The sequence below is a fragment of the Delphinapterus leucas genome, chromosome 2, assembly GCF_059928025.1.
Source record: "Delphinapterus leucas isolate spDelLeu-1000000601 "Yukka" chromosome 2, BTC_Dleu_Yukka2, whole genome shotgun sequence".
Taxonomy (NCBI): domain Eukaryota; kingdom Metazoa; phylum Chordata; class Mammalia; order Artiodactyla; family Monodontidae; genus Delphinapterus; species Delphinapterus leucas.
In genome coordinates this window covers 181,627,983-181,700,071 of record NC_143130.1, presented here as the reverse complement: position 1 = coordinate 181,700,071, position 72,089 = coordinate 181,627,983, and the positions used below count along the sequence as shown (strand labels likewise).

General features: G+C 44.4%; 2 long non-coding RNA genes across 2 annotated transcripts; both read left to right on the top strand.

Moving 5' to 3' along the window:
* Positions 1-32,069: 32,069 nt before the first annotated feature.
* On the top strand, positions 32,070-33,301 carry LOC149750380 (uncharacterized). Its single transcript, XR_016392295.1, has 2 exons — positions 32,070-32,184; positions 32,269-33,301. It is a non-coding gene; the product is annotated as an uncharacterized LOC149750380 (long non-coding RNA).
* Positions 33,302-45,775: 12,474 nt separating this feature from the next.
* LOC149750379 (uncharacterized) lies at positions 45,776-46,997 on the top strand. The gene is made up of 2 exons (XR_016391832.1): positions 45,776-45,880; positions 45,965-46,997. It is a non-coding gene; the product is annotated as an uncharacterized LOC149750379 (long non-coding RNA).
* The last annotated feature ends 25,092 nt before the right edge of the window (positions 46,998-72,089 follow it).

Genomic DNA, 72,089 nt, shown 5'->3' with positions numbered 1-72,089 from the left:
AATCAAGGACCTTTAGTTCCTCCTCAAGGGCTATAGATAATATTCTTGTCCATGTCCCATGAGCCGTCTTGTAGATACTGAAACTCCCACCAGGAGGAAGAAGTTAACTGCATGATGACCAGACTGTAGCCATGACATAAGCTGCCACAATTCCAAGAACTGGCCTCAAGAAATGGGAACAAACCGACCCTGGACCTGAAGATTAACTCTACTTAAATCAATCAAGATGAGGCTGACCAGACCACCTCATGACCAACTGCAAGACGACTGTCACAGCTGACTCTGCCGTTTCTGCCCGTAGCCCCGCCTTCTGCCTATAAAAGCTCTTTCCCACAGATGCTCAGTGCGGGGTGACCTTTGGAGAGAAGTCTGCCCCCCACCCCCGGGTGCAGGCAGCCAAAATAAAGCAAACTTTCCTTTCACCAACTTTGCCTCTTTATTGGCCTTTCAGCACCAAGCAGCCAGACCCTGCTTTCCTTTACAGAGGGACACTCTTATCACCAGGGATGGGGAATTCAGGCCTGGAATCTTCTATGAACAAACCTTGCTCCTTCTTTAATGACTACGCAAGCCCAAACCCTGCTTAGGTTCTTCGCTATTTGAGCACCAAAAGCACACATTTCCTCCTTCTACCAATTCCTCACAAATATTGCATTTTGTCTAAAAATATAAAAGCTGCCTGCTTTGGTCACTTCTGTGTCCATTTCTATGGCAGGTCCATGCACATGGTTAAACTTTTTTCTTTTCTCCTGTTAATCTGTCTTTGTCAATTTTGTTATCAGCCCAGCCTCAGGAACTCAAGAGGGGCAGAGGAGGAGATTTCCCTCCTGACATGTCCCAGGTGTCTTCTCTTCAGCCTCACGTTGTACAACCTCTTAGGAACCTCAGTCCTCACAGCCACTGTCACTCTGTTGACATCACCTTGCCAGGTGTGTTCTTCTGGAATCTCTACTTTGCGTTTCCATCTCACCATTCGATATTTCTTCAAATCGGTATGAGATTTCAGTGTCCATTGACTGGATATACACAGTTTATTCGTCATTCCCTACGAAAGGACATGTTGCTTTTTCCAAATTTCGGCAGATATCAATAAAGCTAACTGAGCATCGTGGGCAGGGTTTTCTCTGGACTAAAGTCTTACTGTCTTTCACAAACATACAAAGGAGCACTATTGCTGAAACATAGATAAGAGTATGTTTAGTTTTGCAGGAAGCCCCCAAAATGTCTCCCAAGGTGCACCCCGTTCTGCATCCCCACCAGCTGTGAATGGACCCCCTGCAGCTTCACATCCTGCAGGTGTTTAAGGTTCTCAGAGTCCTGATCTGATCCACTCTCGTAAGTTTTCAGGGATATGTCCTTGTTCGGAACGGCACTTCCCTGTGACATATGTTCTCCCACAGCCTTATTTGCGAACTCTTTGTCTTTTTGGTCAGGTGTCTGTTAAGGATTTTAGCCCATTTTTTAAGACTTTTGTTTCTTTCTTATTGTTGAGTTTAAGGCTTCTTGCTACATATTAGATAACAATCACATATACTAGATATGTCTTTTGCAAATATTTTCTGCCAATCTGTAGCTTGCATTTGGGTAAATTTTAAATGTATTTTTTTTTTTGCTTCTCAATTATTTGTTGTTATGTTTCTATTACAATGAAAAGTGAAGTTAAACTTTCACTTCCTAAGCCATGGGAACTTCATGTGGGAACATGTCACAGTACACTCAAAGGCCTCTTTCAGATACTACAAGGATGGAATGGGTAAACAGAGGGGGGACTTCGTCAGAGATGCTCTTCTGGAAAAGTAGAAATGTACCAACGTACCCTCCTTCCTGTGTTGCTGGTGAGAACTGTGCTGCGTGTCCACAGAGACACAGATCCTTGATGAGAGAATGAGATTTCATCAGTTTAAATGACTGTTTCCTAACAATAAATTTTACCCGTGATGCATCTGAGTTTATGAATGATTATAACTTGAATGATTCAATGGATTTAGCAATGGTTGAAAACAAAATCAATACCTTGAATTATTATTATTAATTTTAATTTATGTTGCCCCAGAGAAGAATTTGACAATCACAATTTCAGTAACACATTTCCATTACTTAGACTTATACTTCTTAAATTTTAGATACCTTGTTGTTTCATAATAAATATTTCATTACATCCCTCACATTTGAAACTGGATTCCAAGTGGACCTAGAAGATGAAATGTGAGGATAGCGAATGTCTGTACATTCAGTAACATCTAAGACAACTAATTTAATATCACACGAGGGCATTGCTCATTTCCAAGTATACTTCCTGCTTCTTCTTTTCTCAATGATTCCAACAAACATACTAAATGACCTAAACCATCTGTCCTCAACGTTCCTGAAATCCACAACTCATTCTGAGCTTATACTCTCAAGATTTTATAAGGGAAAACACAGAAACCATCAGAAGGACCTGCCCACGTGGTCCCCATGAAGCCACCACCATCAGCCCTTCTCCCTCTTATCACGAAGGTCAGGCGCTCTTGCTGTGACCATCACTAGTAACCTGCAAAGAAAGATGACTGAAATCTCCCCACTTCTTTTTCCCATCACCCACTGGGCGTCTCTAATAGATATTCCCTCCAGCATTATCATATGACCTGGTTTCCAGACTGAATGGACCCCAATTATCTCCACAAAGGAAAAATAACTTTTTTCAGTTCTGGTGAACTAACACATTTTTCCTAGGGTTAAATAGACCCTAACAACACATCCCCACCCACTGAAACATAAAGACACCTGTTATATATCCTTCTATGTTAACATGAATTTGGATGGATCTCCTCTAACCTTCCAGCTCATGAAGGACAGGTCAGATGCTGGGGCATCTGTTCAAATGCAGGCCCTTCTTCCACCTGGTGAATAATGGGCCCACCTGGTTCTAGGTTTTAGATGCCATCCCTTCCATTATCCTATCCCATGGCGTATCAGCTCAATTTTCAGTTCCTGACAACAGGGTGCAGACTTGTCCTGTGATTCTTGGCCATATTACTTTGTTCGGCTCTCCTATTATCGACATTCAAGCAGGCAGATTCTTTAGTATTGAATTTACTCTGCAAATATTATTGGACAAGCTAGAAGAAGTATCGTACTGTGTTCATGAAATAGTATGCAGTAATATCTTCTCACAGACGGCAGGCTCGACATCAGTCAGTGTACAGGTGAAATCACTGGGCTGAGGGAGAGCTGACCTGCCCCTGACCCATAGGTGTGACCTCTCAGGGCAGGAGTGGAGCCAGCGCTACTTGTACAGGGTGTCAGTCAGAGATGCGGACTCACATTGGTCTTTCTGTTTCCCAGGAGAAGTAACATCACTGATGACACTGAGGTCAACATTCAACACCCCTGGCAAACCCACTATAAAGTTCAGACATACCATTACCATCGTGATCCCCAGTTTACATCCTTGCAGACTGAAATACAGATGTTGAGGCCACATCCTCAGTGCCCACAGCGAGATAGGATGGAGCTGTGCGCTGCTCTCCGGCACCATTTACTTAAATGACCGCAGGCACAGTCCCAGGACTCACTGACCCAGGGACTCGGGAGAGCTGCTCTCCGGTGGTCTTTTCAAGGGAAACTGCTTCCTGAGGTGGGGGCTTTCCTCTGACCATGACACCCTCATACTGCAAGCCATTCACTGTGAAGGTTTACTTCCAAGAATCATGCATGTTCTCTCACCCAGTGCAGTGGGAACTGTGTTCCCTGAGCTCCAATGTCACTGGCTGTGACAGGGAGAGTAAAAATGAACACTTCTAGAAGGAGTGAGTCTGTGCACTGTGACCAGGTCACCTACCCAATACGTTGGAGTCCTGAGGAGCTTCCAGGAGCTGTCTGTTCTTAGACCTTGATAGCCCTGGGGATTCCTCAAGATCCACCCGCAAGGAAGGATCCCTGAAGCTCGCGGTGTTCCTGCAGACACTCACTTGTGCTCAGGAAACAGGCAGGTCAGGCTACTGGCCATGTCAGCAGTGCTGGGATCCATGAGAGTCTCAGCAAGAATGACTACTTTGTCCACAAAATAAATAGTGTGTTTAGTTGTTAAGAGTAAATCCAACTCCAGGGCAACTCTTGATAATATTTAAACAATTTCAGGTGAAGAAATGTTCACCCAAATTAAGGGAAACTCGAGCTCTGTTGTGAATTATGATAAACATTAAATTTTACCTCACTCTGTCTGAATTCAATGTGATTTATACATGTATGGTTTGTCTCAAATACTTGCGTATCCAAGAAATAAACATGAGGTAATGCAGAAAAGAAAAAACAAGAGTCTGTGTCTGACATCTTGGAGGACCCTGACTGTGTGATGGGTATTTATGTGAAATATATACATCCATGGGATTAAAGTCTATTCCCCAAATCTGCCGTTAATACTTGAGCACAGCTGATTTCCTGACTAGCCCTTCAGCATCATTTCATTCCTGGACACAGAGTACCCCAGGCATAGGGAGGGGACCCCAGGTGAGGGCTGAGTTCTCTGAGGGCACAGTCAGCAGCGTCCTCAGGTGGAGTCCCAGAGACTGGGACCTCCCTTCACTACTTTCTGCTTTTTATAGACTCGTCCGTCCCATATGCAAACATCCCCTTATGTCACAAGGTAAAAAACAAATTACCAGTTCACTTAAATTCGGGTTTCTCCTCATGCTTGAATAGATTTTCTGGGCTTCATGAATCTCATGTGCAAGAAGATGAATCCACTGTGGCTCTTCCTCTTTCTGGTGTCAGCTCCCAGAGGTGAGTGTCTCAGGGATTCAGTCGTGAACACCTGGGGAAGCTGCATCTGAGCCCATGAGTCACCATGGTTCTCTCTGTCCACAGGTGCCCTGTCCCAGGTGCAGCTGCAGGAGTCGGGACCCAGCCTGGTGAAGCCCTCACAGACCCTCTCCCTCACCTGCACTGTCTCTGGATTCTCTTTAACCAGCTATGCTGTATCCTGGGTCCGACAGCCTCCAGGAAAGGGGCTGGAGTGGGTTGGGGGGATAAATAGTGGTGGAAGCGCATATTATAACCCAACTCTTAAGTCCCGGCTCAGCATCACCATGGACACCTCCAAGAGCCAAGTCTACTTATCGCTGAGCAGCCTGACAACTGAGGACACGGCCTTGTATTACTGTGCGAGAGACACAGTGAGGGGAAGTCAGTGTGAGCCCAGACACAAACCTCCCTGCACGGAGGCCCGTTACCACCAGGGGTCGCACAGGACCCACCAAGTACAGGGCTGAGGCCTGTGGCTGGTGCATATATGGGCTGGGAGGGAATTCTTGTTAGAACCTGTGCTTTCCTCTTCCTGCCCAGGACCTCTACCAGAGACCCTGTTCTGTATCCTAACGTTTCATTGCTGTGGATTATGAAGTGTCTAGGAAATTTTGTGTGCATGTACATATTTGCTTAAATTTTATTTTTAATATAGTTGCGTATATATATATATTCATATGCACACACACATATAATACTCAAGAATTAAGGTTGTTTATCATTTCTTTATTTACCTTTTTCTTAAAGGAGCTCAGAACAACCCTGAGGCTCACCATAATGTTCAATTTGAGCCTGAAGTTCGTGAAACTTGTAAATATCCTGAGAGTGCACATGAGATTTTTAAACAGTATTAATTGTTTTGTTTTTGTAGATGTGGAAGGAAGAGACACACCCTCCTGTTTTCAGGCAACCTGCACAGGCATTCTGAATTCTGCAGCAGGCAGCGTTATAGATTCTAACGCCAGAGCGCTCCAATACTGCACATGCAATTATCCTCGCTATTCACAGATTCCATATCTGCAAATTCACCTACTTCTACCTTTTATGAGCACCCCAAAATAAATACTGTCATTTTGTGGTCATTCACGGACATTGACAATGTGGCCAGTTGTTTGAATCACCCAACACACTCATACACACACAAACACACACACACACACACACACACACACACACACACACACACACACACACATTCCCAGCTGAGGTCAGTCAAGGTTATGCTCTCTTTTCTTGTTTCAACTCCCGTCCTGTAATTGAGCACTTTCTGAGGTCAAATTACTGCCATGCTTTTCACATTTCCGTGATTCTTGGCGATTGTTTAAAGTAGTCCCAGGCATAGGGCTGAGGAACAGTCTAGTGTCCCTACGCACAAATGGCTGTGAGTGGACTTAGGGAAAATGTACATGAGACATCAACTTCATTCAGGCATGCGTTATATGGCCACGGGTGGTGAAATGATACTCATGTCTCCAATATAAAGTTCATCCAAAACCTGAAGACAAAACGCGCTGCTGCATATGGGATGCAGTCTTGGAAACTTCGCTTAATTCCAAATACAGCCTGGCAGGTGGGGGTTTATGGCCAAGAAGACGGGGGGGTGAAGTGGACTGGAAATTATTAAGAGAAGAAATACAAGCTAAGGGGATTCTGGTTACATAGACTCAAAAGGATTCTTGCTTAAGGGAGACCAGTGTGATCAGATACCGTGTGGGTGATAGGAGGTTTGATGGCTTTGATCAAATACTGCGGGTGATCAGAGCTCAAGGGTAACGGATTCTCATTATTCTCACTTAGCAGGGCTCTTGACAAAACCTGGCCATGCACATATAAACACAGAAGCCCACAGGTCAAGACTGGTTGAGAAGAGAATTACAAGCATCCTGTTGGCTAAGGGGTGGTCAGGGGACTTTGTCACACTTAACAAGAGGAATAATGAACAGACAAGTAAACCAGGGATGCACACAGAAACACAGAGAAAAGACCATCTGAGGACTCAGTGAGAAGACGTCCATCTGCAAGCAAAGGAGAAAGGCCTCAGAAGGACCCAAACCTGCTGACACCGTGACCTTAGACTTCTTGCCTCCAGGCCTGAGAGGAATCCACAGCTGTTGTTTAATCCACCCAGTCTGTTTTTCTGTAATGGCCACACTAGCCAACGAGTACACCTATAATATAGACGCAGATAGACATATATGGAAATGTAAGTATCGTATTGGAAAAGAAACATCACCCATTCTTCAGAGGTGACATGAAGCTGTGTCCACCCTGGATCTCAGCCAGCACCCTCCTCCACAACCTTAGAGAAGGGCAAACCGTGACCATCTTTATATGGAATTATGCTTCCCACCTGCACATCACGCCCAGGCTCAAGGGGAAATCACAGCACCTGTGCTACTCAGAGTCAGGGTTCTCATCTTCACTGACATAACTCTCTGAAAGTCAAAGCACTGATCAAAATGAACATGAAAATCTTCTGGTCATTCCTCCTCTTGCGGGCATCCCTCAGCTGTGAGCATCTCCTGGGTCTGAGGAACGTGAAGTTATGGGGTGACATCTGTGAACTGGGTGTCTCCTTGTTTCTCCTTCGCCAGGTGTCGTGTCCCAGGTGCTGGTGCAGGAATCGGGCCAAGGACTATTGAAAACCCTCTCCCTTACCCGCTCAGTCTCTGGATTCTCCATCACAAACAGTGCTGGCTGCTGGGACTGGATCCCTCAGCCCCCAGGGAAAGGGCTGAGGTGACTGGGGTGCTTTGGTTCTGGGAATAGCACAGCATACAAGATGTCTCTCCAGAAATGACTCTCCACCTCCAGAGACACCTCACAAATTCAGTTTTCCCTGCAGTTCAGCTCCGTGATGACCTAGGACACAGCCCTGTGTTACTGTCTCGTTAGTTCAGTGAGAAGTCAGGGTGAGTCCAGACACGACCCTCCCTGCAGGGGCCGCTCCAACCACCAGTGGGCGATCAGTGTCATTAGGAAACAAGAAGACCCATTTCAGGGCAGCAGCAGAGGTTGGGATGGAGGGATTTTCTCTCAGAAGCTGTGGTTTCTCCACTGGATCATTGCCACCCCGGAAGCCTCATCCACAATGATTCCAGGGAACTTTCTTGTCTCTAATCTTGAGACTGTTTCATGGAGTCAGGCTTGTCTGTCTTTCCTCATCTATCTTTGGAAGAGCTGCACAGAATTATTTCTCCATGACACCTTTATTTGAAGGTTAGGTCACTACTTTCTGTTATTAGTTGTCAAGTTTTTAATCATTTAATGACATAAATAATTTTACTGTTGAACTTTAAATCTGCTTTCCAGCATCAGATGGATTTCCAATTCCTCTCATCCTGAAAATCTCTCCAGTCCTGTCTGATGCAATGCCTTTCACTTCAATAGAATGAGTCATGTTGATATTCGGAAATTGATGTCCATACAGCACTGCAGTCATTCTCTCCTCAGAGGACCTTTGGAAATGTCGGGACACAGGCTGGGCTGTAACATATGGGCTGTGTTTCCTGTACCTTTTTATCTAGTGTGGAGATTGAAAATAGATAATTAGATAAAACAGAGAGATAGATAAAAGGGAACAGAAACAAGTATATCCTAATCGTATGGAAAATAACCATAAAAACTGACTACACAACCCATTTTTAGGGAGTGGTGAAGGCTCGAAGGTGTAAAGATGATACAAGAACCCGTATGAAGTTGTTTGTATTAACACAAATATTTTTAAATCTTTTGAAAATTCTTTTCTAGCTCACTCCTCAATCACTTCATGAGTGTCTGGTTTTCTCTCTAAGAAATAGACAAATATATTCCAATTGGCTGCCACTGGCATTCCTTCCAGCAAGCGGATGAGGGGCCTTTTGCTCTACATCATCCCCAGTATTTAACTTTTTTATTATTTTGTGCTTTCACTGTTGTAATAAGTGAGTAGCAGTATTTCATCGTCGTTTTATTTTATGTTTCCTTAATGAAGACTCCTTTTAAAAACTTAATCTCTTCTATGTGTAGGCATCTTCAGATCACTGGCACAGTGTACATTATCTTCATTATTTGTTGCTGTTGTTGAGCTGTTAATTTGCTGTATATTCATGATACAAGTCCATATGAATATGATACCAGAAAGCACATTCTCCAAGTCTGTGCCTAATTCCCTTATCAGTGAAGTTATTTTTACTATTGCTATTGTTGTTTTCAGAACAGAATTTTTAATGGATACAGAAAAATTACAAATTTATATTATGAATGATGTTTGGTGTATTATATCTAAAAATTCATCATGTAACTCAAGGGCACCCATAATTTCTGCCATGTCCATACTCCAGGCCACTTTCAGGGATGGAGGGTTAAGTTCACCTTCTTGAAGGGAGGATGACCATGATGAGGTACCTGAATTTATTCCTTAAGGGAGATTTATCCTACCTTCCCCATTAGATATATTTATTCAATCTCTTTATATAGGTAGGAGTCAAGATATTTGTTTCATACCTTGTGTTAAGGTCATATACTAAGACATTTTCTTTGCTTCTGCAATTGTTACAGCTTGTCAGCCATGAGGAACTCTTTCAGATTGTCTACTGTATCCCATTTATGGGCCCCCACCCATTTGTGTGAACACTTCCTCACTTTCTGGTGCTACAAGAGTCTGCAGGATAATCATGTGTATTCTCTTCTCTGGCCCTAGAATTAGCCATGCCTCAGCTGAGTTGCAGATCATTTTCTGGAAAATAGTAATAGGAATCAGAAGATTGGGTATTAGGATACTAATGCTGGTGTCCTGCCTACTGGGAGCGTTGGCTCTAGACCCTATAAGCTAAAAGACCTTGGAAATGTATCTGTGTGCACTACCCCACATATACTCACACACGTCTGCAACTAGCTCTGTATCTCACCTTCTGACCTGTGTTAAGGTAAATGTGAGACAATTCCTACATCTCCAATCCTAGAGAAACATCTCATGATTAAATCCAGACTTTCCACCTTGCTTGTCTGTTACTTTCCATCCAACAGTAAGAAACCTGTCTCCACCGATGACATCCAGCTACTAATTGTTCAATTCCACATGCACAGTAGTAACTGAATGCTTAGCCTGACTCCTGATGGAAATACCGTTATCCGCCAGGCTCTAGTGCTTACCTGCAGTGGCTTAGAACTTAGCCTTCAGACTCCACTCAATTCCAAAGTCACTTAGGTCAAAACCTACTTTCCCACCTTCTCCAGCCCTGTTAATTCATAGATTCACTATGATATGAGGTATCATCTATACAGTGTGCATCGTTCCATCCTTCAGTCTCTGAACTTCTAAATGAAATTTATATTTATATTAAAAAGGTTCTCCTATTACTGTATATATTTTGACAAATTCATAGTGCTGTGTTTCCACCACTGCAATTTCATTGAGAGGAATTTCACTGTCCTTAAATATTGTCCATGTTTCACTTACCAAAAACCTTCTCCCAAATTCCTGTAAATGCTCATCTGACTGGTTCATATATAGACTTGCCTTTTCCCAAAGGTGAAATAGATGAAACTGAACGTTTTCAGACCGATTTTTTAATTAGCAATATGCGTTTAGGATTCCCTCTGTCCTTTCATGGTATAATAGTTTAATATTTAGATTGCTGAATACAATTTCACAGCATGGATACATCACTCATTATTTATCTGCTAATTTATGGAAGAACGTATTTGTGGCTTCCATTTTTTCTCTATTGTAAATGAAGAGACCACAATAATTCATGGGCAGTCAATGATGGAGCTCTAAGTATCAAGACACTTATGTAAATATTACGAGCATGACGTTGGCGTCTTACATTAAGCTCTGTCTAGGTGTGTAAGTGACTGCAGGGAGGAAGGGTTCTGGTGCAGAGACCATTCAGCTGACCCAGACATCGTGCTGAAAGGAAGTCAGAGCCCAGGCAATGTCCACACGAGGTGGACCCAAGGCCCAGCCCTCAGACCCGGCTGAGCCCCCAGCCTACAGTCAGGGTCAGCCCCCCTTACACATGAGTGTGCATCACAAGAGCAGGTCCTGCAGGTGAACTTGAGCCTCTCACAGCGACCCTGCATGGGGCAGGGTGGGCTTCTCCTCCAGGCCCTCCCTAAGCAGAGACGGTGAACAAAATAAAGAGCTGCTGTCAGTAGAAACTGTCAGGGGTTGTGGCAGTGTTTTGTGCGTCAGTCAGCACCTGGAACATTCTTATTTATTTCCACATGCGATCCTATTTCACCATTTCATATGTGGTAAATACATGGCACATTGGGAATGGATGAGGGGACACACGTCACACTGTGAACGGAGATGCTATGAAACAGTGCAGATCCAAGTCCAGGACCAAGGCCCTCCTCCCCAGGATGCAGGAGGACCTAAGAGCTCAGGCAGGAATCCTGGGCTGTCCCAGGTAGGAAGACACACATGTGTAGGTATAGAGGTAACACCATCTGACTCACACTTTAGCAGGACCACGCTGACACTGGCGAGGTAGTTACTTAGGAGACGTTGGGACACTATTACACCCTAACCACACTCGACCTCAAGGCATCCATTTCTAGTTTAATCTTGTAGTAGTTTTTATTCCGTTCAGCAGCTTATGTCAGGATTAACAATCTTAGTCTTTGTTATTCTGTGAGCATTTGTCTATCCAAGATTTAAATTTGTTGCTCTCTTAGTTCTCTAATTATCTGATATAATGGTGAGATTTTGATAATGTGCAACTTGCCCCATTTTGAGGTTGCTTTAAGAACATTAAATAAGAAGCATTTTCTCAGCTTCTCATCTCTCTACATCTCCAAGATGAGTATCAGCTTTATTGTAACACCCAGAATCTGGAAAGAGTTCCAATATCACACATCAGCTTAATAAATAAGCCAATCATGCTATGATCATTCTTGAAATGCAACCTGTTATTAAAACCAAGGATTCTTGATACACACTGAAACATGAGAGTATTCACAACTATTTGTGATGAGTAAAATAATTTGTGCAGAGTAAAACAATAAAAATACATACAATATAATCCCACTTTTATAAATTCTAGAAAATGAAAATTAATCTGAAATAACAAGGAAAGATCAACGGTGATGTGGGGACAGGATGGAAGATAAGAAGGGACAGGAAGGAGGAAACCCAGAAACTACTGAAAATAATGAGAGGAATTGATTTGTTCTCTCCTGATAATGCTGATGCCTCCGTCAGTATTCATCACAGTGTTCATTCTGAGTGTGTGCTTTATTATATGTCAAGAACCTCATTAAAGTAATTACAAATGAAGAAATGCATGAGTTGGGAGGGAAGGAGTGAAGGGAAGATGCTGAAACATAAGAGACTCTTGAAAATACTTCTCATCAACCCTGAACCCCTCCATACATTTTAGGTAAACACGAGAAGACAGCAAAGTCATCGTGACCTCATTACAGGAGGAGGATCTGCAAACGTCACCCAGAAACTCCAACTCTGTCCTCTAGTAGGTTCCAGGGAGCAGCTCTAACAGTCACCCCATGTTTCTCCTTGGACACTACACACACCCTCCATTCCTCTGGGTGTAGTTTACACCTCTAATATGAGGGTAACAATGACAGCTACATCATGGGACGTGTGTGCATATGGAAGATGACATATGGGTCCTAAGGGTTTACTCTGGAACAATCACACAATAAAAGTTATATTTCCCAAATGCTATCAACACCACAAAATCCAAGAGTCTCACGCCTGCTCTGAGACCCTGCCCTTTCTGAGGACATTCAACGACATAGCCTCTTATATACTAGAAGGTCATGCAAATAGGGTCCTTCCTCTGCTGATATAAAGCAGCCCCAGCCCTGACCCTGCAGCTCTGGGAGAGGAGCTCCAGCCCTGGATTCCCACCTGCTCCCATTCGGGCTTCAGACAGAACACTCACCATGGACTTTGGGCTGAGCTGGGTTGTCCTTGTGGCTATTTTACAAGGTAATTTATGGAGAGCAAGAGACACTGAGGATGTGAGTGGATATGAGTGAGGGAATCAGTGGATGTGTGACAGTCTCCTGACCAGGATGTCTCTGTGTTTGCAGGTGTCCAGTGTGAGGTGCAGCTGGTGGAGTCTGGGGGAGGCTTGGTGCAGCCAGGGGGGTCTCTGCGACTCTCCTGTGCAGCGTCTGGATTCACCTTCAGTAGCTATGCCATGAGCTGGGTCCGCCAGGCTCCAGGGAAGGGGCTGGAGTGGATCTCAGTTATTAGTAGTAGTGGTGGTAACACAAACTATGCAGACTCTGTGAAGGGCCGATTCACCATCTCCAGAGACAACTCCAAGAACACGCTGTATCTACAAATGAACAGCCTGAGATCTGAGGACACGGCCGTGTATTACTGTGCGAAAGATACACAGTGAGGGGAAGTCAGTGTGAGCCCAGACACAAACCTCCTTGCAGGGAGACAGGAGGGGGGATGCAGGGGGCACTCAGGACATACAAGTGTGTGTTTCAGCCCCAGGAGCAGATGCAGATGGTAGTTAAGGGCTGCTTTCCTCTAAGGGTCTGGGGTTTCCTCTCCATGTAGCAGTTTTCCCTGGGGAACCTCTCTGTACTCATCCATGGTTCTTCAGTTACACATTCAGTCTCTCAATTAGAAAGACTTTGAAATAGGGGAAAAAATGTCATATATGAAAGGCAGAGACTCAAATTTATATGTTCAGGTTTTCCCTTGTCTAAATCTTGTCTAAATTGACCCGTTTCAATACTATTCCAGCGGATGTATAAACAGTTGAACGTATTCTTCCTTCCTCATTGTGATACCTCAGCCCTGCCCTACTGTAGACCAGCTGTCCCTGCCAGGATGCTGGCTGTGGACTTGCCTGCTAACCTCTGGCATGAGAAGCATAAATGCGCTGAGCAGCCCCGGATCCTCAGTGGGTCGCTGGGAAAGATGCTAGTTAGAGGGGACGTGGGTGGGCGTGTTTCTACATGTGCTCCTTGCTTCCAGGCCCAATAGAATCCCTATACGCTTTTATAAGACCTGCATCTGAATCTACTGTGCAGCTTATTTTATGTCAAATATTCATCATCAAAGCTATTACCAAAAGACACACATGTAGTTGGCAGGGAAAGTTTAGAGTCAGGTGGATAATAACATGAATTTTCAGAAGCTGCTGAAAACAAATCTATTCTCCTTTCTTCACCACAGCATCTTACGTGAGCACTAAAATGCAGGAAAATCACTCAGGTTCTCATTCCACGAAGAGTCCTGCAGACCTACAGGCAGGCCCACCTCTGTCCAGGAACCTTTGCAGGGGAGGCCAGGTCCAGGGTGGAGAAGCCCAGGCCTCGACAGGAGGTCTCACTGTGTCCTGATGTGTGCTCTCCAGATCATCACGTGCCAATTCCAGGCTGCAATTTAGCTTCACATCTGTAGGATTCAAGTAAACCGATACCTACATCACAGGCTTGGTGTGCATATGTAGAAACAAAATAATGAAAGAGACCCTGAGTGTTGGGGTCCAGGGTAGGTCACCCCTCAATATGCCTCCAAGTGACTTAAGACAGAGCTCACTACAGGGACACTCTGAATTTCCTCCAAGTCACCCTGAAACGAGAAATAAACCTCCCATGTGAAAGGTGCTCTCCCCCATTTGGGTGTGGAAGTGAAACGGTCCTTCACCTCATGCTCTCCACCTGACTTTTTTCTGTAGAAAAAATTTAGCCAAAGAATAAGTTTAAACTGAGAAGTGAGCAAATGCAAAAAGAAAGGAAAACTCTCCAATAAGACTAAATAATAATAGTTTGGTCATTAAGCAAATCAAGGACCTTTAGTTCCTCCTCAAGGGCTATAGATAATATTCTTGTCCATGTCCCATGAGCCGTCTTGTAGATACTGAAACTCCCACCGGGAGGAAGAAGTTAACTGCATGATGACCAGACTGTAGCCATGACATAAGCTGCCACAATTCCAAGAACTGGCCTCAAGAAATGGGAACAAACCGACCCTGGACCTGAAGATTAACTCTACTTAAATCAATCAAGATGAGGCTGACCAGACCACCTCATGACCAACTGCAAGACGACTGTCACAGCTGACTCTGCCGTTTCTGCCCGTAGCCCCGCCTTCCGCCTATAAAAGCCCTTTCCCACAGATTCAGTGCGGGGTGAACTTTGGAGAGAAGTCTGTCCCCCACCCCCAGGTGCAGGCAGCCAAAATAAAGCAAACTTTCCTTTCACCAACTTTGCCTCTTTATTGGCTTTTCAGGACCCATCAGCCGGACCCTGCTTTCCTTTGCAGAGGGACACTCTTATCACCAGGCATGGGGAATTCATGCCTGGAAGCCTCTCTGAACAAACCTTGTTCCTTCCTTTTTTTTTTTTTTTTTTTTTTTTTTTTTTGCTGTACGCGGGCTTCTCACTGCTGTGGCCTCTCCCGCTGCGTAGCACAGGCTCCGGAAGTGCAGGCTCAGCGGCCATCGCTCACAGGCCCAGCCTCTCCGTGGCATGTGGGATCTTCCCAGACTGGGGCACGAACCCGTGACCCCTGCATCGGCAGGCGGACTCTCAACCACTGCGCCACCAGGGAAGCCCAGAGGTCCGTTTTGTTAAGGGGCCCCAGTGTGACTTCTGTTGTTATTTTGGCAGGACCTGTTCTGAGGAGTGGCTGGAATCTTTGCATTAATGTCATCTTGTCTAGAAGACTGCTGTCTTCTAGACAGAACAAACTAAACAACTTGGTTAGAAGAAGGCAAGGGTCAAAGATCAGTAAAAGAATTATTGTAACCAGGGGCTCAAGTAGGAGTAAGAACCAGGTTATGTTTCATAACAGTTTTTGATGGTGGTCCAGGTACTGTCAGCGCTTGGGTTACCCTGTCCAAAGTCAGAATGACCATATCGTAACAATAAATTTTACCCGTGACGGATCTGAGTTTATGAATGATTGTAACTCGAAACATTCAATGGATTTAGCAATGGTTGAAAACAAAATCAATACCTTGAATTACTATTATTAATTTTAATTTATTTTGCTCCAGAGAAGAGTTTGACAATTACAATTTCAGTAACATATTTCCATAATTTTGACTTATACCTCTTAAAATTTAGATACCACGTTGTTTCATAATAAATGTTTCATCTACATCCCTCACATTTGAAACTGGATTCCAAGTGGATCTAGAAGATGTAATGCGAGGAGAGCGAATGTCTCTTTATTCAGTAACATCTAAGGCAACAAATCTAACATCTCATGAAGACGCCGCTGATTTCCAAGTATAGTTCCTGCTTCTTCTTTACTCAGTGATTCCAAAAAAGATACAAAATGACCTAAACCATCTGGTCTCAATGTTCCTGAAGTCCACACCTCATTCTGAAATTATACCCTCAAGATTTTATAAGGGAAAACACAGACACCATCAGAAGGACCTGTCCACGTGGCCCCCATGAACCCACCACCATCAGCCCTTCTCCCTCCCATCACGATGGTCAGGCCCTTTTGCTGTGACCATCACTGGTAACCAGCAAATCAATATGACTTAAGTCTCCCCACTTCATTTCCCATCACTCACTGGGTGTCTCTAATGGATATTCCCTCTGGCATTACCATATGATCTGGTCTCCAGACATAATTCCTTCCAATTAGCTCCACAAAGGAAAAATAACTTTTTTTTAGTCCGGGTGCCCTAACACATTTTTGCTAGGGTTAAATAGACCCTAACAACACATCCCCAACCACTGAAACATAAAGACTCCTGTTATATACCCTTCTATGTTAACATGAATTTGGATGGATCTCCTCTAATCCACCATCTCAAGAAGGGCAGGTCAGATGCTGGGGCATCTGTACAAATGCAGGCCCTTCTTCCACCTGCTGAATAATGGGCCCACCTGGTTCTAGGTTTTAGAGGCCATCCCTTCCGCTCCCCTATCCCACAGCGTATCAGCTCAATTTTCAGGTCCTGACAACAGGGTCCAGACTTGTCCTGTGATTCTTGCCCATATTACTTTTGTTGTTTCTCCTATTATCGCCATTCAAGCAGGCAGATTCTTTAGAATTTAATTTACTCTGCAAATATTATTGGAAAAGCTAGAAGAAGTATAGTACTCTGTTCATGAACTTGTATGGAGTAAATATCTTCTCATAGACGGCAGGCTCGACATCAGTCAGTGTACAGGTGAAATCACTGGGCTGAGGGAGAGCTGACCTGCCCCAGACCCACAGGTGTGACCTCTCAGGGCAGGAGTGGAGCCAGCGCTACATGTACAGGGTGTCAGTCAGAGATGGGGACTCACGTTGGTCTTTCTGGTTCCCAGGAGAAGTAACATCACTGATGACACTCATGTCAACATTCAACACCCCTGGCAACCCCACTATAAAGTTCAGACATACCATTACCATCATGATCCCCAGTTTACATCCTTGCAGACTGAAATGCAGGTGGTGAGGCCACATCCTCAGTGCGCACAGTGAGATGGGATGGAGTTGTGCTCTGCTCTCCAGCACCACTTACTGATGTGACCTCAGTCACAGTCCCAGGACTCACTGACCCAGGGACTCGGGAGAGCTGCTTTCAGGTGGAATTTTCAATGGAACCTGCTTCCTGAGGTGGGGACTTTCCTCTGACTATGACACCCACATACTCTGCAAGCCATTCATTGTGAAGGTTTACTTCCAAGAATCATGCATGTTCTCTCACCCAGTGCAGTGGGAACTGTGTTCCCTGAGCTCCAATGTCACTGGCTGTCACAGGGAGAGAAAAAATGAACACTTCTAGAAGGAGTGAGTCTGTGCACTGTGACCAGATCACCTGCCCAGCGTGTTGGAGTCCTGAGCAGCTTCCAGAAGCTGTCTGTTCTTAGACCTTGCTAGCCCTGGGGATTCCTCAACGTCCACCCACAAGGAAGGGGCCCTGAAGCTCGCGGTGTTCCTGCAGACACTCAGTTGTGCACAGGAAACAAGCAGGTCAGGCTAGTGGCCATGTCAGCAGTGCTGGGATCCATGACCATCTCAGCAAGAATGACTACCTTGTCCACAAAATACACTGTGTGTTTAGTTGTTAAGAGTAAATCCACCTCCAGAGCAACTCTTGATAATATTTAAACTGTTTCAGTTGAAGAAATGTTCACCCAAATTGAGGGAAACACGAGCTCTGTTGTCAATTATGATAAACATTAAATTTTACCGAACTGTGTCTGAATTCAATGTCATTATTACATGTATGGTTTGTCTCAAATACTTGCGCATCCAAGAAATAAACATGAGGTAATGCAGAAAAGAAAAAACAAGAGTCTGTGTCTGACATCTTGGAGGACCCTGAATGTTTGATGGGTATTTATGTGAAATATATACATCCATGGGATTAAAGTCTATTCCCCAAATCTGCGGTTAATCCTTGAGCACAGCTGATTTCCTGACTAGCCCTTCAGCATCATTTCATTCCAGGACAAAGAGACCCCCAGGCATAGGGAGGGGACCCCAGGTGGGGCTGAGTTCTCGGAGGGCACAGTCAGCACCCTCCTCAGGTGGAGCCCCAGAGACTGGGACCTCCCTTCACTACTTTCCGATTTTTATAGACTGGTCCCTCCCGTATGCAAACATCCCCTTATGTCACAAGGTAAAAACAAAGTACCAGTTCACTTAAATTCGGGTTTCGCCTCATGCTTGAATAGATTTTCTGGGCTTCATGAATCCCATCTGCAAGAAGATGAATCCACTGTGGCTCTTCCTCTTCCTGGTGTCAGCTCCCAGAGGTGAGTTTCTCAGGGATTCAGACGTGAACACATGGGGAATCTGCATCTGAGCCCATGAGTCACCGTGGTTCTCTCTGTCCACAGGTGTCCTGTCCCAGGTGCAGCTGCAGGAGTCGGGACCCAGCCTGGTGAAGCCCTCACAGACCCTCTCCCTCACCTGCACTGTCTCTGGATTCTCATTAACCAGCTCTTATGTAGCCTGGGTCCGACAGCCTCCAGGAAAGGGGCTGGAGTGGGTTGGGATGATACATGGTGGTGGAAGCGCATATTATAACCCAACTCTTAAGTCCCGGCTCCGCATCACCACGGACACCTCCAAGAGCCAAGTCTACTTATCGCTGAGCAGCCTGACAACTGAGGACACAGCCGTGTATTACTGTGCGAGAGACACAGTGAGGGGAAGTCAGTGTGAGCCCAGACACAAACCTCCCTGCACGGAGGCCCGTTACCACCAGGGGGCGCACAGGACCCACCAAGTACAGGGCTGAGGCCTTGGGCAGCTGCAGATAAGGGCTGGGAGGGAATTCTTGTTAGAACCTGTGCTTTCCTCTTCCTGCCCAGGACCTCCACCAGACACCCTGTTCTGTATCGTACTATTTCATTGTTGTGGATTACGTTGTGTCTAGAAAATTTGTGTGCATGTACATATTTGCTTAATTTTATTTTTATTATAGTTATATATATATAAATATATCTATATCTATACATACACACACACATATAGTATACAGGAATTAAGGTTGTTTTTCATGTCTTTAGTTTTCTTTTTCACAAAGGAGCTCAGTACAACCCTGAGCCTCACCGAAATGTTCAGTGTGAGACTGATGTTTGTGAAACTGGTAAATATCCCAAGAAGGCACCTGAGACTTTTAAACATTATCAATTTTTGTCCTGTTTTTGTACATGTGGAAAGAAGAGACACAGCATCCTGCTTTCAGTCAACCTGCACAAGCAGGTTGAGTTCTGCAACATGCAGTGTTACAGACTCTAGTGCCAGAGCGCCCCAATTCTGCACATGCAATGATCCTCGTTATTCACAGATTACATATTTTCAAATTCAGCTACTTGCTAGCTTTTATTAGCACCCCAAAATTAATGCTGTCATTTTGTGATCTTTCACAGACATTTACAATGTGACCGGTTCTTTGAATCACCCAACACACACACACACACGCACACATTTCCAGCTGAGGTCAGTCAAGGTTATGCTCTCTTTTATTGTTTCAACTCCCGTCATGCAACTGAGCACTTTCTGGGGTCAAATTAGCGCCATGCTTTTCACATTTCCGTGATTCTTGGCGATTGTTTAAAGTAGTCCCAGGCATAGGGCTGAGGAACAGTCTAGTGTCCCTACGCACAAATGGCTGTGAGTGGACTTAGGGAAAATGTACATGAGACATCAGCTTCATTCAGGCATGCGTTATATGGCCATGGGTGCTGAAAATGATACTCATGTTTCCAATATAAAGTTCATCGGAAACCTGAAGACAAAACTCGCTGTTGCACATGGGATGCAGCCTTGGAAAGTTGGCTTAATTCCAAATACAGCCTGGCAAGTGGAGGCTTATGGCCAAGAAGAGGGTGGGGTGGAGTGCACTGGAAATTATTAAAAGAAGAAACAGAGGCTAAGGGGATTCTGGTTACAAAGACTCAAAAGGATTCTTGCTAAAGGGAGACCAGGGTGATCAGATACCGTGTGGGTGACAGGAGGTTTGATGGCTTTGATCAAATACTGCGGGTGATCAGAGTTCAAGGGTAGGGATTCTCATTATTCTCACTTAGCAGGGCCCTTGGCAAAACCTGGCCATGCACATATAAACACAGAAGCCCACAGGTCAAGACTACTTAAGAAGAGAATTACAAACATCCTGTTGGCTAAGGGGTGGTCAGGGGTCTTTTTCACACTTAACAAGAGGAATAATGAACAGACAAGTAAACCAGGGATGCACACAGAAACACAGAGAAAAGACCATCTGAGGACTCAGTGAGAAGAGGTCCATCTGCAAGCAAAGGAGAAAGGTCTGAGAAGGACCCAAACCTGCTGACACCGTGACCTTACACTTCTTGCCTCCAGGCCTGAGAAGAATCCATTGCTGTTGTTTGATCCAGCCAGTCTGTTTTTCTGTAATGGCCACACTAGCCAACGAGTACACCTATAGTATAGACGCAGATAGCCACATATGGAAATGGAAGTATCGTATTGGAAAAGAAACATCACCCATTCTTCAGAGGTGACATGAAGCTGTGTCCACCCTGGATCTCAGCCAGCACCCTCCTCCAGAGCCCTAGAGAAGGACCAGCCATGACCATCTTTATATGGAAACATGCTTCCCACCTGCACATCACACTCAGGCTCAAGGGGAAAGCACAGCACCTGTGCTACTCAGAGTCAGGGTTCTGAACTTCACTGACATAACTCTCTGAAAGTCAAAGCATTGATCAAAATGAACATGAAAATATTCTGGTCATTCCTCCTCTTGCGGGCATCCCTCAGCTGTGAGCATCTCCTGGGTCTGAGGAAGGTGGAGTTATGGGGTGACATCTGTGAACTGGGTGTCTCCTTGTTTCTCCTTCACCAGGTGTCGTGTCCCAGGTGCTGGTGCAGGAATCGAGCCCGGGACTATTGAAATCCCTCTCCCTTACCCGCTCAGTCTCTGGATTCTCCATCACAAACAGTGCTGGCTGCTGGGACTGGATCCCTCAGCCCCCAGGGAAAGGGCTGAGGTGACTGGGGTGCTTTGGTTCTGGGAATAGCACAGCATACAAGATGTCTCTCCAGAAATGACTCTCCACCTCCAGAGACACCTCACAAATTCAGTTTTCCCTGCAGCTCAGCTCCGTGATGACCTAGGACACAGCCCTGTGTTACTGTCCCAGATGGTTCAGTGAGAAGTCAGGGTGAGTCCAGACACGACCCTCCCTGCAGGGGCCGCTGCAACCACCAGGGGGAGCTCAGGGTCTTTAGGAAACAAGAGGACCCATTTCAGGGCAGGTGCAGAGGTTGGGATGGAGGGATTTTCTCTCAGAAGCTGTGGTTTCTCCACTGGATCATTGCCACCCCTGGAAGCCTCATCCACAATGATTCCAGGGAACTTTCTTGTCTCTAATCTTGAGACTTTTTCATGGAGTCAGACTTGTCTGTCTTTCCTCATCTATCTTTGGAAGAGCTGCACAGAAATATTTCTCCATGACACCTTTATTTGAAGGTTAGGTCACTACTTTCTGTTAATAGTTGTCAAGTTTTTAATCATTTAATGACATAAATAATTTTTACTGTTGAACTTTAAATCTGCTTTCCAGCATCAGATGGATTTCCAATTCCTCTCATCCTGAAAATCTCTCCAGTCCTGTCTGATGCAATCCCTTTCACTTGAATAGTATGAGTCATGTTGATATTCGGAAATTGATGTCCATACAGCACTGCAGTCATTCTCTGCTCAGAGGACATTTTGAAATGTCGGGACACAGGCCTGGCTGTAACATGTGGGCTGTGTTGCCTGCACCTTTTTATCTAGTGTGGAGATTGATAATAGGTAATTAGATAAAACAGAGAGAGAGATAAAATGGAACAGAAACAAGTATATCCTAATCGTATGGAAAATAACCATAAAAACTGACTACATAACCCATATTTAGGGAGTGGTAAAGGCTCGAAGGTGTAAAGATGATACAAGAACCCGTATGAACTTATTTGTATTAACATAAATATTTTTAAATCTTTTGAAAATTCTTTTCTAGCTCACTCCTCAATCCCATGGTGAGTGTCTGGTTTTCTCTCTAAGAAATTGACAAATATATTCCAATTGGCGGCTATTGGCATTCCTTCAAGCAAGCGGATGAGGGGCCTTTTGCTCTACATCATCCCCAATATTTGAATTGCTTATTATTTTGTGCTTTAACTGTTGTAATAAATGAGTAGCAGTATTTCATCGTCATGTTATTTTATGTTTCCTTAATGAAGACTCCTTTTAAAACTTTTATCTCTTCTATGTGTAGGTATCTTCAGATCACTGGCACAGTGTATATTATCTTCATTTTTTGTTGCTGTTGTTGAGCTGTTAATTTGCTGTATGTTCATGATACAAGTCCATGTGAATATGATACCAGAAAGCACATTCTCCAAGTCTGTGCCTAATTCCCTTATCAGTGAAGTTATTTTTACTATTGCTATTGTTGTTTTCAGAACAGAATTTTTAATGGATACAGAAAAATTACATATTTATATTATGAATGATTTTTGGTGTATTATATCTAAAAATTCATCTTGTAACTCAAGAGCACCCATAATTTCTGTCATGTCCATACTCCAGGCCACTTTCAGGGATGGAGCGTAAGTTCACCTTCTTGAAGGGAGGATGACAATGATGAGGTACCTGAATTTATTCCTTAAGGGAGATTTATCCTACCTTCCCCATTAGATATATTTATTCAATCTCTTTATATAAGTATGAGTCAAGATATTTGTTTCATACCTTGTGTTAAGGTCATATACTAAGGCATTTTCTTTGCTTCTGTAATTGTGACCACTTGTCAGCCATGGGGAGCTCTTTCAGATTGTCTACTGCATCCCATTTATGGGCCCCCAACCATTTGTGTGAACTTCCTTACTTTCTGGTGCTACAAGAGTCTGCAGGATAATCATGTGTATTCTCTTCTCTGGCCCTAGAATTAGCCATGCCTCAGCTGAGTTGCGGATCCTTTTCTGGAGAATAGTAATAGGAATCAGAAGATTGGGTATTAGGATACTAAGGTTGGTGTCCTGTCTACTGGGAGCATTGGCTCTAGACCCTATAAGCTGAAAGACTTTAGAAATATATCTGTGTGCACTACCCCACGTATACACACACACGTCTGCAACTAGCTCTGTATCTCACCTTCTGACCTGTGTTAAGGTAAATGTGAGACAATACTTACATCTCCAATCCTAGTGCAATATCACATGGTTGAATCCAGAGTTTCCACCTTGCTTGTCTGTTACTTTCCATCCAACAGTAAGAAACCTCTCTCCACCGATGCCATGCAGCTACTAATTTTTCAATTCCACATGCACAGTAGTAACTGAATGCTTAGCCTGACTCCTGATGGAAATACCGTTATCCACCAGGCTGTAGTGCTTACGTGCAGTGGCTTAGAACTTAGTCTTCAGACTCCACTCATTTCCAAAGTCACTTAGGTCAAAAACTACTTTCCCACCTTCTCCAGCCATGTTAATTCATAGATTCACTATGATATGAGGTATCATCTATACAGTGTGCATCGTTCCATCCTTCAGTCTCTGAACTTCTAAATGAAATTTATATTTATATTAAAAAGGTTCTCCTATTACTGTATATATTTTGACAAATTCATAGTGCTGTGTTTCCACCACTGCAATTTCATTGAGAGGAATTTCACTGTCCTTAAATATTGTCCATGTTTCACTTACCAAAAACCTTCTCCCAAATTCCTGTAAATGCTCATCTGACTGGTTCATATATAGACTTGCCTTTTCCCAAAGGTGAAATAGATGACACTGAATGTTTTCAGACCGAATTTTTAATTAGCAATATGCAATTAGGATTCCCTCATGTCCTTTCATGGTATAATAGTTTAATATTTAGATTGCTGAATACAATTTCACAGCATGGATACATCGCTCACTGTTTATCTGCTAATTTATGGAAGAACGTATTTGTGGCTTCCATTTTTTCCCAGTTGTAAATGAAGAGACCACAGTAATTCATGGGCAGTCGATGATGGAGCTCTAAGTATCAAGTCACTTGTGTAAATATTACGAGCATGACGTTGGGGTCCTACATGAAGCTCTGTCTAGGTGTGTAAGTGACGGCGGGGAGGAAGGGCTCTGGTGCAGAGACCGCTCAGCTGACCCAGGCCTCGTGCTGAAAGGAAGTCAGAGCCCAAGCAGTGTCCACACGAGGTGGACACAAGGCCCAGCCCTCAGACCAGGCTGAGCCCCCAGCCTACAGTCAGGGTCACCCTCCCTTACACGTGAGTGTGCATCACAGGAGCAGGTCCTGCAGCTGAACTTGAGCCTCTCACAGCGACCCGGCATGGGGCAGGGTGGGCTTCTCTTCCAGGCCCTCCGTAAGCAGAGACAGTGAACAAAATAAAGAGCTGCTGTCAGTGTAAACTGTCAGGGGTTCTGGCAGGGTTTTGTGCGTCAGTCAGCACCTGGAACATTATTATTCATTTCTGCGTGCGACCCTATTTCATATGTACTAAGTATATGGCACAGTGGGAATGGATGAGGGGACAAAGGTCACACCGTGAGTGGAGATGCTATGAAACAGTGCAGATCCAAGTCCAGGGCCAAGGTCCTCCTCCCGAGGATGCAGGAGGACCTAACCGTTCAGGCAGGAATCCTGAGCTGTCCCAGGTAGGAAGACACACCTGTGTGGATAGAGAGGTAACACCATCTGACTCACACTTCAGCAGGACCACGCTGACAATGGCGAGGTAGTTACTTAGGAGACGTTGGGACACTATTATCCCCTAACCACACTCGACCTCAAGGCATCCATTTCTAGTTTAATCTTGTAGTAGTTTTTATTCCATTCAGCAGCCTATGGCAGGATTAACATTCTTATTCTTTGTTATTCTGTGAGCATTTGTGTATCCAAGATTTAAATTTGTTGCTCTCTTGGTTCTTTAGTTATCTGATATAATGGTGAGATTTTGATAATGTGCAACTTGCCCCATTTTGAGGCTGTTTTAATAACACTAAATAAGAAGCATTTTCTCAGCTTCTCATCTCTCTGCATTTCCAAGACGAGTATCAGCTTTATTGTTACACTCAGAAACTGGACGCAGTTCCAATATCACACATCACCTTAATAAATAACCCAATCATGCTATGATCATTCTTGAAATGCAACCTGTTATTAACACCAAGGATTCTTGATACACACTAAAACATGAGAGTATTCACAAATATTTGTGCTGAGTAAAATAAGCCATAACAATAAAAATATATATATTTTTGATTTGAACATATAATATGTTCCCACTTTTATAAATTCTAGTACATGAAAAGTAACCTGAAGTAACAAGGGAAGATCAACAGTGATGTGGAGACAGGATGGAAGATAAGAAGGGACAGGAAGGAGGAAACCCAGAAACTACTGAAAATAATGAGGAATTGATTTGTTCTCTCCTGATAATGCTGATGCCTCCGTCAGTATTTATCACAGTGTTCATTCCGAGTGTGTGTGCTTTATTATATGTCAAGAACCTCATTAAAGTAATTACAAATAAAGAAATGCATGACTTGGGAGGGAAGGAGTGAAGGGAAGGTACTGAAACATAAGAGACTCTTGAAAATACTTCTCATCAACCCTGACCCCCTCCATATGTTTTAGGTAAACACTAGAATAGAGCAAAGTCATCATGACCTCAACAGGAGAGGGATCTGCAAACCTCACCCGGCAACTCCAGCTCTGTCCTCTAGTGGGTTCCAGGGAGCAGCCTGGCCCAGAGCTCAGGTGCAGATGCTGGACCTCACTGTCACCCCATGTTTCTCCTTGGACACTACACACACCCTCCATTCCTCTGGGTGTAGTTTACACCTCTAATATGAGGGTAACAATGACAGCTACATCACGGGATGTGAGTGCATATGTAAGATGACATATGGGTCCTAAGTGTTTACTGTGGAACAATCACACAATTAAAGTTATATTTCCCAAATGCTATCAACACCACAAAATCCAAGACTCTCACACCTGCTCTGAGACCCTGCCCTTTCTGAGGACATTCAACGACATAGCCTCTTATATACTAGAAGGTCATGCAAATAGGGTCCTTCCTCTGCTGATATAAAGCAGCCCCAGCCCTGACCCTGCAGCTCTGGGAGAGGAGCTCCAGCCCCGGATTCCCACGTGCTCCCATTCGAGCTTCAAGACAGAACACTCACCATGGATTTTGGGCTGAGCTGGGTTGTCCTTGTGGCTATTTTACAAGGTAATTTATGGAGAGCAAGAGACACTGAGGATGTGAGTGGATATGAGTGAGGGAATCAGTGGATGGGTGACAGTCTCCTGACCAGGATGTCTCTGTGTTTGCAGGTGTCCAGTGTGAGGTGCAGCTGGTGGAGTCTGGGGGAGGCTTGGTGAAGCCTGGGGGTTCTCTGCGACTCTCCTGTGCAGCGTCTGGATTCACCTTCAGTAGCTATGCCATGAGCTGGGTCCGCCAGGCTCCAGGGAAGGGGCTGGAGTGGATCTCAAGTATTAGTAGTAGTGGTGGTAACACATACTATGCAGACTCTGTGAAGGGCCGATTCACCATCTCCAGAGACAACTCCAAGAACACGCTGTATCTGCAAATGAACAGCCTGAGATCTGAGGACACGGCCGTGTATTACTGTGCGAAAGATACACAGTGAGGGGAAGTCAGTGTGAGCCCAGACACAAACCTCCCTGCAGGGAGACAGGAGGGGGGATGCAGGGGGCACTCAGGACACACAAGTGTGTGTTTCAGCCCCAGGAGCAGGTGCAGATGGTAGTTAAGGGTTGCTTCCCTCCAAGGGTCTGGGGTTTCCTCTCCATATAGCAGTTTTCCCTGGGGAACCTCTCTGGACTCATCCATGGTTCTTCAGTTACACATTCAGTCTCTCAATTAGAAAGACTTTTCGAAATAGGAGAATAAATGTCATATATGAAAGGCAGAGACTCAAATTTATATATTCAGGTTTTCCCTTGTCTAAATCTTGTCTAAATTGACCCGTTCCAATACTATTCCAGCGGATGTATAAACAGTTGAACGTATTCTTCCTTCCTCATTGTGATACCTCAGCCCTGCCCTACTGTAGACCAGCTGTCCCTGCCAGGATGCTGGCTGTTTACTTGCCTGCTAACCTCTTGCATGAGAAGCATAAATGCGCTGAGCAGCCCCGGATCCTCAGTGGGTCGCTGGGAAAGATGCCAGTTAGAGGGGACGTGGGTGGGGGTGTTTCTACATGTGCTCCTTGCTTCCAGGCCCAATAGAATCCCTATATGCTTATATAAGACCTGCATCCTCTTCTACTGTGCAGTTTATTTTATGTCAAATATTCATCATCAAAGCTATTACCAATAGACACATACGTAGTTGGCAGGGAACGTTTAGAGTCAGGTAGATAATGACATGAATTTTCAGAAGCTGCTGAAAACAAATCTATTCTCCTTTCTTCACCACAGCATCTTACGTGAGCACTAAAATGCAGGAAAATCACTCAGGTTCTCATTCCACGAAGAGTCCTGCAGACCTACAGGCAGACCCACCTCTGTCCAGGAACCTTTGCAGGGGAGGCCAGGTCCAGGGTGGAGAAGCCCAGGCCTCGACAGGAGGTCTCACTGTGTCCTGATGTGTGCTCTCCAGCACATCACCTGCCAAGTCCAGGCTGCAGTTTAGCTTCACATCTGTAAGATGCAGGTAAACCGATACCTACATCACATGCTTGGTGTGCATATGTAGAAACAAAATAATAAAAGAGGCCCTGAGTGTTGGCGCCCAGGGTAGGCCACCCGAAAATATGCCTCCAAGTGACTTAAGACAGAGCCAGTGCAGAGGGACATTCTGACCTTCCTCCCTGTCACCCTGAAGCAAGAAATAAACCTCCCATGTGAAAGGTGCTCTCCCCACATCTAGGCATGGAAATGAAATCGTCCTTCACCTCATGCTTTCCACCTGCCATTTTTCTGTGGAAAAATATTTAGCCAAAGAATAAGTTTAATCAGAGAAGCGAGCAAATGCAGAAAGAAGGGAAAACTGTCCAACAAGACTAAATAATAATAGTTTAGTCATTAAGCAAATCAAGGACCTTTGGTTCCTCCTCAAGGGCTGCAGATAATATTCTTGTCCATGTCCCATGAACCATCTTATAGATACTGAAACTGCCACCAGGAGGAAGAAGTTAACTCCATGATGACCAGACTGTAGCCATGACATAAGCTGCCACAATTCCAAGAACTGGCCTCAAGAAATGGGAACAAACCGACCCTGGACCTGAAGATTAACTCTACTTAAATCAATCAAGATGAGGCTGACCACACCAGCTCATGACCAACTGCAAGACGACTGTCACAGCTGACTCTGCCGTTTCTGCCTGTAGCCCCGCCTTCCGCCTATAAAATCTCTTTCCCACAGATGCTCAGTGCGGGGTGGCCTTTGGAGAGAAGTCTGTCCCCCACCCCCGGGTGCAGGCAGCCAAATAAAGCAAACTTTCCTTTCACCAACTTTGCCTCTTTATTGGCTTTTCAGGACCGAGCAGCCGAACCGTGCTTTCCTTTGCAGAGGGACACTCTTATCACCAGGGATGGGGAATTCATGCCTGGAAGCCTCTATGAACAAACCTTGTTCCTTCTTTTTTTTTTTTTTTTTTTTTTTTGCGGTACGCGGGACTCTCACCACTGTGGCCTCTCCCACTGCGGAGCACACGCTCCGGACGCGCAGGCTCAGCGGCCATGGCTCACGGGCCCAGCCTCTCCGCGGCATTTGGGATCTTCCCGGACTGGGGCACGAACCCGTGACCCCAGCATCGGCAGGCAGACTCAACCACTGCGCCACCAGGGAAGCCCAGAGCTCCGTTTTGTTAAGGGGTCCCAGGGTGATTTCTGTTGTTATTTTGGCAGGACCTGTTCTGAGGAGTGGCTGGAATCTTTGCATTATTGTCATCTTATCTAGAAGACTGCTGTGTTCTAGAGAGAACAAACTAAACAAGTTGGTTAAAAGAAGGCAGGGGTCAAAGATCAGTAAAAGAATTGTTGTAACCAGGGGCCCAAGTAGCAGTAAGAACCAGGTTATGTTTCATAACAGTTTTTGATGGTGGTCCAGGTAGTGTCAGCACTTGGGTTACCCTGTCCAAAGTTAGAATGACCATATCGTAACAATAAATTTTACCCGTGACGGATCTGAGTTTATCAATGATTGTAACTCGAAACATTCAATGGATTTAGCAATGGTTGAAAACAAAATCAATACCTTGAATTATTTTTATTAATTTTAATTTATGTTGCCCCAGAGAAGAGTTTGACAATTACAATTTCAGTTGCACATTTTCATAATTTTGACTTATACCTCTTAAAATTTAGATACCACGTTGTTTCATAATAAATGTTTCATCTACATCCCTCACATTTGAAACTGGATTCCAAGTGGATCTAGAAGATGTAATGTGAGGAGAGCGAATGTCTCTTTATTCAGTAACATCTAAGGCAACAAATCTAACATCACATGTGGACGCCGCTGATTTCCAAGTATACTTCCAGCTTCTTTTTTACTCAGTGGTTCCAAAAAAGATACAAAATGACCTAAACCATCTGGTCTCAATGTTCCTGAAGTCCACACCTCATTCTGAGCTTATACCCTCAAGATTTTATAAGGGAAAACACAGACACCATCAGAAGGACCTGTCCACGTGGCCCCCATGAACCCACCACCATCAGCCCTTCTCCCTCCCATCACGATGGTCAGGCCCTTTTGCTGTGACCATCACTGGTAACCAGCAAAGCAATATGACTTAAGTCTCCCCACTTCATTTCCCATCACCCACTGGGTGTCTCTAATGGATATCCCCTCTGGCATTACCATATGATCTGGTCTCCAGACATAATTCCTTCCAATTAGATCCACAAAGGAAAAATAACTTTTTTTAGTCCGGGTGCCCTAACACATTTTTGCTAGGGTTAAATAGACCCTAACAACACATCCCCAACCACTGAAACATAAAGACACCTCTTATATATCCTTCTATGTTAACATGAATTTGGCTGGATCTCCTCTACTCCACCATCTCAAGAAGGGCAGGTCTGATGCTGGGATATCTGTACAAATGCAGGCCCTTCTTCCACCTGCTGAATAATGGGCCCACCTGGTTCTAGGTTTTAGATGCCATCCCTTCCGCTCCCCTATCCCACAGCGTATCAGCTCAATTTTCAGGTCCTGACAACAGGGTCCAGACTTGTCCTGTGATTCTTGCCCATATTACTTTTGTTGTTTCTCCTATTATCGCCATTCAAGCAGGCAGATTCTTTAGAATTTAATTTACTCTGCAAATATTATTGGAAAAGCTAGAAGAAGTATAGTACTCTGTTCATAAACTTGTATGGAGTAAATATCTTCTCAAAGACAGCGGGCTCGACATCAGTCAGTGTACAGGTGAAATCACTGGGCTGAGGGAGAGCTGACCTGCCCCAGACCCACAGGTGTGACCTCTCAGGACAGGAGTGGAGCCAGCGCTACATGTACAGGGTGTCAGCCAGAGATGGGGACTCACGTTGGTCTTTCTGGTTCCCAGGAGAAGTAACATCACTGATGACTCTCATGTCAACATTCAGCACCCCTGGCAAACACACTATAAATTTCAGACATACCATTACCATCGTGATCCCCAGTTTACATCCTTGAAGAATGAAATACAGATGGTGAGGTCACATCCTCAGTACCCACAGCGAGATGCGATGGAGCTGTGCTCTGCTCTCCAGCACCATCTACTTAAATGACCTCAGGCACAGTCCCAGGACTCAGTGACTCAGGGACTCAGGAAAGCTCTCACGTGGACTTTTCAAGGGAACCTGCTTCCTGAGGTGAGGACTTTCCTCTGACCATGACACCCACATACTCTGCAAGCCATTCACTTTGAAGGTTTACTTCCAAGAATCATGCATGTTCTCTCACCCAGTGCAGTGGGAACTGTGTTCCCTGAGCTCCAATGTCACTGGCTGTCACAGGGAGAGTAAAAATGAACACTTCTAGAAGGAGTGAGTCTGTGCACTGTGACCAGGTCACCTGCCCAGCATGTTGGAGTCCTGAGGAGCTTCCAGGAGCTGTCTGTTCTTAGACCTTGCTAGCCCTGGGGATTCCTCAACGTCCACCTGCAAGGAAGGAGCCCTGAAGCTCGCACTGTTCCTGCAGACACTCAGTTGTGCACAGGAAACAGGCAGGTCAGGCTTCAGGCCATGTCAGCAGTGCTAGGATCCATGACCATCTCAGCAAGAATGATTACCTTGTCCACAAAATACACGGTGTGTTTAGTTGTTATGAATAAATCCACCGCCAGGGTAACTCTTGATAACATTTAAACTGTTTCAGGTGAAGAAATGTTCACCCAAGTTAAGGGACACACGAAGTCCGTTGTGAATTATGATAAACATTAAATTTTACCTCACTCTGTCTGAATTCAATGTTATTATTACATGTATGGTTTGTCTCAAATACTTGCATATCCAGGAAATAAACATGAGGTAATGCAGGAAGGAAAAAACAAGAGTCTGTGTCTGACATCTTGGAGGGCCCTAATGTGTGATGGGTATTTATGTGAAATATATACATCCATGGAATTAAAGTCTACTGCCCAAATCTGCCGTTAATCCTTGAGCACAGCTGATTTCCTGACTAGCCCTTCAGCATCATTTAATTCCTGGACACTGAGTCCCCCAGGCATAGGGAGGGGACCCCAGGGGGGGCTGAGTTCCCTGAGGAAACAGTCAGCAGCGTCCTCAGGTGGAGTCCCAGAGACTGGGACCTCCCTTCACTACTTTCTGCTTTTTATAAAAAGGTCCCTCCCTTATGCAAATATCCCCTTAGACCACAAGGTAAAAACAAAGTACCTGTTCACTTAAATTCGGGTTTCTCCTCATGCTTGAAGAGAATTTCTGGGCTTCAGGAATCTCATCTGCAAGAAGATGAATCCACTGTGGTTCTTCCTCTTTCTGGTGTCAGCTCCCAGAGGTGAGTTTCTCAGGGATTCAGACGTGAACACCTGGGGAAGCTGCATCTGAGCCCATGAGTCACCGTGGTTCTCTCTGTCCACAGGTTCCCTGTCGCAGGTGCAGCTGCAGGAGTCGGGACCCAGCCTGGTGAAGCCCTCACAGACCCTCTCCCTCACCTGCACTGTCTCTGGATTCTCATTAACCAGCTATGGTGTATCCTGGGTCCGACAGCCTCCAGGAAAGGGGCTGGAGTGGGTTGGGGGTATATATGGTGGTGGAAGCGCATATTATAACCCAACTCTTAAGTCCCGGCTCCGCATCACCACGGACACCTCCAAGAGCCAAGTCTACTTATCGCTGAGCAGCCTGACAACTGAGGACACAGCCGTGTATTACTGTGCGAAAGACACAGTGAGGGGACTTCAGTGTGAGCCCAGACACAAACCTCCCTGCACGGAGGCCCGTTACCACCAGGGGTCGCACAGGACTCACCAAGTACATGGCTGAGGCCTTGGGCAGCTGCAGATAAGGGCTGGGAGGGAATTCTTGTTAGAACCTGTGCTTTCCTCTTCCAGCCCAGGACCTCTACCAGAGACCCTGTTCTGTATCCTAATGTTTCTTTGTTGTGGATTATGCGGTGTGTAGAAAATTTTGTGTGCATGTACATATTTGCTTAATTTTTATTTTTATTACAGTTGTGTATATATATATATATTCATATGCATAGACACATATAATACTCAAGAATTAAGGTTGTTTGTCATTTCTTTATTTACCTTTTTCTCAAAGGAGCTCAGTACAACCCTGCGGCTCACCATAATTTTCAATTTCAGCCTGAAGTTCGTGAAACTTGTAAATATCCTGACAATGCACAGGAGATTTTTAAACAGTATTAATTGTTGTTTTGTTTTTGTAGATGTGGAAGGAAGAGACACACCCTCCTGTTTTGGGGCACCTGCACAAGCATTCTGAATTCTGTAGCAGGCAGCGTTATAGACTCTAACGCCAGAGCGCTCCAATACTGCACATGCAATTATCCTCGTTATTCACAGATTCCATAAGTGCAAATTCACCTACTTCTACCTTTTATGAGCACCCCAAAATAAATACTGTCATTTTGTGGTCATTCACGGACATTGACAATGCAGCTGCTTGTTTGAATCATGCAACACACATGCGCGCGCACACACACACACACACACACACACACACACACACACATTCCCATCTGAGGTCAGTCAAGGTTATGCTCTCTTTTCTTGTTTCAACTCCCGTCCTGTAATTGAGCACTTTCTGGGGTCAAATTAGCGCCATGCTTTTCACATTTCCGTGATTCTTGGCGATTGTTTAAAGTAGTCCCAGGCGTAGGGCTGAGGAAGAGTCTAGTGTCCCTACGCACAAGTGGCTGTGAGTGGACTTAGGGAAAATGTACATGAGACATCAGCTTCATTCACATATGAGTTATATGGCCATGGGTGGTGAAAATGATACTCATGTCTCCAATATAAAGTTCATCCAAAACCTGAAGACAAAACTCGCTGTTGCCTATGGGATGCAACCTTGGAAACTTAGCTTAATTCCAAATAGAGCCTGGCAAGTGAGGGCTTATGGCCAAGAAGACAGTGGGGTGGAGTGAACTGGAAATTATTAAGAGAAGATGTACAAGCTAGGGGGATTCTGGTTACATAGCCTCAAAAGGATTCTTGCTAAAGGGAGACCAGGGTGATCAGATACCACGTGGGTGATAGGAGGTTTGATGGCTTTGATCAAATACTGAGGGTGATCAGAGTTCAAGGGTAGGGGATTCTCATTATTCTCACTTAGCAGGGCTCTTGACAAAACCTGGCCATGCACATATAAACACAGAAGCTCACAGGTCAAGACTACTTGAGAAGAGAATTACAAGGATCCTGTTGGCTAAGGGGTGGTCAGGGGTCTTTGTCACACTTAAGAAGAGGAATAATGAACAGACAAGTAAACCAGGGATGCACACAGACACACAGAGAAAAGACCATCTGAGGACTCAGTGAGAAGACGTCCATCTGCAAGCAAAGGAGAAAGGCCTCAGAAGGACCCAAACCTGCTGACACCGTGACCTTAGACTTCTTGCCTCCAGGCCTGAGAGGAATCCATTGCTGTTGTTTAATCCATCCAGTCTGTTATTCTGTAATGGCCACACTAGCCAAAGAGTACACCTATAATATAGACGCAGATAGACACATATGGAAATGTAAGTATCGTATTGGAAAAGAAACATCACCCATTCTTCAGAGGTGACATGAAGCTGTGTCCACTCTGGATCTCAGGCAGAACCCTCCTCCAGAGCCCTAGAGAAGGACCAGCCATGACCATCTTTATATGGAAACATGCTTCCCACCTGCACATCACACCCAAGCTCAAGGGGAAAACACAGCACCTGTGCTATTCAGAGTCAGGGTTCTCATCTTCACTGACATAACTCTCTGAAAGTCAAAGCATTGATCAAAATGAACATGAAAATCTTCTGGTCATTCCTCCTCTTGCGGGCATCCCTCAGCTGTGAGCATCTCCTGGGTCTGAGGAAGGTGGAGTTATGGGGTGACATCTGTGAACTGGGTGTCTCCTTGTTTCTCCTTCACCAGGTGTCGTGTCCCAGGTGCTGGTGCAGGAATCGAGCCCAGGACTATTGAAAACCCTCTCCCTTACCTGCTTAGTCTCTGGATTCTCCATCACAAACAGTGCTGGCTGCTGGGACTGGATCCCTCAGCCCCCAGGGAAAGGGCTGAGGTGACTGGGGTGCTTTGGTTCTGGGAGTAGCACAGCATACAAGATGTCTCTCCAGAAATGACTCTCCACCTCCAGAGACACCTCACAAATTCAGTTTTCCCTGTAACTCAGCTCCGTGATGACCTAGGACACAGCCCTGTGCTACTGTCCCAGTTGGTTCAGTGAGAAGTCAGGGTGAGTCCAGACACGACCCTCCCTGCAGGGGCCGCTCCAACCACCAGTGGGCGATCAGGGTCATTAGGAAACAAGAGGACCCATTTCAGGGCAGGTGCAGAGGTTGGGATGGAGGGATTTTCTCTCCGAAGCTGTGGTTTCTCCACTGGATCATTGCCACCCCTGGAAGCCTCATCCACAATGATTCCAGGGAACTTTCTTGTCTCTAATCTTGAGACTTTTTCATGGAGTCAGACTTGTCTGTCTTTCCTCATCTATCTTTGGAAGAGCTGCACAGAAATATTTCTCCATGACACCTTTATTTGAAGGTTAGGTCACTACTTTCTGTTAATAGTTGTCAAGTTTTTAATCATTTAATGACATAAATAATTTTTACTGCTGAACTTTAAATCTGCTTTCCAGCATCAGATGGATTTCCAATTCCTCTCATCCTGACAATCTCTCCAGTCCTGTCTGATGCAATGCCTTTCACTTGAATAGTATGAGTCATGTTGATATTCGGAAATTGATGTCCATACAGCACTGCAGTCATTCTCTCCTCAGAGGACATTTTGAAATGTCGGGACACAGGCCTGGCTGTAACATGTGGGCTGTGTTGCCTGCACCTTGTTATCTAGATTGATAATAGGTAATTAGATAAAACAGAGAGATAGATAAAAGGGAACAGAAACAAGTATATCCTAATCGTATGGAAAATAACCATAAAAACTGACTATACAACCCATTTTTAGGGAGTGGTGAAGGCTCGAAGGTGTAAAGATGATACAAGAACCCGTATGAAGTTGTTTCTATTAACACAAATATTTTTAAATCTTTTGAAAATTCTTTTCTAGCTCACTCCTCAATCACTTCATGAGTGTCTGGTTTTCTCTCTAAGAAATAGACAAATATATTCCAATTGGCTGCCACTGGCATTCCTTCCAGCAAGCGGATGAGGGGCCTTTCGCTCTACATCATCGCCATTATTTAAATTTTTTATTATTTTGTGCTTTAACTGTTGTAATAAGTGAGTAGCAGTATTTCATCGTCGTGTTATTTTATGTTTCCTTAATGAAGACTCCTTTTAAAACCTTTATCTCTTCTATGTGTAAGTATCTTCAGATCACTGGCACAGTGTACATTATCTTCATTATTTGTTGCTGTTGTTGAGCTGTTAATTTGCTGTATATTCATGATACAAGTCCATATGAATATGATACTAGAAAGCACATTCTCCAAGTCTGTGCCTAATTCCCTTATCAGTGAAGTTATTTTTACTATTGCTATTGTTGTTTTCAGAACAGAAGTTTTAATGGATACAGAAAAATTACAAATTTATATTATGAATGATGTTTGGTGTATTATATCTAAAAATTCATCATGTAACTCAAGGGCACCCATAATTTCTGCCATGTCCATACTCCAGGCCACTTTCAGGGATGGAGGGTTAAGTTCACCTTCTTGAAGGGAGGATGACCATGATGAGGTACCTGAATTTATTCCTTAAGGGAGATTTATCCTACATTCCCCATGAGATATATTTATTCAATCTCTTTATATAGGTAGGAGTCAAGATATTTGTTTCATACCTTGTGTTAAGGTCCTATACTAAGACATTTTCTTTGCATCTGCAATTGTTACAGCTTGTCAGCCATGAGGAACTCTTTCAGATTGTCTACTGTATCCCATTTATGGGTCCCCACCCATTTGTGTGAACACTTCCTCACTTTCTGGTGCTACAAGAGTCTGCAGGATAATCATGTGTATTCTCTTCTCTGGCCCTAGAATTAGCCATGCCTCAGCTGAGTTGCAGATCATTTTCTGGAAAATAGTAATAGGAATCAGAAGATTGGGTATTAGGATACTAATGTTGGTGTCCTGTCTACTGGGAGCATTGGCTCTAGACCCTATAAGCTAAAAGACCTTGGAAATGTATCTGTGTGCACTACCCCACGTATACTCACACACGTCTGCAACTAGCTCTGTATCTCACCTTCTGACCTGTGTTAAGGTAAATGTGAGACAATTCTTACACCTCCAATCCTAGAGCAACATCTCATGGTTAAATCCAGACTTTCCACCTTGCTTGTCTGTTACTTTCCATCCAACAGTAAGAAACCTGTCTCCACCGATGACATCCAGGTACTAATTGTTCAATTCCAAATGCACAGTAGTAACTGAATGCTTAGCCTGACTCCTGATGGAAATACCGTTATCCACCAGGCTCTAGTGCTTACGTGCAGTGGCTTAGAACTTAGCCTTCAGACTCCACTCAATTCCAAAGTCACTTAGGTCAAAACCTACTTTCCCACCTTCTCCAGCCCTGTTAATTCATAGATTCACTATGATATGAGGTATCATCTATACAGTGTGCATCGTTCCATCCTTCAGTCTCTGAACTTCTAAATGAAATTTATATTTATATTAAAAAGGTTCTCCTATTACTGTATATATTTTGACAAATTCATAGTGCTGTGTTTCCACCACTGCAATTTCATTGAGAGGAATTTCACTGTCCTTAAATATTGTCCATGTTTCACTTACCAAAAACCTTCTCCCAAATTCCTGTAAATGCTCATCTGACTGGTTCATATATAGACTTGCCTTTCCCAAAGGTGAAATAGATGAAACTGAACGTTTTCAGACCGATTTTTTAATTAGCAATATGCGTTTAGGATTCCCTCTGTCCTTTCATGGTATAATAGTTTAATATTTAAATTGCTGAATACAATTCCACAGCATGGATACATCACGCATTGTTTATGTACTAATTTATGGAAGAACGTATTTGTGGCTTCCATTTTTTCTCCGTTGTAAATGAAGAGACCACAGTAATTCATGGGCAGTCGATGATGGAGCTCTAAGTATCAAGACACTTGTGTAAATATTACGAGCATGACGTTGGGGTCTTACATGAAGCTCTGTCTAGGTGTGTAAGTGACTGCGGGGAGGAAGGGCTCTGGTGCAGAGACCGCTCAGCTGACCCAGGCCTCGTGCTGAAAGGAAGTCAGAGCCCAAGCAGTGTCCACACGAGGTGGACCCAAGGCCCAGCCCTCAGACCCGGCTGAGCCCCCAGCCTACAGTCAGGGTCACCCTCCCTTACACGTGAGTGTGCATCACAGGAGCAGGTCCTGTAGCTGAACTTGAGCCTCTCACTGTGACCCTGCATGGGGCAGGGTGGGCTTCTCCTCCAGGCCCTCCGTAAGCAGAGACAGTGAACAAAATAAAGAGCTGCTGTCAGTGTAAACTGTCAGGGGTTGTGGCAGGTTTTTGTGCGTCAGTCAGCACCTGGAACATTCTTATTCATTTCCGCATGTCATCCTATTTCACCATTTCATATGTGGTAAATATATGGCACAGTGGGACTGGATGAGGGGACACAGGTCACACTGTGAGCGGAGATGCTATGAAACAGTGCAGATCCAAGTCCAGGACCAAGGCCCTCCTCCCCAGGATGCAGGAGGACCTAACAGCTCAGGCAGGAATCCTGGGCTGTCACAGGTAGGAAGACACACCTGTGTGGATAGAGAGGTAAAACCATCTGACTCACACTTTAGCAGGACCACGCTGACACTGGCAAGGTAGTTACTTAGGAGACGTTGGGACACTATTACACCCTAACCACACTCGACCTCAAGGCATCCATTTCTCGTTTAATCTTGTAGTAGTTTTTGTTCCATTCAGCAGCAGGAGTAACATTCTTATTCTTTGTTATTCTGTGAGCATTTGTCTCTCTCCAAGATTTAAATTTCTTGCTGCCTTCGTTTTATAATTATCTGATATTTTGGTGAGATTTTGATAATGTGCAACTTGCCCCATTTTGAGGATGTTTTAAGAACACTAAATAAGAAGCATTTTCTCAGCTTCTCATCTCTCTGCATCTCCAACACGAGTATCAGCTGTATTGTAACACCCAGAAACTGGAAAGAGTTCCAATATCACACATCAGCTTAATAAATAAGCCAATCATGCTATGATCATTCTTTAAATACAACCTGTTGTTAAAACCAAGGATTCATGATACACACAATAACATGATAGTATTCACAACTATTTGTGCTGACTAAAATAAGCCATAACAATAAATATATATATATTTTTGTTTTGAGCATATAATATGTTCCGATTTTTATAAATTCTTGAAAATGAAAAGTAACCTGAAGTAACAAGGGAAGATCAACGGTGATGTGGGGACAGGATGGAAGATAACAGGACAGGAAGGAGGAAACCCAGAAACTACTGAAAATAATGAGAGGAATTGATTTGTTCTCTCCTGATAATGCTGATGCCTCCGTCTGTATTTATCACAGTGTTCATTCTGAGTGTGTGCGCTTTATTATATGTCAAGAAACTCATTAAAGTAATTACAAATGAAGAAATGCATGAGTTGGGAGGGAAGGAGTGAAGGGAAGATACTGAAACATAAGAGACTCTTGAAAATACGTCTCATCACCCCTGACCCCCTCCATATATTTTAGGTAAACACTAGAATAGAGCAAAGTCATCATGACCTCATTACAGGAGGCGGATCTGCAAACCTCACCCGGCAACTGCAACTCTGTCCTCTAGTGGGTTCCAGGGAGCAGCCGACCCAGAGCTCAGGTGCAGATGCTGGACCTCACGGTCACCCCATGTTTCTCCTTGGACGCTACACACACCCTCCATTCCTCTGGGTGTAGTTTACACCTCTAATATGAGGGAAACAATGACAGCTACATCATGGGATGTGTGTGCATATGTAAGATGACATATGGGTCCTAAGTGTTTACTCTGGAACAATCACACAATGAAAGTTATATTTCCCAAATGCTATCAACACCACAAAATCCAAGATTCTCACACCTGCTCTGAGACCCTGCCCTTTCTGAGGACATTCAACGACATAGCCTCTTATATACTAGAAGGTCATGCAAGTAGGGTCCTTCCTCTGCTGATATAAAGCAGCCCCAGCCCTGACCCTGCAGCTCTGGGAGAGGAGCTCCAGCCCCGGATTCCCACGTGCTCCCATTCGAGCTTCAAGACAGAACACTCACCATGGACTTTGGGCTGAGCTGGGTTGTCCTTGTGGCTATTTTACAAGGTAATTTATGGAGAGCAAGAGACACTGAGGATGTGAGTGGATATGAGTGAGGGAATCAGTGGATGTGTGACAGACAGTCTCCTGACCAGGATGTCTCTGTGTTTGCAGGTGTCCAGTGTGAGGTGCAGCTGGTGGAGTCTGGGGGAGGCTTGGTGCAGCCTGGGGGGGTCTCTGCGACTCTCCTGTGCAGCGTCTGGATTCACCTTCAGTAGCTATGCCATGAGCTGGGTCCGCCAGGCTCCAGGGAAGGGGCTGGAGTGGATCTCAAGTATTAGTTCTAGTGGTGGTAACACATACTATGCAGACTCTGTGAAGGGCCGATTCACCATCTCCAGAGACAACTCCAAGAACACGCTGTATCTGCAAATGAACAGCCTGAGATCTGAGGACACGGCCGTGTATTACTGTGCGAAAGATACACAGTGAGGGGAAGTCAGTGTGAGCCCAGACACAAACCTCCCTGCAGGGAGACAGGAGGGGGGATGCAGGGGGCACTCAGGACATACAAGTGTGTGTTTCAGCCCCAGGAGCAGGTGCAGATGGTAGTTAAGGGCTGCTTTCCTCTAAGGGTCTGGGGTTTCCTCTCCATATAGCAGTTTTCCCTGGGGAACATTCAGTCTCTCAATTAGAAAGTCTTTTCGAAATAGGGGAATAAATGTCATATATGAAAGGCAGAGACTCAAATTTATATGTTCAGGTTTTCCCTTGTCTAAATGTTGTCTAAATTGACCCGTTTCAAAATGATTCCAGCGGATGTATAAAGAGTTAAACATATTCTTCCTTCTTCATTATGATATCTCAGCCCTGCCCTACTGTAGACCAGCTGTCCCTGCCAGGATGCTGGCTGTTGACTTGCTGCTAACCTCTTGCATGAGAAGCATAAATGCGCTGAGCAGCCCCGGATCCTAAGTGGGTCGCTGGGAAAGATGCCAGTTAGAGGGGACGTGGGTGGGGGTGTTTCTACATGTGCTCCTTGCTTCCAGGCCCAATAGAATCCCTATATGCTTATATAAGACCTGCATCCTCTTCTACTGTGCAGTTTATTTTATGTCAAATATTCATCATCAAAGCTATTACCAAAAGACACATATGTAGTTGGCAGGGAAAGTTTAGAGTCAGGTGGATAATAACATGAATTTTCAGAAGCTGCTGAAAACAAATCTATTCTCCTTTCTTCACCACAGCATCTTACATGAGCACTAAAATGCAGGAAAATCACTCAGATTCTCATTCCACGAAGAGTCCTGCAGACCTACAGGCAGGCCCACCTCTGTCCAGGAACCTTTGCAGGGGAGGCCAGGTCCAGGGTGGAGAAGCCCAGGCCTCGACACTAGGTCTCACTGTGTCCTGATGTGTGCTCTCCAGCACATCACCTGCCAAGTCCAGGCTGCAGTTTAGCTTCACATCTGTAAGATGCAGGTAAACCGATACCTACATCACATGCTTGGTGTGCATATGTAGAAACAAAATAATAAAAAAGGCCCTGAGTGTTGGCGCCCAGGGTAGGCCACCCGATAATATGCCTCCAAGTGGCTTAAGACAGAGCCAGTGCAGAGGGACATTCTGACCTTCCTCCCTGTCACCCTGAAGCAAGAAATAAACCTCCCATGTGAAAGGTGCTCTCCCCACATCTAGGCATGGAAATGAAATCGTCCTTCACCTCATGCTTTCCACCTGCCATTTTTCTGTGGAAAAATATTTAGCCAAAGAATAAGTTTAATCAGAGAAGCGAGCAAATGCAGAAAGAAGGGAAAACTGTCCAACAAGACTAAATAATAATAGTTTAGTCATTAAGCAAATCAAGGACCTTTGGTTCCTCCTCAAGGGCTGCAGATAATATTCTTGTCCATGTCCCATGAACCATCTTATAGATACTGAAACTGCCACCAGGAGGAAGAAGTTAACTCCATGATGACCAGACTGTAGCCATGACATAAGCTGCCACAATTCCAAGAACTGGCCTCAAGAAATGGGAACAAACCGACGCTGGACCTGAAGATTAACTCTACTTAAATCAATCAAGATGAGGCTGACCACACCAGCTCATGACCAACTGCAAGACGACTGTCACAGCTGACTCTGCCGTTTCTGCCTGTAGCCCCGCCTTCCGCCTATAAAATCTCTTTCCCACAGATGCTCAGTGCGGGGTGGCCTTTGGAGAGAAGTCTGTCCCCCACCCCCGGGTGCAGGCAGCCAAATAAAGCAAACTTTCCTTTCACCAACTTTGCCTCTTTATTGGCTTTTCAGGACCGAGCAGCCGAACCGTGCTTTCCTTTGCAGAGGGACACTCTTATCACCAGGGATGGGGAATTCAGGCCTGGAAGCCTCTATGAACAAACCTTGTTCCTTCTTTTTTTTTTTTTTTTTTTTTTTTTGCGGTACGCGGGACTCTCACCACTGTGGCCTCTCCCACTGCGGAGCACACGCTCCGGACGCGCAGGCTCAGCGGCCATGGCTCACGGGCCCAGCCTCTCCGCGGCATTTGGGATCTTCCCGGACTGGGGCACGAACCCGTGACCCCAGCATCGGCAGGCAGACTCAACCACTGCGCCACCAGGGAAGCCCAGAGCTCCGTTTTGTTAAGGGGTCCCAGGGTGATTTCTGTTGTTATTTTGGCAGGACCTGTTCTGAGGAGTGGCTGGAATCTTTGCATTATTGTCATCTTATCTAGAAGACTGCTGTGTTCTAGAGAGAACAAACTAAACAAGTTGGTTAAAAGAAGGCAGGGGTCAAAGATCAGTAAAAGAATTGTTGTAACCAGGGGCCCAAGTAGCAGTAAGAACCAGGTTATGTTTCATAACAGTTTTTGATGGTGGTCCAGGTAGTGTCAGCACTTGGGTTACCCTGTCCAAAGTTAGAATGACCATATCGTAACAATAAATTTTACCCGTGACGGATCTGAGTTTATCAATGATTGTAACTCGAAACATTCAATGGATTTAGCAATGGTTGAAAACAAAATCAATACCTTGAATTATTTTTATTAATTTTAATTTATGTTGCCCCAGAGAAGAGTTTGACAATTACAATTTCAGTTGCACATTTTCATAATTTTGACTTATACCTCTTAAAATTTAGATACCACGTTGTTTCATAATAAATGTTTCATCTACATCCCTCACATTTGAAACTGGATTCCAAGTGGATCTAGAAGATGTAATGTGAGGAGAGCGAATGTCTCTTTATTCAGTAACATCTAAGGCAACAAATCTAACATCACATGTGGACGCCGCTGATTTCCAAGTATACTTCCAGCTTCTTTTTTACTCAGTGGTTCCAAAAAAGATACAAAATGACCTAAACCATCTGGTCTCAATGTTCCTGAAGTCCACACCTCATTCTGAGCTTATACCCTCAAGATTTTATAAGGGAAAACACAGACACCATCAGAAGGACCTGTCCACGTGGCCCCCATGAACCCACCACCATCAGCCCTTCTCCCTCCCATCACGATGGTCAGGCCCTTTTGCTGTGACCATCACTGGTAACCAGCAAAGCAATATGACTTAAGTCTCCCCACTTCATTTCCCATCACCCACTGGGTGTCTCTAATGGATATCCCCTCTGGCATTACCATATGATCTGGTCTCCAGACATAATTCCTTCCAATTAGCTCCACAAAGGAAAAATAACTTTTTTTAGTCCGGGTGCCCTAACACATTTTTGCTAGGGTTAAATAGACCCTAACAACACATCCCCAACCACTGAAACATAAAGACACCTCTTATATATCCTTCTATGTTAACATGAATTTGGCTGGATCTCCTCTACTCCACCATCTCAAGAAGGGCAGGTCTGATGCTGGGATATCTGTACAAATGCAGGCCCTTCTTCCACCTGCTGAATAATGGGCCCACCTGGTTCTAGGTTTTAGATGCCATCCCTTCCGCTCCCCTATCCCACAGCGTATCAGCTCAATTTTCAGGTCCTGACAACAGGGTCCAGACTTGTCCTGTGATTCTTGCCCATATTACTTTTGTTGTTTCTCCTATTATCGCCATTCAAGCAGGCAGATTCTTTAGAATTTAATTTACTCTGCAAATATTATTGGAAAAGCTAGAAGAAGTATAGTACTCTGTTCATAAACTTGTATGGAGTAAATATCTTCTCAAAGACAGCGGGCTCGACATCAGTCAGTGTACAGGTGAAATCACTGGGCTGAGGGAGAGCTGACCTGCCCCAGACCCACAGGTGTGACCTCTCAGGACAGGAGTGGAGCCAGCGCTACATGTACAGGGTGTCAGCCAGAGATGGGGACTCACGTTGGTCTTTCTGGTTCCCAGGAGAAGTAACATCACTGATGACTCTCATGTCAACATTCAGCACCCCTGGCAAACACACTATAAATTTCAGACATACCATTACCATCGTGATCCCCAGTTTACATCCTTGAAGAATGAAATACAGATGGTGAGGTCACATCCTCAGTACCCACAGCGAGATGTGATGGAGCTGTGCTCTGCTCTCCAGCACCATCTACTTAAATGACCTCAGGCACAGTCCCAGGACTCAGTGACTCAGGGACTCAGGAAAGCTCTCACGTGGACTTTTCAAGGGAACCTGCTTCCTGAGGTGAGGACTTTCCTCTGACCATGACACCCACATACTCTGCAAGCCATTCACTTTGAAGGTTTACTTCCAAGAATCATGCATGTTCTCTCACCCAGTGCAGTGGGAACTGTGTTCCCTGAGCTCCAATGTCACTGGCTGTCACAGGGAGAGTAAAAATGAACACTTCTAGAAGGAGTGAGTCTGTGCACTGTGACCAGGTCACCTGCCCAGCATGTTGGAGTCCTGAGGAGCTTCCAGGAGCTGTCTGTTCTTAGACCTTGCTAGCCCTGGGGATTCCTCAACGTCCACCTGCAAGGAAGGAGCCCTGAAGCTCGCACTGTTCCTGCAGACACTCAGTTGTGCACAGGAAACAGGCAGGTCAGGCTTCAGGCCATGTCAGCAGTGCTAGGATCCATGACCATCTCAGCAAGAATGATTACCTTGTCCACAAAATACACGGTGTGTTTAGTTGTTATGAATAAATCCACCGCCAGAGTAACTCTTGATAACATTTAAACTGTTTCAGGTGAAGAAATGTTCACCCAAGTTAAGGGACACACGAAGTCCGTTGTGAATTATGATAAACATTAAATTTTACCTCACTCTGTCTGAATTCAATGTTATTATTACATGTATGGTTTGTCTCAAATACTTGCATATCCAGGAAATAAACATGAGGTAATGCAGGAAGGAAAAAACAAGAGTCTGTGTCTGACATCTTGGAGGGCCCTAATGTGTGATGGGTATTTATGTGAAATATATACATCCATGGAATTAAAGTCTACTGCCCAAATCTGCCGTTAATCCTTGAGCACAGCTGATTTCCTGACTAGCCCTTCAGCATCATTTCATTCCTGGACACTGAGTCCCCCAGGCATAGGGAGGGGACCCCAGGGGGGGCTGAGTTCCCTGAGGAAACAGTCAGCAGCGTCCTCAGGTGGAGTCTCAGAGACTGGGACCTCCCTTCACTACTTTCTGCTTTTTATAAAAAGGTCCCTCCCTTATGCAAATATCCCCTTAGACCACAAGGTAAAAACAAAGTACCTGTTCACTTAAATTCTGGTTTCTCCTCATGCTTGAAGAGAATTTCTGGGCTTCAGGAATCTCATCTGCAAGAAGATGAATCCACTGTGGTTCTTCCTCTTTCTGGTGTCAGCTCCCAGAGGTGAGTTTCTCAGGGATTCAGACGTGAACACCTGGGGAAGCTGCATCTGAGCCCATGAGTCACCGTGGTTCTCTCTGTCCACAGGTTCCCTGTCGCAGGTGCAGCTGCAGGAGTCGGGACCCAGCCTGGTGAAGCCCTCACAGACCCTCTCCCTCACCTGCACTGTCTCTGGATTCTCATTAACCAGCTATGGTGTATCCTGGGTCCGACAGCCTCCAGGAAAGGGGCTGGAGTGGGTTGGGGGTATATATGGTGGTGGAAGCGCATATTATAACCCAACTCTTAAGTCCCGGCTCCGCATCACCACGGACACCTCCAAGAGCCAAGTCTACTTATCGCTGAGCAGCCTGACAACTGAGGACACAGCCGTGTATTACTGTGCGAAAGACACAGTGAGGGGAAGTCAGTGTGAGCCCAGACACAAACCTCCCTGCACGGAGGCCCGTTACCACCAGGGGTCGCACAGGACTCACCAAGTACATGGCTGAGGCCTTGGGCAGCTGCAGATAAGGGCTGGGAGGGAATTCTTGTTAGAACCTGTGCTTTCCTCTTCCAGCCCAGGACCTCTACCAGAGACCCTGTTCTGTATCCTAATGTTTCTTTGTTGTGGATTATGCGGTGTGTAGAAAATTTTGTGTGCATGTACATATTTGCTTAATTTTTATTTTTATTACAGTTGTGTATATATATATATATTCATATGCATAGACACATATAATACTCAAGAATTAAGGTTGTTTGTCATTTCTTTATTTACCTTTTTCTCAAAGGAGCTCAGTACAACCCTGCGGCTCACCATAATTTTCAATTTCAGCCTGAAGTTCGTGAAACTTGTAAATATCCTGACAATGCACAGGAGATTTTTAAACAGTATTAATTGTTGTTTTGTTTTTGTAGATGTGGAAGGAAGAGACACACCCTCCTGTTTTGGGGCACCTGCACAAGCATTCTGAATTCTGTAGCAGGCAGCGTTATAGACTCTAACGCCAGAGCGCTCCAATACTGCACATGCAATTATCCTCGTTATTCACAGATTCCATAAGTGCAAATTCACCTACTTCTACCTTTTATGAGCACCCCAAAATAAATACTGTCATTTTGTGGTCATTCACGGACATTGACAATGCAGCTGCTTGTTTGAATCATGCAACACACATGCGCGCGCACACACACACACACACACACACACACACACACACACACATTCCCATCTGAGGTCAGTCAAGGTTATGCTCTCTTTTCTTGTTTCAACTCCCGTCCTGTAATTGAGCACTTTCTGGGGTCAAATTAGCGCCATGCTTTTCACATTTCCGTGATTCTTGGCGATTGTTTAAAGTAGTCCCAGGCGTAGGGCTGAGGAAGAGTCTAGTGTCCCTACGCACAAGTGGCTGTGAGTGGACTTAGGGAAAATGTACATGAGACATCAGCTTCATTCACATATGAGTTATATGGCCATGGGTGGTGAAAATGATACTCATGTCTCCAATATAAAGTTCATCCAAAACCTGAAGACAAAACTCGCTGTTGCCTATGGGATGCAACCTTGGAAACTTAGCTTAATTCCAAATAGAGCCTGGCAAGTGAGGGCTTATGGCCAAGAAGACAGTGGGGTGGAGTGAACTGGAAATTATTAAGAGAAGATGTACAAGCTAGGGGGATTCTGGTTACATAGCCTCAAAAGGATTCTTGCTAAAGGGAGACCAGGGTGATCAGATACCACGTGGGTGATAGGAGGTTTGATGGCTTTGATCAAATACTGAGGGTGATCAGAGTTCAAGGGTAGGGGATTCTCATTATTCTCACTTAGCAGGGCTCTTGACAAAACCTGGCCATGCACATATAAACACAGAAGCCCACAGGTCAAGACTACTTGAGAAGAGAATTACAAGGATCCTGTTGGCTAAGGGGTGGTCAGGGGTCTTTGTCACACTTAAGAAGAGGAATAATGAACAGACAAGTAAACCAGGGATGCACACAGACACACAGAGAAAAGACCATCTGAGGACTCAGTGAGAAGACGTCCATCTGCAAGCAAAGGAGAAAGGCCTCAGAAGGACCCAAACCTGCTGACACCGTGACCTTAGACTTCTTGCCTCCAGGCCTGAGAGGAATCCATTGCTGTTGTTTAATCCATCCAGTCTGTTATTCTGTAATGGCCACACTAGCCAAAGAGTACACCTATAATATAGACGCAGATAGACACATATGGAAATGTAAGTATCGTATTGGAAAAGAAACATCACCCATTCTTCAGAGGTGACATGAAGCTGTGTCCACTCTGGATCTCAGGCAGAACCCTCCTCCAGAGCCCTAGAGAAGGACCAGCCATGACCATCTTTATATGGAAACATGCTTCCCACCTGCACATCACACCCAAGCTCAAGGGGAAAACACAGCACCTGTGCTATTCAGAGTCAGGGTTCTCATCTTCACTGACATAACTCTCTGAAAGTCAAAGCATTGATCAAAATGAACATGAAAATCTTCTGGTCATTCCTCCTCTTGCGGGCATCCCTCAGCTGTGAGCATCTCCTGGGTCTGAGGAAGGTGGAGTTATGGGGTGACATCTGTGAACTGGGTGTCTCCTTGTTTCTCCTTCACCAGGTGTCGTGTCCCAGGTGCTGGTGCAGGAATCGAGCCCAGGACTATTGAAAACCCTCTCCCTTACCTGCTTAGTCTCTGGATTCTCCATCACAAACAGTGCTGGCTGCTGGGACTGGATCCCTCAGCCCCCAGGGAAAGGGCTGAGGTGACTGGGGTGCTTTGGTTCTGGGAGTAGCACAGCATACAAGATGTCTCTCCAGAAATGACTCTCCACCTCCAGAGACACCTCACAAATTCAGTTTTCCCTGTAACTCAGCTCCGTGATGACCTAGGACACAGCCCTGTGCTACTGTCCCAGTTGGTTCAGTGAGAAGTCAGGGTGAGTCCAGACACGACCCTCCCTGCAGGGGCCGCTCCAACCACCAGTGGGCGATCAGGGTCATTAGGAAACAAGAGGACCCATTTCAGGGCAGGTGCAGAGGTTGGGATGGAGGGATTTTCTCTCCGAAGCTGTGGTTTCTCCACTGGATCATTGCCACCCCTGGAAGCCTCATCCACAATGATTCCAGGGAACTTTCTTGTCTCTAATCTTGAGACTTTTTCATGGAGTCAGACTTGTCTGTCTTTCCTCATCTATCTTTGGAAGAGCTGCACAGAAATATTTCTCCATGACACCTTTATTTGAAGGTTAGGTCACTACTTTCTGTTAATAGTTGTCAAGTTTTTAATCATTTAATGACATAAATAATTTTTACTGCTGAACTTTAAATCTGCTTTCCAGCATCAGATGGATTTCCAATTCCTCTCATCCTGACAATCTCTCCAGTCCTGTCTGATGCAATGCCTTTCACTTGAATAGTATGAGTCATGTTGATATTCGGAAATTGATGTCCATACAGCACTGCAGTCATTCTCTCCTCAGAGGACATTTTGAAATGTTGGCACACAGGCCTGGCTGTAACATGTGGGCTGTGTTGCCTGCACCTTGTTATCTAGATTGATAATAGGTAATTAGATAAAACAGAGAGATAGATAAAAGGGAACAGAAACAAGTATATCCTAATCGTATGGAAAATAACCATAAAAACTGACTATACAACCCATTTTTAGGGAGTGGTGAAGGCTCGAAGGTGTAAAGATGATACAAGAACCCGTATGAAGTTGTTTCTATTAACACAAATATTTTTAAATCTTTTGAAAATTCTTTTCTAGCTCACTCCTCAATCACTTCATGAGTGTCTGGTTTTCTCTCTAAGAAATAGACAAATATATTCCAATTGGCTGCCACTGGCATTCCTTCCAGCAAGCGGATGAGGGGCCTTTCGCTCTACATCATCGCCATTATTTAAATTTTTTATTATTTTGTGCTTTAACTGTTGTAATAAGTGAGTAGCAGTATTTCATCGTCGTGTTATTTTATGTTTCCTTAATGAAGACTCCTTTTAAAACCTTTATCTCTTCTATGTGTAAGTATCTTCAGATCACTGGCACAGTGTACATTATCTTCATTATTTGTTGCTGTTGTTGAGCTGTTAATTTGCTGTATATTCATGATACAAGTCCATATGAATATGATACTAGAAAGCACATTCTCCAAGTCTGTGCCTAATTCCCTTATCAGTGAAGTTATTTTTACTATTGCTATTGTTGTTTTCAGAACAGAAGTTTTAATGGATACAGAAAAATTACAAATTTATATTATGAATGATGTTTGGTGTATTATATCTAAAAATTCATCATGTAACTCAAGGGCACCCATAATTTCTGCCATGTCCATACTCCAGGCCACTTTCAGGGATGGAGGGTTAAGTTCACCTTCTTGAAGGGAGGATGACCATGATGAGGTACCTGAATTTATTCCTTAAGGGAGATTTATCCTACCTTCCCCATGAGATATATTTATTCAATCTCTTTATATAGGTAGGAGTCAAGATATTTGTTTCATACCTTGTGTTAAGGTCCTATACTAAGACATTTTCTTTGCATCTGCAATTGTTACAGCTTGTCAGCCATGAGGAACTCTTTCAGATTGTCTACTGTATCCCATTTATGGGTCCCCACCCATTTGTGTGAACACTTCCTCACTTTCTGGTGCTACAAGAGTCTGCAGGATAATCATGTGTATTCTCTTCTCTGGCCCTAGAATTAGCCATGCCTCAGCTGAGTTGCAGATCATTTTCTGGAAAATAGTAATAGGAATCAGAAGATTGGGTATTAGGATACTAATGTTGGTGTCCTGTCTACTGGGAGCATTGGCTCTAGACCCTATAAGCTAAAAGACCTTGGAAATGTATCTGTGTGCACTACCCCACGTATACTCACACACGTCTGCAACTAGCTCTGTATCTCACCTTCTGACCTGTGTTAAGGTAAATGTGAGACAATTCTTACACCTCCAATCCTAGAGCAACATCTCATGGTTAAATCCAGACTTTCCACCTTGCTTGTCTGTTACTTTCCATCCAACAGTAAGAAACCTGTCTCCACCGATGACATCCAGGTACTAATTGTTCAATTCCAAATGCACAGTAGTAACTGAATGCTTAGCCTGACTCCTGATGGAAATACCGTTATCCACCAGGCTCTAGTGCTTACGTGCAGTGGCTTAGAACTTAGCCTTCAGACTCCACTCAATTCCAAAGTCACTTAGGTCAAAACCTACTTTCCCACCTTCTCCAGCCCTGTTAATTCATAGATTCACTATGATATGAGGTATCATCTATACAGTGTGCATCGTTCCATCCTTCAGTCTCTGAACTTCTAAATGAAATTTATATTTATATTAAAAAGGTTCTCCTATTACTGTATATATTTTGACAAATTCATAGTGCTGTGTTTCCACCACTGCAATTTCATTGAGAGGAATTTCACTGTCCTTAAATATTGTCCATGTTTCACTTACCAAAAACCTTCTCCCAAATTCCTGTAAATGCTCATCTGACTGGTTCATATATAGACTTGCCTTTCCCAAAGGTGAAATAGATGAAACTGAACGTTTTCAGACCGATTTTTTAATTAGCAATATGCGTTTAGGATTCCCTCTGTCCTTTCATGGTATAATAGTTTAATATTTAAATTGCTGAATACAATTCCACAGCATGGATACATCACGCATTGTTTATGTACTAATTTATGGAAGAACGTATTTGTGGCTTCCATTTTTTCTCCGTTGTAAATGAAGAGACCACAGTAATTCATGGGCAGTCGATGATGGAGCTCTAAGTATCAAGACACTTGTGTAAATATTACGAGCATGACGTTGGGGTCTTACATGAAGCTCTGTCTAGGTGTGTAAGTGACTGCGGGGAGGAAGGGCTCTGGTGCAGAGACCGCTCAGCTGACCCAGGCCTCGTGCTGAAAGGAAGTCAGAGCCCAAGCAGTGTCCACACGAGGTGGACCCAAGGCCCAGCCCTCAGACCCGGCTGAGCCCCCAGCCTACAGTCAGGGTCACCCTCCCTTACACGTGAGTGTGCATCACAGGAGCAGGTCCTGTAGCTGAACTTGAGCCTCTCACTGTGACCCTGCATGGGGCAGGGTGGGCTTCTCCTCCAGGCCCTCCGTAAGCAGAGACAGTGAACAAAATAAAGAGCTGCTGTCAGTGTAAACTGTCAGGGGTTGTGGCAGGTTTTTGTGCGTCAGTCAGCACCTGGAACATTCTTATTCATTTCCGCATGTCATCCTATTTCACCATTTCATATGTGGTAAATATATGGCACAGTGGGACTGGATGAGGGGACACAGGTCACACTGTGAGCGGAGATGCTATGAAACAGTGCAGATCCAAGTCCAGGACCAAGGCCCTCCTCCCCAGGATGCAGGAGGACCTAACAGCTCAGGCAGGAATCCTGGGCTGTCACAGGTAGGAAGACACACCTGTGTGGATAGAGAGGTAAAACCATCTGACTCACACTTTAGCAGGACCACGCTGACACTGGCAAGGTAGTTACTTAGGAGACGTTGGGACACTATTACACCCTAACCACACTCGACCTCAAGGCATCCATTTCTCGTTTAATCTTGTAGTAGTTTTTGTTCCATTCAGCAGCAGGAGTAACATTCTTATTCTTTGTTATTCTGTGAGCATTTGTCTCTCTCCAAGATTTAAATTTCTTGCTGCCTTCGTTTTATAATTATCTGATATTTTGGTGAGATTTTGATAATGTGCAACTTGCCCCATTTTGAGGATGTTTTAAGAACACTAAATAAGAAGCATTTTCTCAGCTTCTCATCTCTCTGCATCTCCAACACGAGTATCAGCTGTATTGTAACACCCAGAAACTGGAAAGAGTTCCAATATCACACATCAGCTTAATAAATAAGCCAATCATGCTATGATCATTCTTTAAATACAACCTGTTGTTAAAACCAAGGATTCATGATACACACAATAACATGATAGTATTCACAACTATTTGTGCTGACTAAAATAAGCCATAACAATAAATATATATATATTTTTGTTTTGAGCATATAATATGTTCCGATTTTTATAAATTCTTGAAAATGAAAAGTAACCTGAAGTAACAAGGGAAGATCAACGGTGATGTGGGGACAGGATGGAAGATAACAGGACAGGAAGGAGGAAACCCAGAAACTACTGAAAATAATGAGAGGAATTGATTTGTTCTCTCCTGATAATGCTGATGCCTCCGTCTGTATTTATCACAGTGTTCATTCTGAGTGTGTGCGCTTTATTATATGTCAAGAAACTCATTAAAGTAATTACAAATGAAGAAATGCATGAGTTGGGAGGGAAGGAGTGAAGGGAAGATACTGAAACATAAGAGACTCTTGAAAATACGTCTCATCACCCCTGACCCCCTCCATATATTTTAGGTAAACACTAGAATAGAGCAAAGTCATCATGACCTCATTACAGGAGGCGGATCTGCAAACCTCACCCGGCAACTGCAACTCTGTCCTCTAGTGGGTTCCAGGGAGCAGCCTGGCCCAGAGCTCAGGTGCAGATGCTGGACCTCACGGTCACCCCATGTTTCTCCTTGGACACTACACACACCCTCCATTCCTCTGGGTGTAGTTTACACCTCTAATATGAGGGAAACAATGACAGCTACATCATGGGATGTGTGTGCATATGTAAGATGACATATGGGTCCTAAGTGTTTACTCTGGAACAATCACACAATGAAAGTTATATTTCCCAAATGCTATCAACACCACAAAATCCAAGACTCTCACACCTGCTCTGAGACCCTGCCCTTTCTGAGGACATTCAACGACATAGCCTCTTATATACTAGAAGGTCATGCAAGTAGGGTCCTTCCTCTGCTGATATAAAGCAGCCCCAGCCCTGACCCTGCAGCTCTGGGAGAGGAGCTCCAGCCCCGGATTCCCACGTGCTCCCATTCGGGCTTCAGACAGAACACTCACCATGGACTTTGGGCTGAGCTGGGTTGTCCTTGTGGCTATTTTACAAGGTAATTTATGGAGAGCAAGAGACACTAAGGATGTGAGTGGATATGAGTGAGGGAATCAGTGGATGTGTGACAGACAGTCTCCTGACCAGGATGTCTCTGTGTTTGCAGGTGTCCAGTGTGAGGTGCAGCTGGTGGAGTCTGGGGGAGGCTTGGTGCAGCCTGGGGGGGTCTCTGCGACTCTCCTGTGCAGCGTCTGGATTCACCTTCAGTAGCTATGCCATGAGCTGGGTCCGCCAGGCTCCAGGGAAGGGGCTGGAGTGGATCTCAAGTATTAGTTCTAGTGGTGGTAACACATACTATGCAGACTCTGTGAAGGGCCGATTCACCATCTCCAGAGACAACTCCAAGAACACGCTGTATCTGCAAATGAACAGCCTGAGATCTGAGGACACGGCCGTGTATTACTGTGCGAAAGATACACAGTGAGGGGAAGTCAGTGTGAGCCCAGACACAAACCTCCCTGCAGGGAGACAGGAGGGGGGATGCAGGGGGCACTCAGGACATACAAGTGTGTGTTTCAGCCCCAGGAGCAGGTGCAGATGGTAGTTAAGGGCTGCTTTCCTCTAAGGGTCTGGGGTTTCCTCTCCATATAGCAGTTTTCCCTGGGGAACATTCAGTCTCTCAATTAGAAAGTCTTTTCGAAATAGGGGAATAAATGTCATATATGAAAGGCAGAGACTCAAATTTATATGTTCAGGTTTTCCCTTGTCTAAATGTTGTCTAAATTGACCCGTTTCAAAATGATTCCAGCGGATGTATAAAGAGTTAAACATATTCTTCCTTCTTCATTATGATATCTCAGCCCTGCCCTACTGTAGACCAGCTGTCCCTGCCAGGATGCTGGCTGTTGACTTGCTGCTAACCTCTTGCATGAGAAGCATAAATGCGCTGAGCAGCCCCGGATCCTAAGTGGGTCGCTGGGAAAGATGCCAGTTAGAGGGGACGTGGGTGGGGGTGTTTCTACATGTGCTCCTTGCTTCCAGGCCCAATAGAATCCCTATATGCTTATATAAGACCTGCATCCTCTTCTACTGTGCAGTTTATTTTATGTCAAATATTCATCATCAAAGCTATTACCAAAAGACACATATGTAGTTGGCAGGGAAAGTTTAGAGTCAGGTGGATAATAACATGAATTTTCAGAAGCTGCTGAAAACAAATCTATTCTCCTTTCTTCACCACAGCATCTTACATGAGCACTAAAATGCAGGAAAATCACTCAGATTCTCATTCCACGAAGAGTCCTGCAGACCTACAGGCAGGCCCACCTCTGTCCAGGAACCTTTGCAGGGGAGGCCAGGTCCAGGGTGGAGAAGCCCAGGCCTCGATACTAGGTCTCACTGTGTCCTGATGTGTGCTCTCCAGCACATCACCTGCCAAGTCCAGGCTGCAGTTTAGCTTCACATCTGTAAGATGCAGGTAAACCGATACCTACATCACATGCTTGGTGTGCATATGTAGAAACAAAATAATAAAAGAGGCCCTGAGTGTTGGCGCCCAGGGTAGGCCACCCGATAATATGCCTCCAAGTGGCTTAAGACAGAGCCAGTGCAGAGGGACATTCTGACCTTCCTCCCTGTCACCCTGAAGCAAGAAATAAACCTCCCATGTGAAAGGTGCTCTCCCCACATCTAGGCGTGGAAATGAAATCGTCTTTCACCTCATGCTTTCCACCTGCCATTTTTCTGTGGAAAAATATTTAGCCAAAGAATAAGTTTAATCAGAGAAGCGAGCAAATGCAGAAAGAAGGGAAAACTGTCCAACAAGACTAAATAATAATAGTTTAGTCATTAAGCAAATCAAGGACCTTTGGTTCCTCCTCAAGGGCTGCAGATAATATTCTTGTCCATGTCCCATGAGCCGTCTTCTAGATACTGGAACTGCCACCAGGAGGAAGAAGTTAACTGCATGATGACCAGACTGTAGCCATGACATAAGCTGCCACAATTCCAAGAACTGGCCTCAAGAAATGGGAACAAACCGACCCTGGACCTGAAGATTAACTCTACTTAAATCAATCAAGATGAGGCTGACCACACCACCTCATGACCAACTGCAAGACGACTGTCACAGCTGACTCTGCCGTTTCTGCCCGTAGCCCCGCCTTCCGCCTATAAAATCCCTTTCCCACAGATGCTCAGTTCGCAGTGACCTTTGGAGAGAAGTCAGTCCCCCACCCCCAGGTGCAGGCAGCCAAAATAAAGCAAACTTTCCTTTCTACCCACTTTGCCTCTTTATTGGCCTTTCAGTACCGAGAATCCGGACCCTGCTTTCCATTGCAGGGGGACACTCTTATCACCAGGAATGGGGAATTCAGGCCTGGAAGTCTCTATGAACAAACCTTGCTCCTTCTTTAATGACTACGCCAGCCCAAACCCTGCTTAGGTTGTTCGCTATTTGAGCACCAAAAGCACACATTTCCTCCTTCTACAAATTCCTCACAAATAGTGCATCTTTGTCTAAAATATAAAAGCTGCCTGCTTTGGTCCCTTCTGGGTCCATTTCTATGGCACGTCCATGCCTATGGTTAAAATGGTTTTCTTTTCTCCTGTTAATCTGTCTTTGTCAATTTTGTTATCAGTCCAGCATCAGGAACTCAAGAGGGGCAGAGGAGGAGGATTCCCTCCTGACAAATCCAAGTTGTCTTCTATTCAGCCTCACGCTGTACAACCTCTTAGGAACCTCAGTCCTCACGGCCACTGTCACTGTGCTGACATCACCTTGCCAGGTGTGTTTTTCTGGCATCTCTTTTCTGCATTTCCATCTCACCCTTCAATATTTCTTCCGAATTGGTGTGACATTTCAGTGTCCATTGTCTGCATGTACACAGTTTATTAGTCATTCTCTATGAAAGGACATCTTGGTCTTTTCCAAATTGTGGCAAATATGAATAATGCTAAGTGAGCATCGTGTGCAGGGTTTTCTCTGGACTAAAGTCTTACTGTCTTTCACATACGTACAAAGGAGCACTATTGCTGAAACACAGGTAAGAGTATGTTTAGTTTTGCAGGAAGCCCCCAAAATGTCTCCCAAGGTGCACCCCGTTCTGCATCCCCACCAGCTGTGAATGGACCCCCTGCTGCTTCACATCCTGCAGGTGTTTGAGGTTCTCAGAGTCCTGATCTGATCCACTCTCGTAAGTTTTCAAGGATATGTCCTTGTTCGGAACGGCACTTCCCTGTGACATATGTTCTCCCACAGCCTTATTTGCGAACTCTTTGTCTTTTTGGTCAGGTGTCTGTTAAGGATTTTAGCCCAATTTTTAGTCCTTTTGTTTCTTTCTTATGGTTGACTTAAGGCTTCTTGCTCCATATCAGATAACAATCAGATATACTAGATATGTCTTTTGCAGATATTTTCTGCCAATTTCTACTTTGCCTTTGGGTAAATTTTAAATGTATTTTTTTTTGCTTCTCAATTATTACTTGTTGTGTTTCTATTACAATGAAAAGTGAAGTTAAACTTTCACTTCCTAAGCCATGGGAACTTCACGTGGGAACATGCCACAGTACACTCAAAGGCCTCTTTCAGATACTACAAGGGTGGAATAGGTAAACAGAGGGAGCACTTCTTCAGAGATGCTCCTCTGAAAAATAGATATGTACCAACGTACCCTCCTTCCTGTGGTGCTGGTGAGAACTGTGCTGCGTGTCCACAGAGACACAGATCCTTGATGAGAGAGTGAGATTTCATCAGTAAGATTGACCGTTTCCTAACAATAAATTGTACCCTGATGGATCTCAGTCTATGAGTGCTTGTTACTTGAATGATTCAATGGATTTAGCAATGGTTGAAAACAAAATCAATTCCTTGAATTATTATTATTAATTTTAATTTATGTTGTCCCAGAGAAGAGCTTGACAATTACAATCTCAGTAACACATTTCCATAATTTTTACTTATACCTCTTAAAATTTAGACACCATATTGTTCCATAATAAATGTTTTATCTACATCCCTCACATTTGAAACTGGATTCCAAGTGGACCTAGGAAATGAAATGTGAGGAGAACGAATGTCTCTACATTCAGTAACATCTAAGGCAACAAATCTAATATGACACGAGGACGCTGCTGATTTCCAAGTATAGTTCCTGCTTCTTCTTTGCTCAATGATTCCAGCAAAGGTACAAAATGACCTAAACCATCTGGTCTCAATGTTCCTGAAGTCCACACCTCATTCTGAGCTTATACCGTCAAGATTTCATAAGGGAAAACACAGACCATCAGAAGTACCTGTCCACATCGCCCCCATGAAGCCACCACCATCAGCCCTTCTCCCTCCTATCACTATGCTCAGGCCCTCTTGCTGTGACCATCACTGGTAACTGGCAAAGCAAGATGACTGAAATTTCCCCACTTCATTTCCCATCACCCACTGGGCATCTCTAATGGATATTCCCTCCAGCATTATCATACGATCTGGTCTCCAGACATAATTCCCTCCAATTTTCTCCACAAAGGAAAAATAATTTTTTTAGCCCTGGTGACCTTACACATTTTCCCTAGGGTTTAATGGACCCTAAGAAAACATCCCCAACCACTGACACATAAAGACACCTGCTATATATCCTTCTATATTAACATGAATTTGGATGGATCTCCTCTAATCCACCAGCTCAAGAAGGGCAGGTCAGATGCTGGGGCATCTGTACAAATGCAGGGCCTTCTTCCACCTGGTGAATAAAGGGGCCCACCTGATTCTAGGTTTTAGATGCCATCGCTTCCGCTCCCCTATCCCACAGCGTATCAGCTCAATTTTCAGGTCCTGACAACAGGGTCCAGACTTGTCCTGTGATTCTTGCCCATATCACTGTGGTTGGCTCTCCTATTATCAACATTCAAGCAGGCAGATTCTTTAGTACTTAATTTACTCTGCAAATATTATTAGAAAAGCTAGAAGAAGTATAGTACTGTGTTCATGAAAGTGTATGGAGTAAATACCTTCTCACAGACGGCAGGCTCGACATCAGTCAGTGTACAGGTGAAATCACTGGGCTGAGGGAGAGCTGACCTGCCCCAGACCCACAGGTGTCACCTCTCAGGGCAGGAGTGGAGCCAGGGCTACCTGTACAGGGTGTCAGTCAGAGATGGGGACTCACGTTGGTCTTTCTGGTTCCCAGGAGAAGTAACATCACTGATGACACTCGTGTCAACATCCAACACCCCTGGCAACCCCACTATAAAGTTCAGACATCCCATTACCATCGTGATCTTGAATTTGCATCCTTGCAGACTGAAATGCCGATGGTGAGGCCACATCCTCAGTGCGCACAGTGAGATGGGATGGAGCTGTGCTCTGCTCTCCAGCACCATTTACTTATATGACCTCAGTCACAGTCCCAGGACTCACTGACCAAGGGACTCGGGAGAGCTGCTCTCAGGTGGACTTTTCAAGGGAACCTGCTTCCTGAGGTAAGGACTTTCCTCTGACCATGACACCCACATACTCTGCAAACCATTCACTGTGAAGGTTTACTTCCAAGAATCATGCATGTTCTCTCACCCAGTGCAGTGGGAACTGTGTTCCCTGAGCTCCAATGTCACTGGCTGTGACAGGGAGAGAAAAAATGAACACTTCTAGAAGGAGTGAGTCTGTGCACTGTGACCAGGTGACCTGCCCAGCATGTTGGAGTCCTGACGAGCTTCCAGGAGCTGTCTGTTCTTAGACCTTGCTAGCCCTGGGGATTCCCCAACGTCCACATGCAAGGAAGGAGCCCTGAAGCTCACGGTGTTCCTGCAGACACTCAGTTGTGCACAGGAAACAGGTAGGTCAGGCTAACTGGCCATGTCAGCAGTGCTGGGATCCATGACCATCTCAGCAAGAATGATTACCTTGTCCACAAAATACACAGTGTGTTTAGTTGTTAAGAGTAAATCCACCTCCAGAGCAATTCTTGATAATATTTAAACTGTTTCAGGTGAGGAAATGTTCACCCAAGTTAAGGGAAACACGAAGTCCGTTGTGAATTATGATAAACATTAAATTTTACCTCACTCTGTCTGAATTCAATGTCATTATTAGATGTATGGTTTGTCTCAAATACTTTCGCATCTAGGAATTAAACATGAGGTAATGGAGAAAGGAAAAAACAAGAGTCTGTGTCTGACATCTTGGAGGACCCTGAATGTGTGATGGGTATTTATGTGAAATATATACATCCATGGGATTAAAGTCTATTCCCCAAATCTGCCGTTAATCCTTGAGCACAGCTGATTTCCTGACTAGCCCTTCAGCATCATTTCATTCCTGGACACTGAGTCCCCCAGGCATAGGGAGGGGACGCCAGGTGGGGGCTGAGTTCTCTGAGGGCACAGTCAGCAGCGTCCTCAAGTGGAGTCCCAGAGACTGGGACCTCCCTTCACTACTTTCTGCTTTTTATAAAAAGGTCCCTCCCTTATGCAAATATCCCCTTAGACCACAAGGTAAAAACAAAGTACCTGTTCACTTAAATTCGGGTTTCTCCTCATGCTTGAAGAGAATTTCTGGGCTTCAGGAATCTCATCTGCAAGAAGATGAATCCACTGTGGTTCTTCCTCTTCCTGGTGTCAGCTCCCAGAGGTGAGTGTCTCAGGGATTCAGACGTGAACACCTGGGGAAGCTGCATCTGAGCCCATGAGTCACCGTGGTTCTCTCTGTCCACAGGTGCCCTGTCCCAGGTGCAGCTGCAGGAGTCGGGACCCAGCCTGGTGAAGCCCTCACAGACCCTCTCCCTCACCTGCACTGTCTCTGGATTCTCATTAACCAGCTATGCTGCAGTATCCTGGGTCCGACAGCCTCCAGGAAAGGGGCTGGAGTGGGTTGGGGGTATATATGTTGGTGGAAGCGCATATTATAACCCAACTCTTAAGTCCCGGCTCCGCATCACCACGGACACCTCCAAGAGCCAAGTCTACTTATCGCTGAGCAGCCTGACAACTGAGGACACAGCCGTGTATTACTGTGCGAGAGACACAGTGAGGGGAAGTCAGTGTGAGCCCAGACACAAACCTCCCTGCACGGGGGCCCGTTACCACCAGGGGTCGCACAGGACCCACCAAGTTCAGGGCTGAGGCCTGTGGCAGGTGCATATATGGGCTGGGAGGGAATTCTTGTTAGAACCTGTGCTTTCCTCTTCCAGCCCAGGACCTCTACCAGAGACCCTGTTCTGTATCCTAATGTTTCTTTGTTGTGGATTATGCGGTGTGTAGAAAATTTTGTGTGCGTGTACATATTTGCTTAATTTTTATTTTTATTATAGTTGTGTATATATATATATATTCATATGCATAGACACATATAATACTCAAGAATTAAGGTTGTTTGTCATTTCTTTATTTACCTTTTTCTCAAAGGAGCTCAGTACAACCCTGCGGCTCACCATAATTTTCAATTTCAGCCTGAAGTTCGTGAAACTTGTAAATATCCTGACAATGCACAGGAGATTTTTAAACAGTATTAATTGTTGTTTTGTTTTTGTAGATGTGGAAGGAAGAGACACACCATCCTGTTTTCGGGTAACCTGCACAAGCGTTCTGAATTCTGTAGCAGGCAGCGTTATAGACTCTAACGCCAGGGCGCTCCAATACTGCACATGCTATTATCCTCGTTATTCACAGATTCCATAAGTGCAAATTCACCTACTTCTAACTTTTATGAGCACCCCAAAATAAATACTGTCATTTTGTGGTCATTCACGCACATTGACAATGCAGCTGCTTGTTTGAATCATGCAACACACATGCGCGCGCGCACACACACACACACACACACACACACACACACACATTCCCATCTGAGGTCAGTCAAGGTTATGCTCTCTTTTCTTGTTTCAACTCCCGTCCTGTACTTGAGCACTTTCTGGGGTCAAATTAGTGCCATGCTTTTCACATTTCCGTGATTCTTGGTGATTGTTTAAAGTAGTCCCAGGCGTAGGGCTGAGGAAGAGTCTAGTGTCCCTACGCACAAGTGGCTGTGAGTGGACTTAGGGAAAATGTACATGAGACATCAGCTTCATTCAGGCATGAGTTATATGGCCATGGGTGCTGAAAATGATACTCATGTTTCCAATATAAAGTTCATCCAAAACCTGAAGACAAAACTCGCTGCTGCATATGGGATGCAGCCTTGGAAACTTGCCTTAATTCCAAATACAGCCTGGTAAGTGGGGGCTTAAGACCAAGAAGACGGTGGGGTGGATTGGACTGGAAATTACTAACAGAAGAAATACAGGCTAAGGGGGACCTTAAGCTGTATTTACATAGACTCAAAAGTATTCTTGCTAAAGGGCGACCAGGGTGATCAGATAACATATGGATGCTAGGAGGTTTGAAGGATTTGATCAAATATTGACGGTGATCAGAGTTCAAGGGTAGGGGATTCTCATTATTCTCACTTAGCAGGGCTCTTGACAAAACCTGCTCATGCAGATATAAACACAGAAGCCCACAGGTCATGACTAGTTGAGAAGAGAATTACAGGGACCCTGTTGGCTAATGTGTGGTCAAGTGCCTATGTTACACTTAAGAAGAGAAATATTGAACACACAAAGAAATCAGGGATGCACACACACACGAGAGAGAGAGAGAGAGAGAGAGAGAGAGAGAGAGAGAGAGAGAGAGAGAGAAAGACCATCTGAGGATTCAGTGAGAAGAGGTCCACATGCAACAAAGGACAAAGGCCTGAGAAGAACCCAAACTTGCTCACACCATGACCTTAGACTTCTATCCTCCAGGCCTGAGAGGAATCTATTTCTGTTGTTTAAGCTACACAAACTGTTTTTATGTAATGACCACATTAGCAGATTATACACAACTGATATAGAAGCAGATAGACACATATGGAAATGTAAGTATCATTTTGGAAAAGAAAAATCACCCATCCTCACGGGGCGACTAGATGATCATCCCCCAAAAGACATAAAAGTGCCCACTGTAACTTTCTTTAGAATTCATAATAGGGTGTGGAATGATTGCTGGATAAATTGTCAGAAATATTTCTTCATGAGACCTTTATTTGAAATTTAGGTCACTACCTACTCTTATTAGTTGTCCAGTTTTTAATTGTTTAATGACATAAGTGATTCTTCTGTTGAACTTCCAATCTACTTCCAGCATCAGATGGATTTCCAAGTTCTTTCAGCGTGAAAAATCTCCCCAGTCCTGTTTGATGCAATACCTTTCACTGGAATCGTATGAGTATTGTTTATATTTGGAATTTGATGTCCATATAACACTGGAGTCATTTTCTCCCCTAGAGGGCATTTGGAAATATCTGGACACAGGTTGGGCTGTAACATGTGGGCTGTGTTGTCAGTACCTAGTTACCTAGTGGGTAGAGTCCATCTGTGCTGACACACATCCTACAATGCACATGACATTATGAGCCACGTGCAAGTCCCCAGTAAAAGTGGAGAGAAGAACTCTTTTATCAAGGGAAAAAGGGACTTGAAAGGGCTATAGAGAACTGGGTCCATGGTTTTTTGGGAACACACTGAATCCAGGAAAGAGACATTCAGATATGAAAGCCCAGAACAGGTTCAGGTGTCTATGTGTCCTTCAAAGGCTGGTTCACAATGAAGAGCACGTCCTCTGGGGGCTGGTGCCTCAATGGGAGGACCTCTGTCTGCACAGGGTTTAGGGACACAGCAAGGGATGCTTGTCCTCAAGCAAGGGTGAGGATGTGGGCCCTCAGCCTCCCACTGAGCATGATTCATAGGTCATCAATCTGCTCCTTTATACGATGGTCCATGCACTGAGTACAAAATTTTAGCTTCATGCATTTGCAAATGAGTTGATGTGTCTTAGGTCAAATATGGACATTCCGAGCCCTGGAAGCATCGCCCAACATCCACACTACCTCTTCCACAGAAGCCTATAAATCATTTTTTTTCTCTTTCTACATGAAAATAAAGGAAATGCTTTAGAGGGATTAGCTGAAAGTCATGGTGATAAATATCGACCCATATTTAACAGTTAGACTCAGTAGCAAAAGGACTTCCAACTTGTATGCAAGCTATTTCAGCAACTGTCCTCTTATGTAAAACTACTGAAGAATTATTGATGGAATCTCCTCTGGACTATTTATGCCCCTCACTTGGTTGAGTCTCTTATAAACCCCTGCCACACTCAGCACTATTCTGTAAATCAATCAGCCTCCTGTGAAGTATTATCACTATCTACACCTCATATTACCCTAGTTTAGTGGAATAACCTTATCCCTGCAACTTTGTTTACAGCACCACAGGAAGAAAAAGACCACGAGTGCGTGTTATTAACAGATTAAATTCTTTCTCTTAGGAGTGACTTACAAGAAGCCCTCACTGACAATGCTGGTCTAATTTGGATTACAGAGGGATCCTAAGTAAAATATAAACGAGCACGTTACTGAGCTGTATATGCAGTAACTTCCACGGTGGACATAATTGAAAGCTCTTATTTACCAGAAATTAAGTCAGCACAACAAGCTGACTTGATTGCTTTCACTTGAGCTTGTCCACTAGCTAAAGACCAGATAGCAAATATTTATACCGACGGTCGTTTTGCCTTTGGAGTTGTGGTGAAAACTCTGAAATGTTATGGCAACAACAAGGCTTTTTAACCTCCTCAGGAGGGCCCGGTAAAAATGAAAAACATGTTGCAGAGTTATTAAATGCTGTACAATTGCCAAAACTGTTAGCAATTATTAAAACGCCGTGACATCCCCAATCTAAGGCTATGGAAGCTAAAGGAAATCAGCTTGCTGATGCTGCCCCCAACCAAGCAGCTCTAGATAATCCTCTGTCCAGTCTCGAGAATGTCCACTGCTCTCTGTTAACCCTGCTAACTCAATAAAGGATTTCTTTGCACACGGTCAAGAAATCACCACTGAAGAAGAATAACATACGGCAATAAATAAGAGGAATTGTTAACTCCATCACACCAAGAGCATTTGGACCTGATAAGAAACCTATAGCACCTGCTGGAGCCCCATTGCCATTGCTACAGCATGTGCATTCTTTAACTTACTGGGCACCTGAGGAAATGATTCTATAGGGATAAGAGTGCATTTGGAGACTTTCTCCCACAGTGGTTCGTAATGTATATGCTTGCTGTAATGTATGTCCTAAATATAATCCTGGAAAGTCACTTCGTGGGTCACAAGGCCACTTTCCCCTTGCTAAGGGACCCTTTGAGGTATGCCAATTGGATTTTGTCCAAATGCCACCCTCTCAAGGAAATAAACATAGCTTGGTAATGATCTGCATGTTTTCACACTGGGTTGAAGCATTTCCATGCAGGAGAGCAATGGCTTTAACAGTAGGTAAATTGTTATTAGAAAAGATAATTCCTATTTGGGTAATTCCTTCTGAATTACGCAGTGACTGGGGAACTCATTTTTTTTTTTTTTACAATAAAGTATAGGATAAATGACTATTCCTTATTTGTTTTTTTAATGTACTATTTTTTTGTCATTTGTGGTATACTTAAGCCACACTTTATTTTATTTTATTTTTTATCATATCCTTCACTCCTTTTGTTTTGTTTTTTTTTTTTTGTTAGTTTCTGCTTTATAACAAAGTGAATCAGTTATACATATACATATGTTCCCATATGTCTTCCCTCTTGCGTCTCCCTCCCTCCCACTCTCCCTATCCCACCCCTCCAGGCTGTCACAAAGTACCGAGGTAATATCCCTGTGCCATGCGGCTGCTTCCCCCTAGCTATCTACTTTACTACGTTTGTTAGTGTGTATATGTCCATGACTCTCTCTCGCCCTGTCAAAGCTCACCCTTCCCCCTCCCCATATTCTCAAGTCCGTTCTCCAGTAGGTCTGCATCTTTATTCCTGTCTTACCCCTAGGTTCTTCATGACATTTTCTTTTTCTTAAATTCCATATATATGTGTTAGCATATGGTATTTGGGGAACTCATTTTACTGGACAAATAATTAAATCTATTTTTGAAATTTGACCAATAATGCAGCATTTTCAGTACACTTATCATCCTCGATTTTCAGAATGGTAGGAAGCACTAACAAAGCTATCAAAATGCAACTGGCAAAACTTTGAGAAGCATTTCTTCTTACATGGTCAAAAGCTCTTCTCCTAGAACTTCTCAAACTTAGATCTGCACCTTTTGGTAAACACCGGCTGGCCATTTGGAAATAATAACAGGATGGCCTATGCTATTAGATGAGGGAATATATGAACAAAACATGTTCCAAAGAGAAATACTACATTATTGCCAGGGCCTGATTAAATCACTTAAGCAAAATGAAAAATTAGTAGCTGGGCGATGAAGACTTTAAGGATCATGGATTACAGCCTGGAGGTTTTGTTTAATGGAAAATACAGAAAATAAAAAAATTCATTGCAGGCCATCATCAAAAAATCTAGAAACAATAAATGCTGGAGAGGGTGTGGAGAAAAGGGAACACTCTTGCACTGCTGGTGGGAATGTGAATTGGTTCAGCCACTATGGAGAACAGTATGGAGGTTCCTTAAAAAACTACAAATAGAATTACCATATGACCCAGCAATCCCACTACTGGGCATATACCCTGAGAAAACCAAAATTCAAAAAGAGTCATGTACCAAAATGTTCATTGCAGCTCTATTTACAATAGCCCGGAGATGGAAACAACCTAAGCGCCCATCATCGGATGAATGGATAAAGAAGATGTGGCACATATATACAATGGAATACTACTCAGCCATAAAAAGAAATGAAATTGAGCTATTTGTAATGAGATGGTTAGACCTAGAGTCTGTCATACAGAGTGAAGTAAGTCAGAAAGAAAAAGACAAATACCGTATGCTAACACATATATATGGAATTTAAGGGGAAAAAAAATGTCATGAAGAACCTAGGGGTAAGACAGGAATAAAGACGCAGACCTACTGGAGAACGGACTTGAGAATATGGGGAGGGGGAAGGGTGAGCTTTGACAGGGCGAGAGAGAGTCATGGACATATACACACTAACAAACGTAGTAAGGTAGATAGCTAGGGGGAAGCAGCCGCAAGGCACAGGGATATTAGCTCGGTGCTTTGTGACAGCCTGGAGGGGTGGGATAGGGAGAGTGGGAGGGAGGGAGACGCAAGAGGGAAGACATATGGGAACATTTGTATATGTATAACTGATTCACTTTGTTATAAAGCAGAAACTAACACACCATTGTAAAGCAATTATACCCCAATAAAGATGTTTAAAAAAAAAAATTCATTGCAGCCACTTTGGAAAGGACCTTATCAGGTATTATTAACTAATCCATGTGCTGCCATATTAGAAGGCATAGACTCTAGGAATCACACATCTCATTTTAAAAAGCCCCTCCACCTGAATGGATCCCTTATTTCTGACACCCGGCTTTGAATAACTGAGAACAATGCCACCAACCCAAGACAAGAAGAAGATGACAGCAGTAGTAGACGGCTAACCAAGAGTCTGGACCAGTCCTGTAAGGCTCATCCTACTAATCTAACTATACTACTTTCCAAAGGTCTGTCCCCAATCAAAATTTAAAGTTACTGTTTGACTTCTGGCTATACTTTTGCCCCAACATTCAGGATGGAAAGAAAAGTCTTTAGTAAAGTTGTTACAGAGTATAGCAACTGGGGGCAATGCAACCGATTTTTGGATTTGTCATCCAAGTCCTCAGTCAATACAAGAACAACATAATCCCCTCATACTACTGTTGCACTTATATTAATACCTCTGGAGAAGTTGAGACGTGCCTAGGAAAATTTTCTCAAAACGCAAAATGGTTACAAGATGTAAGAATAACTGACCCTTTACATGACCTGTTTAGTTGTCTCCCTTCAGGAATAGACAGAATTTTTCACTTTGCTTCACAGATAATTAGTATTATCATAACATGTATTCTCACTCTTTTGCTAACTCTCAAGCTACTCATGACATGTATCACTTCTTACTTTAAGCCTATGGCTAAAAGTACAGGTACAATGATTGTGCAGCAATTCAGTATTGCTGAGAATATGTATACTGTGAAACGTTCCATGTCAGTATATCTCTGTGTTTATTCACTACGTTCAATTAATTATACCCCCAATGAGGATAACTAGGTAAATCTATTCCTAAATAAATAAATTTAAAAGGTGAAAGAGGTAGACCCAGCTCTGAGGGACATGATGGACCAGGGGCAGGCCGTCACCACCCTGGCTTCAAGGGACATGTATTTTGATCATCAATGCTTTCTTTTCTTTTCTTTTTTAATTTTTTTTTTATACAGCAGGTTCTTATTAGTCATCCATTTTATACACATCAGTGTATACATGTCAAGCCCAATCTCCCAATCCACCACACCACCATTCCCACCCCCTGCCTCTTTCCCCCTTGGTGTCCATACGTCTTTTCTCTACTTCTGTGTCTCAATTCCTGCCCTGTAAACCGGCCCATCTGTACCATTTTCTAGTTTCCACATATATGCGTTAATATACGATATTTGCTTTTCTCTTTCTGACTTACTTCACTCTGTATGACAGTCTCTAGATCCATCCAGGTCTGTACAAATGACCCAATTTCGTTCCTTTTTATGGCTGAGTAATATTCCATTGTATACATGTACCACATCTTCTTTATCCATTCGTCTGTCATTGGGCATTTAGGTTGCTTCCATGACCTAGCTATTGTAAATAGTGCTGCAATAAACATTGGGATGCATGTGTCTTTTTGAATTATGGTTTTCTCAGGGTATATGCCCAGTAGCGGGATTGTTGGGTCATATGATAATTCTATTTTTAGTTTTTTAAGGAACCTCCGTACTGTTCTCCATAGATCAATGCTTTCTATTGAAAGATTTATGATCAAAAGGGGGGACTGATGAAATAAATCTTTCCATATTGAAATATAAGGAAGGCATTCTGGCTTATAAATGAGTTAACTTGAGTTTTTCACTAACTGAAATAGCCTAGTTATCTCCAATCAAACATGCATTGTACATCTGATTTATTTAATCAAGTAAATGGCACATTGACCAGAAATAAAGAATGTCCATGTTAAAAATAAAGATTAAATTCCTCTCTTCCTGGGACACCAGTGCTAGTACTCCTTCTGTGATAAGACTCCCTTCCCAGGGCCAAGGCCATAATGAATTGCTGTATACATGCAGCTCTGCTTTTCGTGAAAACTTAAAGAAATATATGCCTAACTTGTTTAATGTTCTTTGTTCTGACAAGATATAGAACTGTGCTGGAAATCATGCTTCTCCAGAGCAGTTTCTCAGAGTAATCTGGGAAGCTGGTTTCTGGGCTACAGTAGAGTCCGGCTCAAATTAAACCCATTTCTATGTGCATTATTGGTTCTTTATTGATTATTTTTGTTGTCTGAAGGGACGAATCATGAAAACTAACTCTGCCATCCCACCAAGGGGAGCCTCACGCTGCCATGCAGAGAAACCCTGCAGGAAAAGCAGTCCTCAGATTTCATCCCACCAAGGGTAGTCTCATCTGCCCCAAAGAAACCCAGGAGAATAAACAGGGCTCAGAATTTTCACCCCAAGGAAGGTAGCTTCACCCTGTCATGCACATCAACCCAGGAGCTTAAGCAGGACTCAGAGTTTTAATTCCTGTGCTAGGATATCACACTACGGCTCCAAATCCATTGACAAATACATACCCTGGGTGGAGCAGGAATTACAGTAAGGTGTGTAAAGAAGAAAAGGTGAGTTTCAGGTGTGTGATGGAATATGCCTGTGGGAAACCTGAGGTGTGCATCCTCTCCAACCACAAATGCATAGGATGAAGGGAGCATCGTGAACTCACGTAACAACAATGCTGTAACAATATAACAAGCTGTCAGGGGTGATGAGAACCACATCTCAGGAGAGGGTACAGGGAAAGAAAACAGGAGCTGTGCTGGGCCCCGCACTGAAGAAGCAAGACCCAGGGACTGAGAGGGTGGGGAGCTGTGATTAGATGAGGGAGGGGCAAGAGGTGGGGACCATGAAGGTGGAAACTCTAGGCTCAGAAATGTGGGGAGTCCTTGGACCTGTTTCCAACCCATCTGGTAGACAATGTGCTTTCCCATCCTATACCTTCAAACCATGTAAATTCACAGGGATCCTGGAATGCCCAGATTAACTGTGATCACAGCCTCTGTGAGCTTACAAAGACAGACCTCTTCAATGAAAATTCCTTATCAAGCTCCAGTGTAAAATCCACCCTTGGGCTCTGGGAGCTGTCTGCTCAGGCAGGGCTGAAGTCTATGGGGAAGGCAGAGCTGTCGTCTAGAAGAACATGAGGCTGTGGGGTCTTCTCCTCTGTCTGGTGACAGCTCCCCGAGGTTACGGTCTCAGATGTCAGACACAGATCTGTGAAGATCCTTGTGAATGGAGGTGACTGACAAGGACGGATCCTCCTTGCCTCCAGGTATCCTGTCCCAGGCGCAGTTTCAGGAGTCAGGCCCAGGACTAGTGAAGTCACAGCAGACCCTCTCCCTCACCTGTGCTGTCTCTGGTTACTCCCTCACAGGCGGTTATGGTTGGAGCTGGATCAGCCAATCCCCAGGGAAGAGGTTGCTGGGGTTGGAGAAATATATGATGATGGGGCCACTTACTACAGACCATCCCTCAAGAGCTGCACCTCCATCTCCAGAGACGCTTCCAGGAACCAGTTCTCGTTGAAGCTGAGCTCTGTGACCACCAAGGACTGTGCTGTGTATTACTGTCACAGTGAGGGGAAGTCAGTGTGAGCCCAGACACACAGCTTCCTGCAGGGAGACAGGAGGGAATGGGTTTCAAGGGCACTCAGGATCCCCACGGGGCACACAAGTACAGAGGGAGCACACCAATCACCCAGGGGAGGCTCAGAACACACCACAGGGCACACAGAACCTCCAGGGGCCACGCAGGGAGCACAGGGTCCAGGCTCAGGGCCAGGTGCAGCGGAAGGGTAAGGTCTGCTTTCCTGCCACAGTCTGTGGGTGCCTCTGCATCTAAAACTGTTCCATGGAGATCCTTAAGTTTATAGCTAATTGCCAACTACACAGTATAATTTAGAAGCTTTTGTTGTAATACGAAGACACATTCTCACTTCACCAAAGACATAGGGTCACTTATGGATGCTGAAATGACTGCCAGTGGTCACCAGGGTCAGAGTCCTGAGGAGAATCAGGGACACGGTGAGCCTTTTCCAGTCAGACTCAGAGGACAGATCTCAGTAGGAATCCCAGACGAGGCCAGCACACTGCACACATTTTATGTAAGAAAACAGGGCTTTACTGGATTCTCTTGGTGACATAGAGAAGAAAATGTGTGGTCTACAAACAATTTTAATTTCCTCATTTACCCCAAATGCTTTATTCCTGAGTTCTCTGTGAGGTCCTGGCTCAGACTTACCTTCCTCAGCTGAAACTGTTGATTGTGTCATGATTACTCTTGTTCCCACTTTCAGTGTTTTCCCTCCACTAAAGTACATTCTGCATATTCCATTCCTTAAATTCTAGAAATAAAAACAAATGTGAAGTAGATCATGATTTGCCTGGATGGGGGAAGGGCAGAGGGAAGGGAGGGAGGAGTGAAGGGAGGGATCAGGGGGAATATTTGGGGTGAGGGGCTTGTTCACTATTGTGATTGTGTAGATGAGCACGTATGTCATACTTTCAATTGCAAATGTCCTGAAAACACGCTTGTGTGAACCCTGGTTCTATGTACATTCCTTCAGGAAACACTAGAATGCAGAAAACTCTCACGTATTCTCATTACAGGAAGGGGTCCTACAAACCTCACTGGACATGACACTCTCTATTTTGGGGCTGGTTCAGAGGAGAATTTTTGTCCAGGATGAGGATATCAAACCCAGACACTGGGGCTCACATTTACCAGATATAGCCTCTTAGAGATATTCTACAATGCCTTATGATTTTATTTGTAATTTTACATCTGTATAAATGAATTAACGTTCATGCCTAATGTCATATTTATGTAATTTTGTAAAAATGAAATAAATATGGTGAAGTCTAAATTTTTATCAATGTATAGCAACATAATGTAAAATTACATTTTCTCAAATACTATCATTGCCACCCAAGGGCACAGGACACGCACGTCTGCTCTGGGGCACCTCCTCCTCTGTTGGTGTCCAAACCAACAACTAGCTATATAGTCAGAAGTCATACAAATAACGCCCTCCCTATGCTGATGAAAAGCAGCCCAGCCCTGACCCTGCAGCTCTGGGAGAGGAGCTCCAGCCCGGGATTCCCACGTGCTCCCATTCGGGGTTCAGGACAGAACACTCACCATGGACTTTGG